This window comes from Danio rerio, chromosome 19 (genome assembly GCF_049306965.1).
Source record: "Danio rerio strain Tuebingen ecotype United States chromosome 19, GRCz12tu, whole genome shotgun sequence".
Classification (NCBI taxonomy): domain Eukaryota; kingdom Metazoa; phylum Chordata; class Actinopteri; order Cypriniformes; family Danionidae; genus Danio; species Danio rerio.
Window position 1 is genome coordinate 11,343,023 of NC_133194.1, and position 72,089 is coordinate 11,415,111.

Sequence of the window (72,089 nt, forward strand, 5' to 3'; positions counted from 1 at the left end):
AGTATAGGATATATTTACGATACATTTCAGCAAAAATGCTGAAAAACAGTAAAAGATTTGATAAAGTTAGTGGCTCCATATATTTTCTCAAACTTTAGACTTCAAAAAATATACATATGTCTATTTTTTCCTCAAAAATGGTGTTTAGCAAACTAAGTTTATTGCCTGTTTGTCAACTACACATACGCTCATTTAACAACATGTATAATGGCAGAACAAAACTTTAGCACATGCTTGTTCAAACTACTTATTTAAAGGTGCAGTATAAGTGACACCCAAAGGTTGAACTAGGTATTGCACAACTTCTTCAAAACAAACGCATGCGCAGGTTGCCAGATTGACGACTGCAACAGCAGTGTGCCTAACTATCGAGCCTAAACGCTGATTCAAGGCTGAATTAAACCGTGTTCTGAATAAAAGCAACGGCACGCGACAGAAGGAATATTTTTCCATATTAAAAGGAGTATTGAAAGTTTTTCAATACTCCTATGGCTTTTCAATACTCCTAATGAAGTTGGATATTGATCTTGTTACCAGGAGGAAGGAGGCAAAGAACTGACAACATTTTTTAAAGGCATTTATTAATAAAATGCACAGCAGCTCCTCAAGGAGAAACTGTGTTGGAGTGATGTTCACTTTATATGGCTACTAAAAACATACATTTGGCTGTACAAACATAGCCAATATGGCTTTGTTTTTGTCTAAACCAACATGTGAATTGTATATTTTAGAAACAGCTTCTATGTCTTACAGCTGAACAACAGGATAAATAACAATGCTCACCTCAGGTCCACCTCATGTGCTTTATTCAGTGTTAAATGCTAATAATGTGAGTTTGAATGCCATTTCACATCACGATTATTGCCATATTACTGAAAGCAGCAGCAGATCTTAAAAATAAAATAAACCTATAATGAAGTTGGATATTGATCTCGTTACCGGGAGGAAGGAGGCAGAGAACCGACAACATTTTTAAAGGTATTTATTAATAAAATGGACAGCAGCTCCTCAAGGAGAATGCCATCTAAACCAAAACAAACACAACGTAACTGTGTCCAGGCCTGGACCTCTCTTTGCTTCCTCTGCCATCGTTCCTCCTATTATAGTCCAGAGCTCCTTCTGTGGGACTCAAGGCCGGTGTGCGCCGCAGGTGCTTCTCATTATTCACTCATGCGCCGACCTAGCTCCATTCCCACGGCTCTCAGCCCCACCCCCTCACCACAAAACCATTTGAAATTGAACTTTAGGGACTCTATTTTAACAAACTAGGTGCAAAGTCTAAAGCGCAGGGTGCAAAAGCATTAAGGGCGTGTCCGAATTAAGGGCGTGTCCGAAGTTAACTTATTTGATTTGTGTTGCGCCAACATGAAGCAATTATGTGGAACCCAGCATTTTGTACCGTACACTGTAAAAACTGCAGGGTTCCACACAATTCATTCATATTGTCCCAACACAAATCGAATAAGTTAACCTAACAAATTTAAGTTGATTAAACATAAAACAATTAAATTGTCGCAAAATAATCTCAAGAATTGTGCAATTTCCACTCATTTTAAGCAAGTAGTTTGAACAAGCAGCAAAAAAACATCAACATTTGTCGACTCCTCATATGTAACTAAACAATGTTTCCCCCTGAGAGATTAAAACAGCTGACTGAACCAGAACGCTTTTCTCCAAACCACTGCCTCCAAAGTGAACATGTTACCTCTCTCAGCAGGACCCCAGATGCCATGCGAAGTCTTCAGAAGCTGGCGCCGGTTATCCTCACGTCATGGACCAGGCAAACCAATTTCAGGAGGCGATCTAGAAGAGACGGCTCTGTTCTCAAGTATCATCCTACGGTCTGAAGGCAACATTAGGGGTATGAGCATTGGGATCTGCAGTGACGTGAGAGCGAACGTTAGTATTTGGGGCATGACATGACTCCCTGTGGTCCTGGAGGCGGTGGTGGGGTCATTCCTGTCGCTGAGGGAGCTTCGTGGTAGTGAACCTGCCAGAAGTGCTCGTAGCCTTCGAACACACGCACATACACACACAGGCAAACACAGCCAGATGACTCAAACGGTCCTGCAGCCGCTGGCCCAAACTAAATGCGTCACAGGAACACAAAAAAATTAGACACACATATATATAAAAAAACACACTCGCACATGCATGAAAAGATGAAAAATGTGAATAACAGGCTCAGGTGTGGGACAAGTTCAAGGATGGTGTTTTGTTAAAGCGGTTAAACACAAAAGGAGACAAGAGTTTGGTTGAAGCCGAGAGGTCCTGCGTCAATATGATGTCAGTGGAGAGATGTGTGTGTTTTTTTTAGACAATAAATCATATCAATGCCCACAAATGCACTTGGGCTCTTATAAATTTACAGATGTCACTGGATTAGATCACAAAACACTCAAGCATTTATTTCAAGGACAGAGGTTGTAAAGAGTTTCAGAGTTTGTTTGGTTTGACATAATATAATGTTAAGATTTACGTTACTGTTTAAAATTAAACTGTGTTGGAGTGACGTTTACTTCATATGGCTACTAAAACATACATTTGACTATACAAATATAGCCAATATGGCTTAGTGAAGCAAGTTTTGGGGAAAGCTTTAGAATGATGTTTTTAGATGCCAGTTGGTTTCATAATTTGTAATCTAATTAGTTTTATTTCTAAATATTTTAACTTTAAAAAGTATATATTTGTTTATTTATTTCCCATTACAAATTTATAGTTTAAAAGAGTCGATTTTGCTTTTTGAGAATGCCTTTATTTGCTAAAAAATATGTATAAATCATAAAATATAAACCATTATCTGTCGCCACAGTGATGTGAACTGCTAATTACTCTGGCTTATGTTTTATGTGGCGGAGTCTCATCCAGCTGCAACCCAGCACGGGGTTAACTGTTTCCTTTTTTAATACATTTTAAAATCTAATACATTCCTGTGATTAGGAATGTAGTGATGATTTTTTTAGCATCACTTCGAACTTCAGTGTCACATGGCACCTCAAATATCATTGTAATATGGCAATTTGCTGGTCGCGAATTTTTTTTTAAATAGTGTATTAATGTTTAAATGTTGTATAAATGTATTAGTCCTAAGATTAGTTTATTATTTGATAAATACAAAGTCCAAAAGAGCTACATTTATTTAAATAGAAGTAATATATAACATTACAAATGAGCTTAAAGCTACATTTGATCAATGTAACCCTCATAGTGCATCCTAGTACATTTAGACATGGAGGAAATCCATAAAATATCTAAAAAAAAAATTGTGTTTCAGTCATTTGGCCCCCCCAAAAAATCTGTATCTAGATCACCGTCAGACATCAAAATACTTAGTTTTACATAGTTATATATTAAAATACACTTACCAGCAACTTTATTAGGCACACCTGTCCAACTTCTCGTTGACGCAAATTTCTAAATCAGCCAATCACATGGCAGCAGCTCAATGCATTTAGGCATGAAGACATGGTCGAGACGATCTGCTGCAGTTTAAACAAAGCATCAGAAGTGACTTTGAATGTGGCATGGTTGTTGGTGCCAGACAGGGTGGTCAGAGTATTTCAGAAACAGCTGATCTACTGGGATTTTCACGCACAACCATCTCTAGGGTTTACAGAGAATAGTCCGAAAAAGAGAAAATATCCCGTGAGCGGCAGTGCTGTGGGCGCAAATGCTTTGTTGATGCCAGAGGTCTGAGGAGAATGGCCAGACTGGTTCCAGCTGATAGAAAGGCAACAGTAACTTAAATAACTAATCGTTGCAAACGAAGTCTGCAGAAGAGCATCTCTGAACGCACAACACAAACCTTGAGGCGGATGGGCTACAGCAGCAGAAGACCACACCGGGTGCTACTTCTGTCAGCTAAGAACAGAAAACTGAGGCTACAATTCGCACAGGCTCACCAAAATTGGACAATAGAAGGTTAGAAAAATGTTGCCTGGTCTGATGAGTCTCGATTTCTGCTGTAAAATTCGGATGGTCGAGTCAGAATTTGGCGTCAACAACATGAAAGTATGGATCCATCCTGCCTTGTATTAATGGTTTAGAGTGGTGGTGTAATGGTGTGGGGGATATTTTCTTGGCACACTTTGGGCCTATTAGTACCAATTGAGCATCTTGTCAACACCACAGCCTACCCGAGTATTGTTGCTGACCATGTCTGTCCCTTTATGACCACAGTGTACCCATCTTCTGATGGCTACCTCCAGCAGGATAACACGCCATGTCATAAAGCGTGAATCATCTCAGACTGATTTCTTGAACATGACACTGAGTTCACTGTACTCAAATGGCCTCCACAGTCACTAGAGCTCACTCCAATAAAGCACCTTTGGCATGTGAAAACGGGAGATTTGCACAATGGATAAGCATCCAACAAATCTTCAGCTACTGATTATTGTTATTTATGTATTTGTATTTATATAATCGATTACAATCGACATTTTAATGATTCAAAGATTCTTTGAGTACAAACGGACACAGAATGCAAAGCCTAATATAACATATATGGTGGTTGAAAGAACGCATTCACTTCCTAAAAATACATTTTAATGACCCCAAACATTTGAAAGGCAGCGCAGATACTCAATTACCCGCTCAACACTGCCAGCGATAAAAATGATTTCTACACTAATCCAATAACTTGCCTTTTCCTTAATGAGCCAAAGACTTAACCTTCAAATATCAAGCAACGCAGAGGGCGAAAAGCCAGTCAGAACAGAGCCACAGATTTTGTTCAGCTTCATTCCTGACTATGAGCAAACGGCCAAACCGAGAGAGAAAACACAAAGCCGTCCACAGCACTGCTTCAACCCTGCAAACAAAAACAAACAGAGAAACACACACAGTGAAAAGCCTCTTGCTGTTGGACTCAAATGCCATTCCGCTAATCAAATGGAACTGACTGTAATATAACGAGCCTAAATTAAACACGATAATCAATTTCTTCACAAGGCACTCAATAAATGGCGATACTGAAGTGAAAGTCTCTCAAGAGAACGATGTCATTCAGAACAGATGCTCGGCGATGATGAAAACCCAGACGTCCTGTTTGTTTTTATTAAGTAATTCTTTTATTATATTTTACATTGCAATGTTTTATTATTTACTCCAGTCCACTTTGTAAAGCGTGATTTTCCATGCCATTTAAATGGAGGGATGGGGGGGGGGGGAGGTCAACAGAAGAACAAATGTTCTGTACAACACTTTTCCAGGTAGGAAAAAATATTTATGTATAATTCACATTTCTACTCTCTTCCATTCGCTCATTAGGAAAGATGGCAACACTTTACAGTAAGGCTGCATTAGTTAATGTATTCACTAACACGAATAAACAGTGAACGATACATTTATTACAGTATTTATTCAGCTTTCTTGACGTTAATAGAAGAAAAGTGTGCAATAACTTAAAGTTAACAAGCATGAATTTGGATTTAGTAAATGTCGAACTATGATTATTAAATGCTGTACAAGTATTGTTCTTTAGTAGTTCATGTTAGTGAATACATTACCTAATGAAACCTGATTGTAAAGTGTGACCGGAAATATAATCATTTAGATAAAATAAGGTTGAGTATTTTAATGCCCAATACGTTCTGAATTGAAACAAAATTTCAACCACATCCCTTTCTAATAAAACCGCCACTCAAATGAACCCAGCAAGCATTTTTTTGTTTTGAAAAGACGACTAATAGATGTCTAATAGATGTCTAAACATCGTTGTCTTGGCTAAAACAAGGCTAAATTTGGGCTGTCAGTGAAAAGACATCTAAGAATAGGCCAAAACTAGACTAGTCGTCAAATAAACAGAATTGAATGACTACACATATAAAGTCTGTCTAATCTGTCTATTTGACGACTAGTATTAGATTTTCACTGACAGCCCAAGTTTAGTCTTGTATTAGCCAAGCTGTCTACGTGTAGATGTCTGTTTGACATCTAATAAACACAAAATTGTTTGCTGGGCAAGTTGCGAAATGAGAAATCTGCTTTCAAAAGAGTTTCAGATGGAGATAAACATTCGATCATATTCATTAATTCCCTTTCGGAGTGCAGAAAAAAGGAAAAATATCTGTGTATTTTTGCCGATAGAAATCCGAGTGTCCAAATAACGTGTTTGCGCTGGTTCAAGAAACTGATTATTGGGCTCCACAGTGATAACATGATTAGAAGATCAACATTAGCATTTAGGACATGTATTACAAGCTTATCTGTATGAATTAAAGGGATAGTTCACCCTAAAATGATGGTCATTATTTACTCACTCTGCTGTTCTAGTAATGCCTATTGGCTCCTGTTTTATTTAATTGGACCTAAAAATGTCCTGCTCATAAATAGACAAGGGGACAGTTCACCCAAAGATCATTTTCTGATTCACTCTGAACATATTTGAGTTTCTTCCTTCTGATGAACGGAAGAGTTTTGAAAAAAGCAGGAACCGTTAACTTCCATACTCATTTTTTTCCCCTTAATATGGATGTCAGTGACTAGCAGCATTCAACATTTTTCAAAGTATCTTCTTTTGTGTTCAGTAGACTTGTAAAGAAAGAAACTAATAAAGGGTTGGAACTAGGGCTGGGCGATATGGCAAAAATGCAGTCTCGACAGTTATTTTCCATATTGAACGATAACGATACATATTTCGATATCAGTTGTTAATGCTTCCAGATTTAAAAGAGTATCCAAACAATGACTGAAGTTACAAATATTAGAGGGTCCATTAAATGGCAAAACATATTCTAGTTCGATATGATTTCAGTGGGCGAATATTCGGCACATCTTTAATTTCAACACACTTTTAGATTCTCATTGCACATTTTTGCTGTGTGACTGCCTCTTAGAGTAATATGGAGTAAAAAGTCCAGAGCTTATCATCGTTATTCACATCAATTTTTATTGTGATTCGATATAATATTGTTTATCGGCCCAGCCCTAATTGGAACCACATGAGGGATCGTAAATGATGAATGTTCATTTATGGGTGAACTAACCCTTTAAAACTTAAAAAATATGGCCTAAAGTGTAACAGCATGCTACACACATTATATATTCTATGTGCTCAGGGGTTTTGGTGAGAGACAAACAACATTTTAACATACTATTTAACTAAAATCCTGATCGTGATGCTATCAGTGTATGATTTCAGTCCATTTCACTCAACAAACAGGTTTGGAAATCAAGTACGAATAGCAAAAACTACAGCTATACGCTCAATTCTAAAGTCAACAGTTTAAAAAGTCCCACCTCCATAAGAAATAGCCAATTGTTAAGCAGCGGTCACACTGCACTTTTGGCCATATAGACTTCCATTCATACGCAAGCGAATGCAACAAGAAACACAAACTTTTGCGGCAAGTTTTGTTGCAAAGTTTAGGCTTGGTTACTCAGACCCACAAAATCGCATCACATGACTATGTGAGGCCAATCAAAGATCCAAACATGACCTCTCTGTACAAACATTTAAAATATGGACTAATCGCTCGCTTTTTTTAAATGTCTAATCATCTGGTTTAATCCCGCCCCTTTTCGCAGTGTCATACGACATAAAATCGCATGTTTAAACTCTGTGGGAGGAGTCTTTACAGATTCACTTGTTCGTTACGAAAACCTCTAATTGTTTGAGGAGTAACGGGTGATTTTGACATCACAGCACATATCTTGTCCTTCCAGTGCCATCGCCAATTATTTGCCCCAGATTTTCTCTGTTATTCCAGTATATACAACCACGTGCTCTGGTTACCATTAAAAAATCCATAAAAGGAGACCAGTGTATCTTTGCGCACACGCTGTAGCTGGAGAAAATGGGAAATAAAGAGTTTTAAATGTAATTAGAGCTTTCAGTAAGTGTTTTTGTTTTTTATTTTGAGATTTCAGGAGTCCCATAATCATTCAGATTGGACTTTGGTCTTTGAATGAACTGCCTGGAGGACTTGCACATATGGTCGTCGCGTGAACAGACTTTGATTGAAAGGGACTTTCCTAATAGTCTCATGAAAATATAGTCATGCATGACAACTAAGGGTCAAATCAGGATTTTTGTTAAATAAAACGTAAAATTTTGGTTTGTTTTTCCACCAAACGCTATCATTCTGTGGTATGTAAATTGAATTAAAATCAGGATGAATAAACAAGTTTTAAAAAAACTATCCCGTGATGACTGTGCTTTGATTTTAATAGTAATACAAGGGTTTAACTCGACAATAAAACAAGCTTCCTAAAGAGAAACATGTAATGGCTTTGGTGAACCCCTTTATAAGCAGAAAAAACAGTTGTGCCCAATCATTTATTTTCTTTAAACCAAACATCTGTTGCTAAAAAAATCATATTAGTTTGGCTTTATTTTACTGATATAATGGCAGAATGTTAGCCACAGCTAAATAATTCACACCAATTTGCTATCAACTTATTGAAAGAGCTGAATGCTTTATTTGACCACAATCAACTTCTTTGGCGCAAAAAAAAAAACGCTCCATAAATTTCCGATGTACTGTCGTTAAGTCTGACTGAATGAGAGGGCGGAGTCACGAAGGGAGTGGCCAATGGGAAGGTGTGATTGTAAAGAAAGGGAGGGGCTCCAGATGCATTTTTGCACCAGCGAGACATAAAACAGCCTCGCATGTGCATCTGGCTCTCCTCCGCGATGAATAAAAGAGAGTGTACATGTGTGTGTGTGTGTGTGTGTGTTTTGATTCAGTCCGGAATGTCGACAGTAGTCCTTCTCCTTTCTAGTTGACCATCCGTCACTGAAGGTCTCGGTCCTCCAGGTACCTGTACTCAAACGTAAATCCTTCCTTTTTCCTCTGGCCCCATTTCTCATAGTCAAAGTAAATATATGTCCCCTGCGGAAAGACAGAAAAAGAAAACCATTCCGTTACCTTTTAAATGGTTTTAATCACACATATACAGAAAATCTCAAGGGAACCACTGGGAAATTAGTCAGCCTGGTTTTGATGACATGCTTAGTACCATCATAGTAACAGTTTCTTGGACAAAAAAAGTAGACAAGGAAGTACTGAATTATAATTTATTCTTTGAGGGATTTAAACGATTATTAAACAATTATTATTATTAATCATTATTAGAAAATTTCGCTGAGTGTGTTTTTGTGCAATTATATGGCTTGTTTAGGCCTGTCATGGATAAACATGATACTATAGCTACCAGTGCTTGATGGAAAGTTGCAGTTTTATGAGTGATTTACTGAGGCATTCATCCAAACGACAAAGCAAGTAACATAAATAGATTAACAACCAATGATTTGTTCAGCAGTTACTCCTGTAGCTACTTTGAATAATTAGAATATTTATCACATTAATAATACACCTTTAATTGTGAGAATGGAAATATGCATTGACAAGACTTCTGTGAGAAGAACATAAATGCAATAAATACCAAATAATATAACCCACGATTACCTAAAGCAGCTTTATATAAAGTTAAAGTCAGAATTATTAGCCCCCCTGAATCATTAGCCCCGTTTTTACCACCAATTTCTGTTTAATGGAGAGATTTTTTCATACCATTTCTAAACATAAAAGTTTTAATAACTCATTTCTAATAACTGATTTTTTTTATCTTTGCCATGATGACAGTAAATAATATTTGACTAGATATTTTTCAAGACACTTCTATACAGCTTAAAGTGACATTTAAATGTTTAACTAGGTTAATTAGGTTAACTAGGCATGTTAGGGTAATTAGGCAAGTTATTGTATAACGATGTTTTGTTTTGTAGATTATCAAAAACAATATAGCTTAAAAGGGCTAATAATTTTGACCTTAAAATGGCTTTAAATTTTTTTAAACTGCTTTGATTCTAGCCAAAATAAAACAAATAAGACTTTCTCCAGAAAAAAAAATATTATCAGACATACTGTGAAAATTTCCTTGTTCTGTTAAAAATATTTAAAGGAAAAAAATACTCAAAGGCGGGCTAATAATTTTGACTTTACCTATATATCAGCCAGTCTGCCATTGCCGTAATTGACTGGCATCAAGCTAAGGCCAATTTGTACTTGTACTGCATCAAGTGCAGGTCTGGCGTAGCCTCACATACCCTTTGCTGTACCCTGACACACACCTCTCAAAAACCGCAACTACAAAATCGTGGCAACGCAGAGCATAAGATCTGTGACATCTCGATAAAGCCTTGGGAGCAGAGTGAGGCCGATGGTGTGATGGTTTAACAAGAGTCGAGTCCCATGGAAGAGCTCCAGATGTATAATTATTAGTTGACTGTTCGCTGGTCTCCGGCTCTTTTTTCTTTAATGAGTAAGAGTTTGAGCTATGTCCACAATAGAATTGTGTGCATTTCTGGCGCAAACTCAAAACAACAAATAACTTCGATACAGTGGAAAGCAGATACTCTACTGCTGGCTAGCATTTCGAAAGTGTTATTGAAGAGTAAGGATTAAACTGACTAGTCGACTGGTTAAATTTAGTGCTGTGTTCACACTAGACGTGGCACGAGCAGATAAATCACGATATTCACACGTAAATAGAGGCGTGAACATTGAGTTTACTCACTTCATTCGTGCGTCAAATTCACAATAGATGCTTCTGTTTGCCCGGTGACTCTAGCCAAAACTATAGAATATACAAGAAGGTCACTCGTATATTTTTGAATGGGGAAAGTGTAACGGTTAATGTGGCGAATGAAGCCCCGTCTTCTAGTACAGAAGCCAGTTAGTGATCACTATAGAATTACAATTCTCTGGGGGAGGTGATCGGACCAGATGTGAGTTTCTGCAGATTTTGTGTGATACGAACATTTAGAAATGAAACTAAATAGACAGTAGTTGTTTAATTTTATTGGTTATTCGTAATATAAAATGGGATTTCAGTTTGTTGAACTGTTGTCTGGTGTCGGCAAGAGGATTTACCCTCGGGACACCAACAACAGGCGCTACATCATAATCACGCCCCTACAAAAGAAAGCTCCAGATTGGTTAAGGTAAACTTTCTAGCGGTAAAATATGCATCTGAGCAAGTCTCTGACAGTGTAATAAGGCTTAACGTTATAGCCTTTATTTAACAGTAAACATAGCCCGGGTGCAAAACATTTGCTTCTTATGTTGACATCACCAGCGACTAGTCGACGTCAAATTTCTTAACATAAAAGTCGACTTCTAAAAATCTAAAATCATTCAACCCCTATTGCGGAGCAACACAGAAGTATAAATGTTCCCAACGGTGTCAGCTACTTGCAGGGTATAAATCAAGCATTACACACACATTAGCCCTATTATTATGGTTCCTTAAAGAGCCCCTATTATGGGTTTTTGAAAATGACCTTCCATGCAGTGTGTGGCACAGCTGTAAGTGAAGTAAAATAATCAGCTAAGGCTTAACCTGAAAGTGCACAGTGTTTAAAACTATTAATTCATTTATAAAAGAGTCAACTCATAGTGCTTCAAATGAATTGTCTTGATAATGAGTCTTTAGCCATTTCGACGTGACGTAGAAATGAAACTTAAGCCTCACCCAATTGTTGCGTGCGCAAACCCAGGAAAATTTAAACCTGCAGCCCCGCCCACTAACACAGTAGCAAAGAAAAAGAGGAAGACAAGCACTGTAGCATACGCCAATTGAATTAAGCCGTGAAGACGCTGTGCTCAGCTGGATATTATTGGAAGTGTGAGGGGAAAATTAGTGTTATTTTCTCTACCCAAATCATCGGTCCAATAAGAGCAGTTTAGCTTCGCGCTAAGGAGGGGTTTTGGGAACAAGTCGCTGGGATAATTAGGTAAAAATAAATGCATATCATGAGACAACAAAAGTGCTTTTTGACCTTGTATACATATCAGACTGTTGTTGGAGACCCTTAAAACCAAAATATGACCCTTCTTTAATGTATAATAGGGGCTGTTTAAGTGTCGATCAAGTACAGAATGAGCTTTTTCTAATAAATATGACAAGCGAAAGAGTCATTTTGGAATAAATGAACATTTTAAAATCAAATAGCTTTATTGATTTCTCAAGCATTGCGAAGGTCACATTTATGCTTTCATAGAAGCATTTCCAATGCCTGGTTTCCACTGAGCGGTTTAGTACAGTTTGGCACAGGTTAGCCTGATCAGGTTTATGTTTGTACTGCCAAAAATACCCTTACTTGCTAGGTGTATAACAGAAAGCGAACACCAGAAACTTGCAGTCGATATCATTTTTGCTCAAGGAAGAAAGCCATTTGGGCCATTCGTATACTATCTTTTGTGTGCACTTAAGTTAATTATTTTAAATGTAAGTGTGTGCAAAAACACAGTGGAAGTGGTGCGAGTCACTCTTCTATATGTGTTTAGATCAGGGGTGTCAAACTCAATTCCTGGAGGGCCACAGCCCTGCACAGTTTAGTTCCAGCACTGCTTCACCACATCTGTAGGTATCAAACAAGCCTGAAGCACTCAATTAGTTTGATCAGGTGTGTTTGACTAGGGTTGGAACTAAACTGTGCAGAGCTGCAGCCTCCAGGAACTGAGCTTGACACCTGTGTTTTAGATGAAACGTAAATGGTAAACAACAATGGAGGGCATACAGCCGATCATGTTCTTGCCTCTAGTCATGCGGCTGTTTGTCTTAAGAAGATGACGCTTTTTTTGAGCTCGAGTCGACCATGGTTCATTGTTGCATGCCGTCATTGTATTGTGGGGTCACGTCTCAGCTTTGTAATTAAAAATGGAGCTTCATAATTTGTTGTTCTCCTCACTTGTTGCACAGGCAAGTGATTGTCTGCCAACCAATACCTTTCAGCTGCTGCTATCTGATTGATACCACACTGTTGTGATTACAAAAGGGTCCCAAAAAGGTGTACAGTACAGTATGGTTTGCAAATTTGTTATATCTTACAGTAGAAATGGAAATTAATGAATACTGTACTGAATTGTACCGCTCGGTGGAAACGAGCCATCAGGCAACACTTACAGAATAACAGCAAAACACACTCTAAAACAAATACAACAATGATAAATATGGTTATGAATTTGCACTTACAACATCTCCACGCAAAGAAAAATTAATTTTTATAAAAATAAACGAAAGCCAAAAAGATATTTACCCACGAATTATGCTAGTGACGCTACCAATGAAACATTTTGCCCCATATTGGATAAAACAGGTTTGATTTGCGCATACATGGACCGGGAATTGTAAACCATGTTTTTTTGCTAAGTGACTAGCAATTGCTTATTGTTAAAACAACAATTATAAAATGACCATACATGATAAACTCTAGTCATAGAACATTTTATAATGTTACTCACTTGTTCAAACTCATCTGTGATGGTCTTGGGCTCCTCGTGCCTCTGGAACCACATCATGTACTTTGTGTGAAACCTCCATGACTGTTTTTTCAAGGCTTTGGCTGCTAGATACTGCGCTTTTGTGCCCTTGGGAGTGCAAAAAAACTATTTGTCAGTCCCTTAGAGTTTACCAATAAAAAGTGACTATAATCTGACTGTTATCCTTAAAATCTCACTCAGAGATCAATAGTGTCTCTGATAAGTCAATGAAATGCAAGCCATATGTGCTTACTGATGGACAAAACAACCTTTTTGCAATTACAGAGGCTTCATTGAGGGCATTAATTGTTAGCACACACACCTCTAAGTAGTAAAAGATGAAGAACAGGGTCTCGGTAGACAGTCTCTGGTAAAACTCCACACTGTCGGAGTGAGGAGGTGGCATCTGGTGGTGAAAAGGCAGTGTTGGGCAGGGGTTCCTCATTAGGTACTGCCTGTTTGTGCATAAATAAAAAAAAGTAGATTGAGTGTTTGAACAGGATTGGACAAAACACAATCAAAACAATTTTGTAATTTAAACAACCCGGATCAACTGAAAAGTGATAGAAAGAAATAACGTTTGTGTGTATTGTAAGAAGAACCAACATCTTCAAAATATATCGCTTCAAATATATTCATCTAAGGCAGTGTTTCTCAACTGGTGGTGACCCACTTTTGGGTCGCGGGGACATTTTCAGTGGTGGTCAAAAAATAACAAAAGTTTAATTTTTAACTTATTTTGCTTATACCAGACTTTTATTTTGAAATGCGCGCTACCATTTGACACATGAAATTTTATTTAAATATGGCAATAAATATGCACAATGTAAAGTATGGATTTACATATATTAAAAACAAAAAAAGACTTTAAGCCTCAGTGTGCCATATGTAGTGAGTTGCTCTCACATGAGAGCATGTAAACTAAAATTTTAAGTTTAGAAGGTTTCATTTAGAAACCAGACAACAATATGTTTAATTAATAGTTCAGTTTAGTTCATGGTAACTGGACCTTTTCTTACCCTGACCACTGTTAACAGTATTTGTCGCTTTTACTTTGTAATATTTCTATAATTTGATACATTTTGTTATGACAGCAGAAAAAAACGGTTTATTTGTAAGTCTTGGTAGCTTTCTCATGATTTATTTGTCACCACTTGTGTATGTTAACAAATAAATACAAAATTAAATATAATTTATATTATAGTTCCTAAAAATGTGGGTCACGGCTTGATGATCATGTAAAAATGTGGGTCCCATGGCCAAACCAGTTGAGAACCCCTGATCTAAGGTCTAAGGCAGGGGTGGGCAAACTCGGTCCTGGAGGGCTGATGCTCTGCACAGTTTATCACCAACTCTAATTAAACACACCTGCTTATAGATTTATAGTGATCTTGAAGACACTGATTAGTTTGTTCAGGTGTGTCTGACTAGTGTTGAAACAAAACTCTGCAGGGGCACTGGCCCTCGAGGATCAAGTTTGCCCATCCCTGGTCTAAGGCAATAAGTTATGCTTTCCATTTCGTAAATTTCTCTAATTATTTCTTACGTAAGTGGGTCTGATCTGAGCCAGTAAGACACGCTACATTTTAGTGCTGCAGAAAGCAATATTTGAAATAAATAAATAATTCTTCTTTCCCTAATGCTCTCAGGCACCATACTTAGGACTGCCCCAGTTGGAGCAAAGGGAATATTAATCCAAATGATCTCTCCAAGTACCTTATAAATATGCTAGAACTGCTGCAATTTAGGCAATATCAAACGAGAGTGGTTCCCTAAATGATCACCCTATTCTCTCCAGCATCTGTGAGATGAGCCTTAAACCTTCTTATCTATGTTTTAATTTGTGGGGTGCGGAAATATCTTGTAATGATTTTCCACTTAAATTCCCTCCATACATCTGAGTTTGTGACTCTGGCTTCTGAGCATATATCTATTCAGTTTTCTTGTGCAGGGCTTGACAATAAGGACTGCCTGATGTCCCGAGGCCAGCATGAGAGATGCTCGGGGCAGTAGACAGGATCGTTGTCACTTGCTGCCTTTGTCACTAAAGTTTAATTTGGCGGTGACTGTCTGTCAGTCAATCGCGTGCAAATACAGTCTTAGGGTGGTTTCACACATTGACATTTGTTTTGGAATTTGTCTCGTTTACCCAGTGAGCATGGTTTGTTTGGCATATGTGAATCCCGCAATGGCGCCAAATCAAGCAATCCAAGATCACCTGAATGAGGTGGTCTCGGCTCGATTTGATCGAACTCGGGAGCGGCTTGATTGTGGTGAGAAAGCAAACAACGAATTAACGAACCAAGCAATATTACAGTGTATTATGAAATAGCCCCCGGCTATATAAAACAAGAATGATGATTAGGGCGGGATGTCATTACTTCCAGCAAATGTGCGTTTCATGTCAAATACAAAAGTGAAAGCATGCTGAAATATTAACGAGATTTGCTTATTATCATATGTGAGAAAATTGACAGGAATTACCACCTGATCATTTTTACATATTTTAATCGTACAATATTTTGTATTAGGCTTATTATATTCGTCATTTCTGTAATGACACCTCAAAAGAAAGATCAACATTGATCTGCTTCATGATCTGACTGCAGTCTCTGTTCATCTATTATTTCTCTCTATAATTTAAGCCTATAATGCATAATTCTGGCCAACGTTTTTTTAATAAATTGATTGCTTCAATAGATAGATTTTTATGAAGCTGAATTATTAGTCCCGTTTAGTTTTCCCCCCAATTTCTGTTAAACAGAAAGAAGATTTTTCAGCACATTTTAAACCTAACAGCTTTAATAACTCGTTTCTAATAACTGATTTATTTTATCTTTGCCATGATGACTGTAAATTATATATATATATATATATATATATATATATATATATATATATATATATATATATATATATATATATATATATATATATTTAAATAAGAATAAATATAGCTTAAAGGGGCTAATAATTTTGACCTTAAAAGGTTTTAAAAAAATTTAAAACTGCCTTTATTCTTGCCGAAATAAAACAAACAAGGCTTTCTCCAGAAGAAAATTTCCTTGCTCTGTTAAACCTAATTTGGGAAAAATTAAAAAAGAAAAAATTAAAAGGGGGGCTAATAATTCTGACTTCAACTGTACATGCAGATTAATACAACAAAAAGAGCAAACATAATACTTATAAAAATGAGAAAAAGACATTTTGGTAATTACTAATTTTACATTTAAATCTGGTTTATATTTAAAATACATACTAAATAAAATAGTAAATCAATCAACCAACCAATCAAAACAGAAATTAAATGAATAAACCTCATTTTAAATAATTATGGGAACGAGCCATTGCAGCCATATGTGAACAAGCATGGACAATTTCATGTAGAAATACACATCTTATCTACATACATTTCTTAAAAATGCAATCCAGAGCTAATTTGATGAAAGCAGATAATACAAAGTGTTTTAAGCAATCATTTTGACATGTAAATAATCAAATGAGCAAGTACATTAAAAAGTCATTTCAAATAGGCATGGGTCGGTATAAGATTCTGATGGTATGATAACCTTGGATAAAGATATCATGGTTTGACGGTATTGTGATTACTGCTCTAAAATATATTCTTTTTGCACGTCTGGGTAAAAAACTAAAACTTTTTCTCCTTTGAACACAATATATTTTATTTTAAGAAACATTTAAAATATTTTGGAGCAGTAAACGTGTCAGGCTAAATAATTGTAATGAAATTTAAAACAACATTTTTGGATATGCTTTCTGCTGGAGATACTGTTGCTCTAAAAACAAAAACGTAAATAAAAAAATCTTACATATACTGTAGGAACGGTATAGCAGAACATTATGGTGGTTTTAAAACCTTGACTTTTCCAAACCACAGTATAGCTTGAAAACGGTTATGATCCGATGTCTAATTTCAAATGAAATATTATTGTAGTTTTTAGTTTCATTCTGAGTGCTATGGCTATGGTATAAGCAGATACAGCTCATTCTGCAATGCCCTAAATGATCATAAAACAGCCTTAGATATTATACAACCCAGTGGAAAAAAATGATGAAAAATTTATGTAAAACACTAAATTCCCCAGATTCCAAGAATCTCCCAGGCCTGGAACATGAGTGTAGTCACCTGTCAGAATCAGTGAATGTTAATGAACTGTGTGTGTGTGTATGTGTGTGTGCTCACCTGATCCTCTCAGAGTCGGACGGGTGAGGCATGTGTGCCCAAGCAGACTCTTGCATGGCTTGCTGGTAGAGTTGGTCTTTGGAGAGCGGAACGGGGCCCAGTGGACACACACCCAATGATGGAGGGATACTGACCTCTGACAGAGACAACTGTGGAGCTGCAGGAGTGCCTGATGGAGCCGTGGAGCTTGGGAATATATCTGGAAGAGGAGGAAGGAGACAAATCAACCAACAGTGGAGAAAAGGGTAAGATAACAGACCAGTCCTCTAAACATATGTTCATGTTCAATAATAAAAACTGAAGTAAATCAAAGTCATGTTGCTAACATGGATGAGCAATAATATAACATTTCCGTAACACTAATAAGTATTAATTTTACTAACTCTACTACAATCCTAAACCCATATGGTTTGGATGTCAAATGTAAACCCCCCCCCCACCCCCCCCCCCCACCCCCCTTCAAAGTTTAAAGTCACTTAAATCACTTTTCTTCCCCATTCTGGTGCTCGGTTTAAACTGCAGTAGATCACGTTGACCATGTCTACATGTCTAAATGCATCAAGTTGCTGCCATGGGATTGGCCGGTTATAAATTTGCATTAACAAGCAGTTGGACAGGTGTACCTAATAAAGTGGCCGGTGAGTGTATAAAGCAATAAAGGCTAATGCCAATTAGCACTGCAATTTAAATATACTTTATTCTTATTATATACCCAAAATGGCCACAATTACTGTAACAATCACGAGTTTATTGTCTTCATGTTTGATCAAATTATTCATTTATTTAAAAAGGTGTTGTTTATGTGGTTTACGCAGCTACAGTGATAAATGGAAGTTTTGACTTCTGTGAAGCATATATGTGTAGAGTATGCACAATAGCGCCCACTAGCTTCTAGTATGAATGAAAATATGAGTACTAAATTAAATGTGTGGTCACAACACTCTTTACTGGTTAAAAAATAAAAAATAAAAGTACAGGAAAGTAAATATTGTGATATAATTAAGTCCATATTGCACATCACTTGTTATTAATACTCAATCTGACAGAATTAATAAAGTAATTAAAGCATTATAAGTGGGAAGATGACATTTTTGGTTGGCAATTTTATTAATTTTTTGCAGAATTTAATTTTGGTGCATTTTCCAAGCATTTTTTTGTAAGAAATTGTTTGGAAATGGTCAGTTTTTCATAGCAATATCTGGCAACAAAGCTGTCTGTCAGTTTAAGTGCTAAAGACCACATTTAATAAGTAAAATGAGATGATCACAATTCATTATTTACACCCAACATTCCCAAAACAGATCAGTACGATAAAAGCACTGGCTGTAGAATAAAGACTATGCTAGTATAGTATGATTTAACCATTTCCAAAGGCATGCTAAAATTCATAAACACTCATTAAACATTGATATAAAGCATATGTTCTTATTTATCATTCATACGCCAATTCTTATTAATGAATAATTGTACAATTCGTAACAACCGCCCGAGACGTTAAGTCATTTTCAAGCCTGTGATAATGAGCTCTTGTTGATTCTTACCACTGGGGATATGTAGTGCAGACAGCTCTCCGTCTAACCCTGAGCCTTGAGCGACTCGCTCTGCCATTGACTTTAGAGAGCTTGGAGGCTCCTGAGGCTGAAAAGAGCGAATGAAGGAAGGACAAAGACACTTTAGAAACAATGGTCAATTAAAATTGACACTGGTGCTCTAACATGTACTCCAAACAGTACCATGGGCAACAAAAGATGATGGACAATTTCACCGAAAACCAGAAATGTGTTCCAAGAAACGATTATGCACAGACACGACAACTTTACTGTGGCAAAAGAGACAAAAATGATAAAGATGAAAAACATACTGGGTCTTTCAGTTATTGAATAGAGTTTGGGAATAATTATTCAAAACTAGCTATAGATGTGTTCCAAGTGGCAGGGTCCCTATGCGCTCCCTTTGCACACCCGGTAATATAGTGCATACTAACAAATGCTGATTATGTATTATTATTATTATAGGTGAACATAGATAAAAAAAAATGTTATCTAGATTAATCTCACTGTAATTTTGGAATTAATCTAGACTAAAACGGCTCATTTGAATTCTCATTAAGGAATTCAGAATATTTGTGCTACCCTAGTAATATCTAAAAGTAAGTCTTTGAGAATGGGTTTCTGAAGCCCGGTGGTGCGTTAGACCAGAGGCATCACAAACGGCTTTAGAAACTGTTCTACTATCATAACTGGTGATGAAAATAAATTATGGTAAATAAGATGTGAAGACTTCAGATGCAAAAACGCCACTTGCCTTTGACAGCAAAAGCCGCTATATCCCAAGAACCAACCAGAATCGCGAACTGAATATGTTTTCAATGTAGCAGCACGCTGATGCGCCGGCTTTATGAGGAGACATATTCCGCTTTTGAATTTGATTTAAAAAGACGGAGTTTAATAAACTGGATTAGACTGTGCGACTGTCCGTGAAGGGCAAATGAAAATGTCCCTTACCTCAAAACTCTGTGCAATATAAGAAAAAGAAAACACAGTGTACAGTCAGAAGTGTAGCATGCACTTTTAATGTGTTTTTGTTCAGCGATGCTACTTTGAATGAGTCCGATTTACTTTACAATAAACGGCAACAGCATTTCCCGAAAGACAGAGTTAGGACGCTGTTCTTTTATTCCACGGAATGCTATGAAAATAAACACAGGACCAAGACCTAAAGTATGGTGAGAATGCATGAATGACAGCTTCTAAAATTGTCTGAGAGACATCCCTTTTTGCCCAGTAGGCCTGCATTGTGTTTTATTTGCTAATTTAAGCTATTTTTTAAAAGATAAATATATAAATATAAAACTCTACATTATTTGTATAACTTCATAGTACATAAACGTTTGATACGCTTTTGATATTAATGAACAATGCACAGATATTGATGTTTTTACACTACATTGTTTGAATCTACCAAGCTTAGTTTACAATGTTTACATTGCTCTACTTACACTAAATCTAAATCCCAAATATGAGAAATGTAGTTAAGCTAGTAGCATCACTGCTTGTATCAATTTAAATCATCATTTAAATCATACATTATTATAATTGATCAATTACAATGCAGAGTTTACACCTATGAATCTCATTTGCTAAATTAAACAAATGAAAATAAAAAATTAAGATATCAACATTTAAAGTATTTTTCTATTCTATAAAATTTTAAAATGTAATTTATTCCTGTGATGGTGAACATATTAAGCATCATTACTCCAGTCTTCAATGTCATATGATCCGTCAAAAATCATTAATGTTTTGCTGTGTTTCTATATAGAAAACAAATATTGAACACAATACAATTTTTTTTTCTACTTCATTATGTATAACTTTTTTAATTTTTTAACATGTAACTCTTCTTTCTCCTTTCACCACAGTAAGGGTGCTTTCACACCTACACTTTTGTTTCAGAACGTGTCTCGTTAGCCCAGTTAGCGCGGTTCGTTTGGCATATGTAAACAGGGCAATCGCGCTCTGTTCCGCGCCAAAGTAATCGCTCCGAGATCGCTTGAATGAGGTGGTCTCGGCTCGATTGAAACCAACCCTGGAGCTGTTCGATTGCAGTGAGAAAGCGATTTGATCCGAGCGCGGTTATATCAGAGTGTTTTATGGATATGTAATAGGCTTACGGCTATATGAGGAGAGAATTATGAGTAGGGCGGGAAGTTTCGAGAGTCTCCGGATGCCCGCAAACAAGTGATGATCTCCCGGTAATCTCGCGTCTCCCTCCCGGTCCTCAAATTTGCATCGTCGCGCACCCTTCTCATCCCTCCCCACCGCACCTCTCCTCAGACACGTAGCGCGCGCACGCTGTCAATCACCACCAAACCACCACCTCTCCTGACAGCTTAGCGGGACGCTGCAAAATAAACCCTGACACTCTGACCAATGTAAGGAGAGTTAACTCACACATGACTCGTTTTAGCTCTTTTGGTCCGATTAGAAACTTTGCAGTGTGAAAGCGAACCGCTCCAAGAGCAAAGAGCAACAATTTAACATTTGTAATCTCTGTTTCGGAACAACTGAATCGATTCATAGGTGTGAAAGCATCCTAAAGCCTGATTTATACTTCTGCTTCAGGTGACCGGCGTAACCCACGGCGCATGCAACGCGCGTGGCTGTGCATTTATACTTCTGCGTGCTGTCTCTGTCTGTCTGCTTTAACACTTCCGAAACGCTAGTTGGCAGTAAGGTGTAAATGCTCCTCTGTGTCAAGTTTCTTCGCTGCTTTTTGCTTTTCCTGAACACTTCTTGGATGTACAAGTGGCTCAAACTCGCTCATTTTGAGGCAGGAACCGGCGGACGTGCAACAACTTTAACTATGAGGTAAACACAAAACAAAACTTTCCATCCGGAGCTCCTTCACGGGACTCCACACTTGTAAACAATCGCTCGCGCCATTCGCGCGGCTCTCGGTCCCGCCCAGACTCGTCAGAGCTACCAAGCCGACCAATCACAGAGCTTACGCTACGCGTCGTTGCGACATGTAGTTACATTTTTTGAGAGGTGCACGTCAGTGACGGTGACGGCCACGGCGAAGGGCTATGCGTCAGCGCCGTAGCATACGCCGGCGTTTTACGCAGAAGTATAAATCAGCCTTAAAGCTCAAAGTGTCTTGTTTCCAATTATACATAATTTGTGTTTGTAGCTTACTGGAGTCAGGAACTGTTACTATTTAAATTTAGGTAGGTGTAAATCCCCAAAATTGAGTGCTAACAGGTTAAGCTGCTTCATATGATATATAACCCAGTAGAATAAAAAAGATGATCAAATTAATGTATTTTAAGTTAAAACTAATAATAGTTAGTTTAAAAAAAAAAGTTAGTTTAAAAGAAGTCTAATTCATTACAATAAAAAAATACTTATTTCTATGTTAGTAAATTTCACATGATCCTTATTATAATGTGCTGATTTGGTGCCTCAAAAATAATTTATCATCACTCCTATTGTTAAAAACAGCTAATATTTCACACAAAAAAGTATTTTAAGTAAAATAATGCTCCGATTAAAAACAAAATCCTAACCTCTGAATATAATTACCACCAACTCCGTCTCTCCATGCGTTTTCACCTAATTTATTTCATCTAAATTTCATGTAGCATTCAGTTGGTGTTCAATAGCACTATAGAGCACTAGCTGTTCCCCATCCAGTCCAGCTTGCAGGTCACGCTACAGCAAAGCAGACTTTGCCTTCAGATGAACACCCACACATCAAACGGGTGTAGTGTGATGTAACAACATACAAACTGCTGTGTGTGTGTGCAGATGTTCAGTGACTGACCTTGATGGTGTCGGCAGGCTGTGTGTATGAGTGTGGGCCGTTCAGCAGGCTTCCACCGCCTGCTTTGCTTTCACTGTACACCGGTGAGGGCGAGCTGGGTGCCAGTGTCATTGACCCCAGCAGGCTGGACCCGCTGTCCATACTGTTTTGACGAGAGCAAGAAAAAAACATTTAGAAAATCTGTTTTAATGAGACAAATCACACAAACATGTAGTTTGAAGTGTTTTTAATAGTAGTGTGAAGCAAATACAGAAGTTACTGAAAATGCAATTCATCAACTGGCCACTGGAGGCTGGCTCCAACAGGGAGTAATCCTCATAGACTCCCATGTTAAAATGCCCAATTTTACTGTAGAAAAAATCAGTTCACTATTGTTTTTAATATGTTGAAATGTGTACAGTTTGTGCACGTTGTAAGAATTAATGATGGTAAATTTGACCAACAAATTTGAACAATTTGAGCCAGAGTCTGATGATGTAACACTGGAAAACTACTTGATCAAAGTAATTCTCCCCAGCAAGCACGTTTTGGAGTAGTTTCAGGCTAATAATCAACACATCTTATTGATAAGACATACCAGCATTATTGGCATATTAAACATTCTGATAATATTGTGCATCCTTATATAAAATATGAAAATATACAAGTTAAAAACAAGTTGCTGTGGTGTTCTGAGCAAGCCATTACTTACAGCTGATTTGTTACAGCTAAATTTAAGGATGAGGATTGGCTGTTCTGTGATTGGCTGGCACTGTTGAGGGCGGAGTCTGATGTGCTGTCTCCTACCACAGCACTATAACCTGAAAGATAAGGCAATATTTAAATTAAAATGTGAACATATTTATGAAAACTCTAGTGTCATTTTATCATACGTGACCCTGGATCACAAAACCATAAGTGGTTTTTTTTTTTAACTGAGGTTTATACATTACCTGAAAACTGAATAAAGAAGATTTCCATTAATGTTTGGTTATGATAAAACAATATTTGAGACTCAACTATTTGAAAATATTATATATATATTAATATTGATAAAAAACTAAAATCTTTAGGGTGCTTTCACACCCTGGTCCGACTGTCCCTCCTTGTCCCACCTTCTTGGCTGGTTTGTATTCACATTAGGGTTGGGCGATGTAGACCAATGGCATCGTCGTCATAGGCAGAAGTAAATTAATTATTTATGAATAATTAATTAATTCATAACGAATAAATTATTTGTAGACTACTGTTTTAACTACCTGACCCACATGGTCTTTGTTTTACCCATAAACAAATCATAAATAAATAAAGATAAGTTACACACAAATTACCACCTGTCAATCACTTTTTCCGCAGGAAGTTGGTCGATAAAAAAGGTGCACAACCAACAGTATCTCAGGTTTTCACTAAAATTACTAAGTGTGAAAGTGAAAGACTGAAGCAGTGTGCTGATGCTGTGACATGTTACCTGTTAGATTCAAAAGACCGAAGAGTCATTAGATAGAGACAAGATGAATTAAATATCACGTTTAACAACTATAGTGAGACACGATCCAGCGCTATATCCTTGATCAACTGTCCAACGTGCACTGCTCTCTGGAGCTCAGCTCAGACGAGTGCATGACAGTGTGTGTGGCTCTGTGTGTGTGTGTGTGTGTGTGTGTGTGTGGTCACGTGATGTGCGTTTTCAGCGGAAGGTAGGCTGTTCAGAAATGCAAGGTAAAACACGATGTGGATGTGGATCATTTTCGTTCTAAAATGCCATTTTAATACTAAGACGTATTAGTGTAAATGGAGCCTAAGTGTGTATTTTTCGTGAGCGGATTTGTGACGGGTGCGGGGCGGAGGATCGGCGTAAAGTCTATTGGCCATTGGCGATGGATGATGGCATCGTCTATTGGCCAAACCCTAGTTCACATTGTCTTTTTTCCTTCTGGACCCCGATAAACTTGCGCCATATCATGCTGTTTTGTGTACAGCTGTTGCTAGGTGACAGCAACGAAAGCAAAGCAGCAAAATGGAGACGTACGCACATCTCGGCCATTCTGCTTTTACTGTATCTTTTGCTTTTTCACCAAAATCAAATTACAGAGAGCCACATGCATCTATCTGCCACAAAAAATTAAAATAAATAAAAAATTGTAAAAAGTTTTAGAACATCACATGATTGTCTGCAGAAGTTGTGACAATCAGACATTATCGCTGTTTACACTGGGTTAGTCCTGCTTGTTGCCAAGGTAGGTTATACACAGACATACACACGTGAAAGAAAGTTACGAAAGTGCTAGTTAGTTTTACAGTTGGCGGTTCACTTGCTCTTTGTGGTACGATTGCTTTATATCAGAAGTGAACCATACCAGAGTTCGAACGAACCATACTCCAGACCACCGAATACCAAAAGTGCTAGTGTGAAAGTGCTTGACAATACACACGACTAATCAAAATTTTCATTTCATTCTATTTTAGGAAATGTACCAAATATCGCCATTAAAGATGATCTTTAGCTAATATTCTAATGTTTTTTTACATAAAAGAAAAGTCAATCATTTTGACCTGTATAATATATTTTTGGGTTACTGCCAAAAATATTTCAGTGCAAAAAAAGAACAGTTTTATGGTTCAGGTATTTTGGCTAAGACAGCTACTCTTTACTCACTTGAACCACCATTTTGTTTTGGTCCACTAGGTGGTCGTGGTTGTGTGCCACTTCCTGTTGCGTTCGCTGTCCCAGAGGTCCCTCCGCTACTTCCAATAACTCCCACGTTGCTCCCTGAGGTCAGTGTGCTTCCCACAGGACTGGGAGCTAGCAAAGGCAAAGGCTCCACAGCAGCGAATGTAGACCCAAGGCCCAAAATGCCAGACCCAGAACCCAAGAGGCTCGTGGAGCCCAGACTTCCATTAGTCCCCAACGAGGTTACCACTCCACTGGAGTTTGTACTGCTAATATTGGTTCCGATCGCTGAAGACAGTCCACTGCCCACACAACCTGCGGCAGCCGCTTGTGCATAAGGCGCCGGGGTGGATCCGCTCAAAAACCCGCTCAAGGATGCCGGCATCCCTGAGAGAACCAGACTAGGCATCTGGTTTGTGCCAGTCAATGCTGAAGTCCCCTTCCCAAGGCCAAGACTGGAAGATAGACTCATTCCCAAATTGGTCTGGCTCTGAGAGCTGGGCGTCAGGGGGCCCAGTGTGCTGGTGTTGGGTGGGGATGTGGAGGTGGATGTTGGGAGCAAGATGCTGTTGCTGGCCGAGGTTGAGTTTGAGTGGGAGGAGGCTGAGTTTTTGGGCTGGTGCTGCTGTTGGGATTGCTGTGTTTGTTGCTGGGTTGCTGAACTATAGCTGCCAGAGTTCTGGAGGGGAACGCTGATGTTACCCAAGAGACTGCTGCTACCTGATGCAGAGCTCCCGCTGCTGGCCAGAGTCGCCATTGAGATTAGAGAAATGGAAGAGGCTCCCGAGGATGAGGAGGACAGTGAAGAAGACGAGGACAGAGATGAAGACTGGTTACCGTTCTTGATAGGCGACTGTGACAAAATGACAGGAAGTCAATATTAGGGCAATATAAAAAAGATCCTAAAACATTTAGAGTAATGATTTGGGTTTTCTCCTCACCTGACTGATTTCACTGTCTGTCGAATGACCCCTTTTCTTTTCATCTTCCGAATTCTCATCAGCACAAATGAAGTAAACATGAACATAAAACAAAAAAAAAAAAAACACTCAATTTCTCATTTGAATAAACTGGATTTAGGGATGTGCATTTCATTACTGAGGCTGATAATATCATGCATTAAAGATAGATATGAAGAAACTACCAATACGGTGCGATACAGTTCAGCCCTATTCCTCTACAGGAGAAGATGCTCACCGTAGTGCAAGTTGCCGGAGAGGGAGGAATGGGAGAAGAGGACGTTGTGGAGGTCGGGGTAGAACTGGAGTGCTGGAAGATCTCATCGTCTGGGTGACCTGCCGGAGACGTGGGAACTACTGGCAGGGCTACAGGAAGGGAAAAATGTTATAACTGAACCAAAAAAAAAAAACAAACTCCCTTCTGACAAGCATTTTCAAGCACTCACGTATCTCCTCTAAATCAAGGTCATCATAGAGGAACTCGTTCTCCTCAAAGTCAGGATCCTGAGAGGAATCAAGGTAGTACTCCACGTCATCTTTAATCTTGCGGATGGAGTCCACCTGTATCGAGTCATTGTCCAGCATTCGAAGGATGGTTTCCAGCATGCGGATGTGAAATCGGTGCCTCTCGATCAATCGCTTTAGTTCCTCGATCCGATCCTGCTTCTGAGGTCACAGCAGACAATTATATTTTATATAGTCACTTACAAAACATAAATACTGCATTACCGTTACTACATCACATAATGATAATGAAATTCCTTTATGGGCATCCAATAATGTTCTGTCAAGTAACATAGAGCACATTGGAAATACTTTGGTACATTTAAGGTGAGGCACTTAACAAAAAAAAAACTTAATATGCAAACATTAACAACAGAACATCTTGATGCACCTGCAGTGTTTCCAACAGCATAGAAATAAGCTAAATTAAAATAAACAGTCCTGCCCTAGACATTTTTCACTCAAATGACAAATTTAGATTACAAAAAGAAAACACTGACTGAATCCTTTTTAAGAACCAGCATAGCCTGTTTTTTTTCCCATCAAATGTTTTTTTCCTTCCGTCAAATAAAAATAGCAGGCTACCTCAAATCGATTGTCCCACTGAAAATATGCATTTAATTAATGCTCTGCTGTTATTTTTATATCATAAACCTCTGTCAACATTTTCAAATAAGGTTATTTATTTTGAAGATTATGTCTTGAGTGTCTGGTTTTACCCTAGAGCTTGTGTGCTTTTATTTCCTCTCTTACTCAAGGTTCATGTGCCCGTGATGAAAGACAACGACAAGGCTCATATGTTGACTTCTTGTAAAGTATAGGCTACTATAGCATATAACAATATAACAATTTTTTTTGTTTACATATGATGTTGCATTGATTTGCATACATGTTTTATAAGCTATTTTATAAGCTGAAAGCCTTAGGTTGGTACCGAGTTATCATTAAGAAAAAAATATAAAAAATCTTTGGATCTGTTTGATTCGTAAATTAGGCTTTGTAGGCTATGTTAAAAATTGCTCTTTTACAAGAACTATTAATAACTGAAATTGCCCAAATGGAAAAAAGGTTGGTTTGTTGGTTGTACACTAAGGCCCATTCCCAACTCTGCCCTTGTCCTTGGGGTGTCCCAATTCTTTTTAGCTTGAAGGCGTAGGGCTAAGGGGAAAGGCTAGGTACCCCTTTAAACAGAGATTTTTCAGGACCACACTCGAAACCAAGGGGTAAGAAAATTTTATGGCTGCACCCGGAAGTAAGCAGATCCACAAAAGGTTTTTTTTTTGTAATTATTAGAATTTTTTACAACAAACTAGCATATATTTCAATACATTCTTAACCACGTTCACGTTTTTCCATCATGCTTTAAAAGAAAAAAAATAAATAAAAATGAAAAACACTCAAATAAAAACCACTAAATTTCGCTATCTATAGTTTATAATAATAACTCCTGTATAGCAGTCCCACAACATTCTGTTGTAATAATATTTTGTAATCGTTTAACGCCGGGGTGTCAAACTCAATTCCTGGAGGGCCGAAGCCCTGCACAGTTTAGTTCCAACCCTGCTCCAACACACTTACCTGTAGGTTTTAAACAAGCCTGAAGGACTCAATTAGTTTGATCAGGTGTGTTTAATTAGGGTTGGAGCTAAACTGTGCAGAGCTGCGGCCCTTTTGGAACTGTGTTTGACACCTGTGGTTTAACGGATACTGATAATCAGTTAAAAACGCACCCGTTTGGTTAACAGTGAATCGATTATTATAAGCATCCCTAGTTAATTTGTAATTAATGGCACATCCCTCTGTAAAAGCCCAATGAAACTGTTAAGTTTGGTGTATGCAAGTTCAGGAGAAAGAGGACAGAAATTTATTCTTAAGAGAACAGCTTCTAAAATATGTATTGTGAAGAAGTCTGTATTGTAATCGGTTTTGAAAAAAATAAGTATTGTAATGTAATGAATTTTACTTTTAAGAAGACGACTTCAAACATAAATGAAGTGCCAAAAAGATATGCTTAGCATCAATAATGAATTTGATTTTTTTTAACTGGTTTACAGAAAGGCCAAAACCCCCCTTATTTAGACGAACAAAGTAAATCATTCATGTATGAACATTTGCTGGACTTGAACAAACAAGCGTTTAGTTTTCAGCTCAGATCTTGAAATATTAGAATAGACTACCCCACATCAAAAGGCACATTGTAAAAACTAAAGAGAATGAGAATAAAGGAGTGTGGAGAAACAGTAACTGACCTCTTTGTCGCCTTTCTTTTTCCTGGTCTGGACAGAAAGCGATTCAACCTCGCTCTCAAACTGGTCCACTTGCATATTCAATGTGTCTATTGTGTTCTAGAAGGATCAAGGTACAAAGCAAAAGACGATAATGAGCACATATTTCGATAGGTACATGCAAGTTGAAACATTTCTTATCAACAATTGCTGTTCTTTGCTAAATTACATTCACAGCAGTGAGACTGACACACTCACTGACCACTTTATTAGGTACATCTTACTAGTACTGGGTTGGACCCCCTTTTGCCTTCAGAACTGCCTTAATCCTTTGTGGCATAGATTCAACAGACCACTGAAAATATTCCCCAAGAGACTCTGGTCTATATTGACATGATAGCATCACCCAGTTGCTGCAGATTTGTTGGCTGCACATCCATGATACAAATCTCTCGGTCCACAACATCCCAAAAGTCCTCTATTGAATTGAGGTCAGGTGACTGTGGAGGCCATTTGAGTTCAGTGAACGCATTGCCATGTTCAAGAAACCAGACTGAGATGATTCTCACTTTATGACAGTGCGTTATCCAGCTGGAAGTAGCCACCAGAAGAGTGGTCATAAAGAGATGGACATGGTCAGCAACAATACTCAGGTAGGCTGTGGTGTTGACATGATACTCAGTTGATACTAATGGGTCTAAAGTGTGCCAAGAAAATATCCCCCACACCATTACACCACCACCACCACCAGCCTGAATTGTTGATACAAGGGAGGATGGATCCATGCTTTCATGGTGTTGACGCAAAATTCTGACCCTACAATCTGAATGTTGCAGCAGAAATCGACACTCAGCAGACCAGGCAATGCTTTTCCAATATTCTATTGTCCAATTTTGGTGAGCCAGTGCCAATTGTACCCTTAGTTTTCTGTTCTTAGCTGACAGGAGTGGCACCCGGTGTGGTCTTCTGCTGCTGTAGCCCATCCGCCTCAAGGTTCAACGCATTGTGCATACCTCGGTTGTAACGAGTGGTTGTTTAAGTTACTGTTCCCTATCTATCAGCTAGAACCAGTCTGGCCATTCTCCTCTGACATCAACTAGTCATTTGTGCCCACAGAGCTGCCGCTCACTGGATATTTTCTTTATTTTGGACCATTCTCTTTAAACCCTAGGCAAGATCCGCAGTTTTTGAAATATTCAGACCAGCACGTCTGGCACCAACAACCATGCTACATGCTGGTGCCAAAGTTACTTAAATTACCTTTCTTCCCCATTCTGATGCTCGGATTGAACTGCACTAGATTGTCTTAATCATGTCTACATGCCTAAATGCATTCAGTTGCTGCCATGTGATTGGAGAAATTTGTGTTAACAAGCAGTTGGACAGGTGTACCTAATAAAGTGGCCAGTGTATATCAGAATTAGGCAGTAAATCAGGTTTCCAAAAAATTACATGAAAACACTTTTGGCGGGGCCACACTTATAAAAAACTTTCAAAAACATTGGTTTAAAATGGCACTTCAAAATTGTTGCCATTTTTATTTATTTATTTGGAAAGCAGCAATTAAATTTCTTATCCTTGACATTTTTCAGAAACTTTGCTACATGACCTCAACCTAACATGGCATCCCAGTTCAAAACTTGGGAAACATACAGTTAGAAAAAGGTCTTATTACTCTAAAATATTAAAATATTAATCTGATTTAGTGGAATTTACTAACTGATACAGCGGATGTTAATCTCCATGTAAAAGCAGTATCAATACATCCCCTTAACTGGCAACAAAGACTGCAATCACAATGTTTGCCTTTGCTAACATGGATTGTGGGACCACTACAATAAGTGGGAGTGAAGCTGCTCTTTTTTCACTCCTCCCCTGACAGCAGACGCCTACTATCATCTACATTAAAAACATGGCATTTGGAATCTAAAAAGAGCCCAATGTTTTATTGTCTAAAAAGTGGCCAGTGTTTTATCGAGTCAAGACGCAACTCCTCCTTAGAATGGCACAACAGTTTATCAAGTCAACATGAAATGTAAATAAATCCCATTAAAACATTTTTATATTACTGTGAATGATGTATTAATGGGAGTCCCACAAAAAATGAGTAAAAATCAAGACCCATCAAACTTTTATGGTCGCCAAATGGATTGTGAACCATTCACAGTAGCCAGGTTAACATTGCTAACATGAAGTGACTCTTTTTAAAGTTTGCACAAAAGGACACAATCCCAAAAGGCAATTAGGTGAGTTTCCACCAAGCTGTTATATAATGGTTGACTTTAGTACTGGTAACCTAGTAACCAACAGTAAACAAGGCAAGCATAATAGAGACAGCTGATTAATAACATGGATGTGATGTTCGCTATGTCATACCAAAGACTATAGAATACCGAAGCCATGTCACAGTTTTAAATGGGAAAAAGTGTAACGGTCAATATGGCGAACAAAGCCCCGCCTACTAGTACAGGAGCCAATTATCAATCAATATAGAGTGACGTTAGAAGCTCGGACCAGACGTGTGCTTTTACGACAGTTTGGTGGTCAACAAACACACTGGAATCTCAGTGAATGCTTGCTTCACAGACATAAGAAATATATCCACAAAGCTTAAAATCTCTACCAACTATACCTGAAAACAAAAGTTTTTTGGATTTGTAATCTGTATGAAACAAACGCAAGGTACAGTCCATCCTGTCAAACATCACATGACAGCAACTAATCAAACACCCACAAACTTTTAAACAAAGAGTCGCTGTCATTTCTGGAGGAGATTCGCCATCAAGACCAAGTTGTGTATTACTTCAGAAGAGCAGTGTGATCAGACAACCATTATGCAGAGGATGATAGTGTAGAACAACCATAAATGAGGTTGGTGTCGTGATCTCGTTCCTTTCGAGTGCGCATGCCGATTTTTTAAATTCGAATTTAAAAACAAAACTTATGAGACAGTTGTTGTTTAATTTTGTTGGAGATTCCAAATATGTAATGTAGCTGTAAGCTTGACAAACAGTTTAAGAGAATTTGATGTTTCCCCATTCAGACAGAATGTCCAAGCATACTGACCAAAAGGCAAGAACTTAAAGGGACTCTGGGTCTCATTGTGTTCATATATTTTATGAACGATGTACTTATGCACAAACACAGTCAACAGCATAGAATATGAATATGAATTTAGCGTCTTGCCAAATGCGAACACTAACATTTTTACTAACCGGAATTTCAAACAGTTTCCCAGATGACTTTAGACGTTTGCTAAATTAGTGAAATAAATGACCAAACTCCTTGCCACGAGAATAACTGCATTCACCATCAGGAGGTGGCATAATCACTGACATGGGAAAATTTTGCATGCACAATCCAAATAGAGTGATAAATAAAGCAATCCAACGTCAGCGCCCGATAACCCCTCCCCTTCCGCTTTATGAGCAAAGCTGCCGCCGTTGAGTGCATAAAGTGTCCAACATTCCACACTTTTTGAATAACTGCACCATCCGGATATTTAAAGGGCACTTATTTATTTTTTGGATTAAAAATAATATTTCAGTGTGAGTGCACTACTTATAATATTTATACTACGAAATGGCATAGAATAGTGCATAAGTTTGCGATTTGGGATGCACCTTGCGAGTTTAATCAACAAATGCATTTCCATTTCATTATTTGGATTTGCTAAAGTCCAAAACCACCTCAAGTGAATGAAAAAAAACTTATTTAAATAAGGGATTATTAAAAATGTTTCAGTTTCCATCACTTGTTTCTCATGTGACACTTCAAAATGATGCACACAAGATCCGCCAGATGCTGTTGTCAGTGTTGCCAGATTGGGTGTTTTTGAATTTGATTGTGAGGGTAAAATATGGCTTAGGTGGGTTGACAAAATGTGGGCGGTTTTGAAACATAATTTTTATATCCAGTTTGTTTAACAAAACGTAACTGTGAGCTCTTACTCCATTAGTTAGTGGTGACCAATGTGTAGCGCAAACTGCGTTAGCCCACCCGCAAGCAGATAAAGGGAAGTTTTATCAAAATCTGACTGCTGGACAAATTGGACTCGCAATTGGCAAAGCGCCTGCAGTTACAGTCACAGATATTTATCATAAAACTATTATCGAACCTTTTTCCCATGATGAACAGCAAAAACAAACATAGAATTGTTAAAAAAACGTAAAACGCCAAATGGGACGAATTTATGCATTTACGCCATTATGCATCCACCTGAATATATACTAGGAATCCATGAAGCTACTGTGGAAGCTAAAACTCCTGTGTCCTGCTTCTGTTGTTTTAAACAAGTCACCCTTTCGCGAGTTGCCAAATGAATTCTTTTTAGGCTCACCAGATTTACTAGAGATGCATTGGAGCACAAAAGCTAATTAAAATAAAACTGACTTTAATTTCACAGGATATTTAATGCAACTATTTAAACATAATCTTTAACAAATCTACAATATATAGGCGAATACGCGGTGTAGTCTACAGAACAATAAGTGCAGTGTTGTGATGTGATCCAGTTATAGTTTTTCTATTGTAGCTTTGTGACTGCTGATGTGGGTTGCTGTATGGTTAAAAAGTCTGACAATTAAAGCAACTAGGCTAATTTTTTTTTAATAAATAAAAATTAAATAAAATATGAATAGAATTTTTTGGGTGTTTTTTTGTGAGTTTGGGTAGGTTTTGGACAGCTATTGAGCTGGATAACGTCAGTTATATCATACAACACTGGTTGTTGAGTACCTAATACTGCCAATGCAGGTAAATTTTACACATTTATTTTAATTATAAATGGCTACAAATTCGCTATTTTTCTGTATTACAGCACTGTGTTAACAAAGAAATGCCTGCTGTCATGAATCAATTATGTCTAGAAATCAACCGTGTCTTGTCCTGTTGTTTTAGTTTAAGGCTTTTTCAAGCTGGCTGCAATAAATCGCTTTCACAATGGCAGCAATAAGGTACAAGTCTGCACTTACAACGAAAATTAGAAGCAGCTAAATATATACTTGGGTGATTTAATATTATAATGCAATGTAGTTTATCCTATATTAAGTCATTTAAATGACTAAATGATCCTATAGACAATAATAAACAATAATTTACAACAATGCAATGACAAATTCAAGCAAACAATACACATAATTGATTATGAATTTGATTAGTCATATAATTTATAGTTTAAATAAGAGAAAAAACACAGGTAGAGTTTGAACATTTATGAGCAGGATTTCAGATGAGACGTCAGATACAGAAGCAACCCAGGAAGCATCACTTATTTTCCCATCATAAGATTCATCATCACTGATGGCATTGTGTGCTTCTAATACCACTCTGGCATCCTCAAATTGCCTTCATTTACATATTTTAACTTTATTAACTTGAATTTCCCACTAATAGTGACTTAAGAATAAAACAAGTGCATATATGCAGGAATTTCATAGCAGGTAAATCTGACCCGCACTGGTGGTTATAGGTATAATGCACCCTTTTGATCAAACATTTTTAACAACAAAGAATTGTAAATGGGTCAATTTCAGACTTGGAGGCCTTAATGTTTTATTGAAGGTCTGTTAAGTACATCTGAAAAGCAACAACGCATAAAATGTGCCCTGTGGCAGTTCTAGTGTTAATACAGGCTGATGGAAACCCAGCTAATGACTTTAACTGGCCGTTCTTACCGTTAGCCACTGGCCGACCTCCTCTTTCTCTTTTTGTGCAGGATCGACTTTCTGAGCAAGGCCGAGACCCTCTTTAGAGTACGCTTTCGTTTTGGTCTCCCGCTCCACTATCTTAAACCGTTCCATTTGCTGTGAAAAATCAAAACAAAACAAAAAAAACAAGTCATAAACCACAGTCAAAATGTAGGCATTTTGTTTCGGGGTTACCTTAAAAACTACTTAAGAATAGCATAGATTTTTTTGCCTCAGGATACAGAACTCCTTGGTAGAAGAGATAATGTATCTCAATGTGACATTCCTGGTTAGAGAATTAAATAAATAAATATGTACAATACTGTAAGATGTTTTATTCAAAAATATTTGAGCTGGTTTCTGTTTTTAGTTCTTTGATTTTTCATTTTATTTAAATTATATTTATATTACTTGTTTGTTAATTAAATCCCGTTTTGTTATTTAACCTATTATTTTTATGTAACAGTCAAGTTCAATGTTAATTTGCTTTGCGAAGAAGAAGTAATAATTATTTTTGGCATGCTGACTTATGTGAAATCGTGAATACAGGTCTATATAAAAACCTTGCAGTTTCAAAATGATTGTTTTTTTTTGCTTTGAGTAGACCGTCAAGTTCATAAGATAAGTTAAAACTAATATGAGGCTTTTAAAATAAAATCAGTTGTTTACTGTATAAAAATATAACATTGGGAAATATTAATAAGCTAACATTTCTGTTATCTGCCTTCAAATCTGAAGAGTTATCGGTTATCAATAATGGCCAAAAAATCAGTGCATCCCAATCCAAACACTTACCAAAAATAAACTTATTATATGTGCTCATTATATGTGTACTTCACCCAACAATGTTGTTAAAATCTGCTATTAATAATCAGGATCACACCTTGTTTTTTTGGTCAGGTTAAAACAGACATTTACTCACCGTCTCGATGAGTTTGCGGTTCTCCACAAGCTGTCTTTTGTCTTTGATCTCATTAGAGGCGACCCATGTCTTAATCTGGTCACGAAGGCGCTGCAGATTCAACGCAGACAGAAAGAGAAAGAGCATGTAAAAAGGAAAGAATGAAAGAAAATTGAGATGGACGCCAGAAAATCAAGCATGCCCGACTCGTTCGCTGCCGCCAAGCCCAACGGACACGTGCATACATGACCCTCGGCGTGGGTAGAGCTTGTCCTCGTGGTTAACAATAAAGCCAAGCACACCGTGAGCAACCAAACAAACCAATTAATTGAAAGTAAAAGTAGTTCACTCTCTCTCCAAGTCCAACTACTGTCCTATCGTGATCATAAAAACACATCTTATAATCAACTATGCATCAACAGATCATTCTCACCTGTAATTTTTTAATCTCTTTCTTGAGGTCAGACTCGTATTTTTCTTTTTGGTTGGCGTTGGCTGCATTGTGGAGCTGAAAACAAACAAATAAACAAGCTTATAGAAAACATTTGAGAAATTAAGGATGAAAACTAACAGGTGCCTTCTCTGCATTGTGTTTGGACAAGTTATAGATGACTCATGTGGGCAAAATAGTCAAAGAAAAGTCACATTAAACATTTATGATTTTTTTAATTATTTTTTTTTTATCACACTACAGTTCAAGATTTTGGGTCAGGGCTACTTTTTAATCAATACTTTCATACAGTAAGGATGCATTAAACTGAGCAATTAAAAGTGACACAAAAAACGATTTTATTTATTCCAGATAAATTTCTATTTCTATTTATCAAACATTCTTGAAAAAAGTGACAGTTTTCACAAATATATAACAAAATTTATACAGTGCTTCCCACACATAGACTTTACTTGGGCAGGCCGCCCAGGTATATTAACGGTATATTAAAGTGATATTTAATTTCTTCCTATCATCAACCTTTTACGGTTTTTATTTTAATCCGCCCAATAGACAAGCATCCATGATCGACTAACCAGTGGAAAATCTTCTCTCACCCTGCATGTTTTTTATTTCTCGTTGTGTGTGCGCGAAAACTGCCACCACTCCCACAGACAATCTCACATGATATAGAGAGGCCCACAGGACCCACAAAGACACGCCTTTTCCGGCTTAAAAATATGTCTGTCCGGGGTTTCTCCTAAAATGTCAGAGTTTAGGCTTTTGGTTTCGATTTCTAAAGTCGTTGTTAATTGTATGCGTTTTTGCATTACATTTTTATTTTAAGCCTGATTTACTTTCCCTTGGCTTCGCCGAGTAAAACGATAAATAATTCCTTCTTTGATCTAAATGATTTAGATCTCACATCTAAACTGCCTGCAAAATATTTGTATATAGTTAGAAACTGTTAATTAACTAATTTGCCTTATTTAATCTACACTTTTTATTCTAGTAAATATTATACTTTAAAGATTTTGGGCTCTACTTTAATTATCTACGTGCAAAGTCTAAAGTGCATGGTGCAAAAGGCGTGTCCAAATCAACTTTTGCTATTTTAAGGATGAAAAAATACGCCCTCCACCCTGGCGCATGGTCTAACAGGGGTGTGCTGATTCTCTTAATGAGTTTTGGTTATGTTTTGAGCATAACGTGCATTAAACCAATCAGAGTCTCATCTCCCATTCCCTTTAAGAGTTAGCTGCGTTTCGCCATGGCGTAATTTGTAAGTGAAAAAACAAAATGCTTCACTAGCAAGAAAACAGTTAAACAAAACATCTGCAGTGCGAGGATAAAGAACAAGCATCCTCCATTCGGCCTCTTTACTTTCTCTTTACCTTACTTTTACTCTTTACTCCTTTACTTTCACGGATAAGGAAACTGCTGTTAGCACTCCACCGAAGACATCCATTAGCCTACATATTTAATTTTGTTTGAGCGCAAAGATTTGTTTCAAAACTATTTCTAAATTCAGTTCTAATTTCCAGCAAACCGATTAATAAACAAGAATAATGAAATGTGCACAAAAAACGGAGTTATATCCAAATACACATCCTGTTTATATGCCCCATATGGTGATACAGACACCTCCAAAACCCGACAGGTGGACAAATCTACACTTGTTTTTATTAAAACAAATATAAGTATGCATATAATAAATAACACTCATAATAATAAAATTAACAACAACATTATAATAAAAATGCAAATTGCCATGAATAAACTGGAAAATGCTCCCCGAGATGAAGGCACGGAGATAGTGTTTTTTATATTTATGCAGAAAATAATAATTTTTAAAAACATTTTAATACTTTAATTTGTGTTCATATATAAAGATATTTGTGTTTTGCTGTAGATCCTGTGTGTATAAAGCAACGTGTATGCGTTTTGGACCTGTATAAGGCGCATAACACAATCTGCTCTGGACGTTAGACCAGCTTTAAGTTGGTCAGTGGCGCAGTCTATTTCAGTTCCTCAAAATAGTATTGTGCCAACAATACGCCCTAACACGCCTCCTTTTTAAACCAGAACACCCATGAGTCAACAAAGTGGCACAAATGGATTTACTATTCAAACAACGCAATGCAAAATGTGAAAATAAGGTTGTGCTGATCTGAAAATAGCAACAAATCTTGCCAAAAATGTCTTACACCTTATTGCGATCGGTGTATGAAAGGGCCCATTGTCTGTTTTTATTCCTTTGTCATTTATTTCTCATTTGTTTTATATTTTTTTATTTGATGATGTTGATATATTACATATTTTATACATATCTAACATGTTTTGGTAATTCTGTACAAAATGTCAGCAGCAGATTTGACCTGTCAGTGGGTGCACATGGGGTCTTTTTTTAAACTTAAAAAAAAAAGTGTATAACAGTGTCATAATACATAAATTATTGTTAAAAATCCTTTTTTTTTTTGTAGGAAACATGTGCTGTGGGTTTCAATCCTGCTACCACCGCACGTATATGTCAAACCTGTGGGAAGCACTGATTATAAACGGAGTTAATTCCAACATTCAAACAACATTTCAATAAAATTCCCACAATTATTTACAATGTTCTTCTTAAAACTGTGCAAATGAAATTTAATGAGTTGTTGTGGTTGTTTCCTACCTTTTTCCAAATGTCCTCAAACTGCTCTACCCCTTCTGTGACTTTTTTCAAACATCTGTCTATTTCACCTGAGGAGAAAGAAGCAACCCTTCAGTACATGATGGGATGGGGTGAGTCCAGGCCATTTTCTCTGACAGACACGCAAACAGCAGATCATCTTAAATAATGTAAGCTACTCGTGTAATATTCTCCACAAACTAAACTGCATTAAGAGATCTTCCAAGAAGACCATTAAACATATATAAGACAGTTTTTTCTCCTGTTACCATACCTTGAAGTTTTCTTTTATCAGCCATGACTTCTTGACTATGATGTTTTCTTCATGCCTTCTTCTGCTAGAAATATAAAGGTGAAAATCAGCATTGTTCAAATCAGCAATCAGATTCCCTTATTCATAGTGTTGAAATCATTGCAAGTCAATATCATGATGATGCAGTACAAGTTGGTAAAAAAAATTATCTTATACTGTCATACGTCTACAACACTGTCATTATAATGTGATTCAATGCCATATGTCCTCAAAAAAAGCCTTTCAAACTGATGGTCTATTTTATAACAACACATTTATTCCTGAACTACTAATGTAAATACTGTAATGGCACAGTGACGCCATTGCAAACACACAGAATGACTCTTGTGATCGCTGTAGGGAAGATTGCACAGCTTTATGTTGAACACAAAAATGCAAATACTCATATTCGCCCTTGGTAATTCTGGAAGCAGCTGAACCCAAAGGCATATCAAACCACAACAAACTAACCAAAGCTTGTTTTTGCTTTTATATATAGCAGCACAGCTTTCTAAAATAGATAATTTCATGTTAATACCAAAAATATTGCAGTTACTATTGCGGATGGAAATAACAATTAAGTGTTCACATGCCACTCTCTTTGGTAGTCAACCTACAAATAGTGATAGATTGTCTCCACATATTAAAGTAGAATAAATGTGGTACTTTAACGCTGAATAAATTACACACTACACCTCCACAAAATGTACAGTGTAAATATGCAACACTGCCAATTTTCATACAAAAATAAATAAATATTATTTGCCAGTTCTGGTTGCCTATATAAGACAAATGAAACCTTATTATATAGGAGAGCGGGGAATAATTTTATTGATAAGTCTTGATATTAAAACAAATGTCTGAATTGTGTATTTTAGAAATGAAAAGGGTTTTTTCAAGCATCAAAACAAGCAGCTTTACATTTGTGTACATACGATCGTGACATTAGAATGTTTTTATATATTTTAATAGGACAGAATAAGCACGTTGTTCATTTTACATAAATATATGTGTGTTTTGCTGAATGTTGATGTGTTGTTTCATCCATATTTTTACATTTTATTTTCCCAAAGGTTAATTTAAACATTTATGTAGTCCCTTACAGGGTTACATTGCATTACATATCTGTGTGAATGTTTTTATTTCGCTGTTTTGATTTCATTGTATTAGATTTATGTGTGTTGGTATTTTCAAATTAGTAAAAAAAAAAGAAAACAAATGTGAATGGAAGAGAAGTAGAAAGGAAAATGAGAAATAGACATGTAAAAGACAAATAGACATGGAAAAGACATGTCTTTAAATGAAATATTATTAGGATGATTGTATTAAATGCGTTTTGCAATTAAAGGTAGGCCTGTCAAGAATTTTTATTGAACGATATATTTACACAGATATTGTTGGGATAAGCGATATTACTGTTATTGAGCAAATTTTTATTGAGCGATATATTTACACATATTTGTGGGATAAGCAATTTTACCGTTATTGAGCGAATTTTTATTGAGTGATATATTTACACAGATATTGTTGGGATAAGCGATATTACTGTTATTTTAAGATCATTTTATGCCAATGATTATCGAATCACAACAGCATAATAATGTAAATAGTAGAGATGCTCCGATCAATAGGCAGAAGATCGGTATCGGCCGATAATCACATTTCATGACTCACGCTGCTTCTGGCCATGACATGTTTACTCCTATATGCTTATAAGAGACGTGTTTAAGATATTATCTTTTACAGCGTCCTTAATTTATTCCCTTAAGTTAGGGGAGATCTTTCCTTAAGTAGCATACTTGGAAAGAAAATGTGCTTAATGCATTATAAAGCTTAAAGCATCGAAAACGACACTCTGTATCGGCCGATCACCCTGACAAGGAATTGGTACTCGGTATCGGCTGCAAAAATCCTAATCGGAGCATGTCTAGTAAATAGCCATGCAATTCATTCAATGCTGTTCATTCTTAATGTTATTTAGTTTCTGCAATGTAATGTCAAAAATGATGCAAATGTCTTATTATATGTCATATTAAATGTCCTATTAATTAACTTTGATATCGGCAAGGTAAAATGTAAATGTCCTTGTTAAATGGCTTTTACGTTATTTTTGAATTTGTAAATATATATTGCAACACCAAAAATTAGTATGGTCATGTATAAATATTAAAATACATTTATGAAAAATATATAGTTGTCTCTTTAATTGCACCGTATATGCTTTTATCATGAATATAAAATCCTTCAAGCTATAAAGGAATAGAATTGAGCTATTTTCAAAATGCATCTCTATTCTAACTGCAATACTGAGCTTAGTTTTTTTATCATCATGTGTGTGCAATTTAAAATGTGTATTTTTAAATATTGACAGCTGTATGCATAGCTTCTCTGTGAAGTATGGCCCAATGTTGCTAATGCTAAACCAAGAACACTTGCAAATACCAAATATAATGACATTTTGACTCAACACTTTGGCCCAATCCAAATTCTACCCTTAGCCCTTCCCCTTACCCCTCATTTTGTGCGTTCACGAAAAGGGGTAGGGGTGTCCCAATTCTCTTTAGCTTGAAGACATAGGGCTAAGGGGAAGGGGTGAATAGCCTTTTGAATGAAGATTTTTTTTAGGATCACACTCGAAACCAGGAGGTAACAAAATTTTCCAGAATACAAGGCTCAGCTGCAGTAAGGAGATCCACAAAGTATTATTTTTTGTTATTATTAGGAATTTTTACAAGAAACAAACACATGTTTTAATATATTCATAACCGCATTTGGGGTTTAAGCATCATGCTTTAAAAAAAAACAAACAAAAAAAAAAACGCTAAAATAAAAAACGCTAAATTTCACAATCTATAATCCATAATCATAACTCCTGTATAGCAGTCCAACAATATTCTGACACTTGATGACACTGGAATAGCCTGTCAGAAAAGTCTAGTGGCTGGGAATGAGAATTTTTACAGTGTCTGCTATAATGTTAATGTTGTTTTTGTGTGTTTACATAGATGAATATGGCCACAGTACAGTTACGATCTTATTGCCACATTAAATCGTTATGATGACATAATATATGTCTTCAGTGAGTTGCTGAAGATAAATACCAAAAAATAACACAACTGGAAAAACTACAGCAGTCGCCATCGTCTGATCTCATATGAAGCATGTGATCGCAATGACATATGATGACATGTGCAGGTGCTGTAGTGCTGTCCCAATTCTTAGTGGTACATTTTGAAGCCCTTCCCCTTAATCCTCCGTTGTAAAGGCTAAGGGGAAGGGTGAGGGGTACAAAAATAGAAATGGGATTGGGATAGTCTGTGCCAATAGCCTAGTGATTAAGTGAGCTGACATATAGCACCATCGTGCTCACAGCATCCCTAGTTCGATTCCCGGCTCGAGGTCCTATGCCGATCCCTCCACTCTCTCTGCTCCCTATTCTTTCCCGTCTGTACTACACTATCCTATCCCAATAAAAAGTGGGAAAAAAACCCAAAAAATAATAAAAATAAAAGCTCACTTCATAGCTGCATCCGAGTGTATGAAGTCTTTTTTTTTGTGAAATGTGTCTTCATACACAGAACAAAGCATGCAACATATTTCATAATAGCATTTTAATAAGAAGTGAAAAAGCCGTTGCATCATCACATACTCTTTTATTAGGAAATGTGAAACATGAATGTGAAAACTGTGTAACATTTTACATAAGATCATTCAAATAAGCAGTGACAAGGCACATACTTTTTCTATCAGGTAAATGATATGAAGGGCGGCATGGTGGCACTTCATTCATTTTAATGCTAGAAAGAATGCTTTATGCAGGAATGTAACTTATATGACATGCTGCAACGGCCCCTTTAAATACGAGATCAATGTAGAAAATTTGACGGTCTCATCGCCTTCAGTGTGAAGGCACAGTAAAGCTGATTTATACTTCTGCCTCGAGCAATTATCATGACGCCTGCCTTGTGCATTGCTGTGCATTTATACTTCTGCGTGCTGTTTGTGTTGCTCTGCAATAACACTTCCGAAACGCTAGCTGGCAGTGAGGTTTTTGTTCTTCTGTTTCTGTATTTTGTTTTTTTGTCTGAACGCTACCTTAATGTACAAGTGGCTCAAACGCACTCATTCAGAGGCAGGAACTGGCGAATGTGCAACTTCTTTATTCATAAGGTAAACAGAAAACAAAAGTTTCCATCTGGAGCTCCTTCATGGGACTCAACACTTCTAAACACTCAATGGGTTCACGTGGCTCTCACCCCTGCCCACAGTCGTCAGCGCTACCAAGCGGATCAATCACAGAAATTGAGCTACACATGTAGTTGACATGTAGTTACATTTTTTTGAATGGTGCACTTCAGCATCGGTGTCCGCCATGGCGAGGGCTATGTGACCGTGTGAAGACTCCGCCGGAGCATATGCATGCGCTTAAGTATAAATCAGCCTTCAGTTTGCTATGAGGAAATAACACACAAAATAAATCCCTGCCCCTACTTAACATTTAGTTTCAGTAGGAAGTACATCAACATACTGAAATAAAAGTCTCAGCATCTTCCAGTTCACGCAGACTTTAAAGCCCATGTTGGGATGCAAACAAGCATGCCGGTGTGAAACATAAGGAAGTGCGATCTCAGTCTAAACATAGAAAATGCGTTATTCTACACTTCGCACATCCCACATACTCAAGAATTGCAATAATGCGGGCAAGATTATCACAGATTCAGAAATCTCAACAGTTTTACTCGACAAGCAGCAAGTATAAAAATCTTGTGTGTTAAACGGAGGTTCCATCAAAATGCCAGAGAATGCACACCTTTGTTTTGTTCTGTAAATACAAAAGCTCTTGATGGTAAAGGTACATGACAGCAAGAAGCTACTTTGAAGCCTACACGCATTAATGATTAAATAGCCCCTTCTGAAGGACTTTCACACATAAATCCCTCTTGTACTGCATTGTCAAAGTGAAAACTGGTTGCACTGCATACAGAAGAGACTGATTTGATTTTTGACAGAATATCATTATAGTTGTCTTTTTACTTAACCCACTCCATGCCAGTTAAAGGCAATTTAAAAAACAATATTGCTGTTAACTTCAGGTAATTTTATATAAGGCTGGGCGATGATATTGGTATCAATATTTATTGACCGAACACCATTGTCAATATCGATAAAAAAAGTTTCGGTATGAAGTTTAGGTGTGAAGCACTTCAGTTTTATGTAAATGTGGCTGCTGAATGTGCACCTTGAAAGCAGTGCCAATAAGCTTAGGGTGTAAGTTGTCAATTCCAAAGAAGGCGCGTGACTTGCATGACGCATGTATAGGAGTGACGCACAAATGTTGTGCAAGTGGCGCGCGCACATTTTAAGCCGCAACTTGTTGAAAACATCTCAAATTATCCAGATGCCGTGAGCACACTGCGATTCATGCAAGTAGGACTAACATATCTACTTCACGCTTTGCATGGAATTTACACATTTCAGTAATAACGGCAGACAAATTACATCAGAATAACCAAGCGCAGCCAAACACTGCAGTGCTTTTTACTTTTCTCAATAAACTTGCATCAGAGCTACAGCAATGATTTGTCTATTTGTCATCCTCTGAAAAAACGATTGATGGTAACCTAGTTATGAGCGACGCCAGGGCAGCGCGAAAGCAAAGAACATGGTAAATGGTCAAGGGAATCATGTGCGCGCACTTGTCACTTCAGGTCAGAATAACAACACATGCGAAAATGAGTGCTTTGACTAGCAGCAGTGAGGAGTTTGTAAATAAAAAAGGATGCAAGGATGTCGCCAGAGTGGCTTTTTGGTTTCTTTTCTTGTGCATCCCAGCCACTAGCTCCCCATCTGAAAGACGTTTTAGCATAGTGGTAATATAATCATTCAACTTCACAACTTGTAATGTTGCAATATGTTTTTGAACAATGATGTTTAGTTCTTTTGCTTGAAAGCTTAAATTTGACTATCATAATTTGTTTTGTTTACAAAGTTTAAGGTTTTCTGTATCAATATTATTCATCAACCTTACAGATGTTGATCAACTTTAAAGTTTGTTTTGATTGTTCAACATTTGCTCTTTACCATTGCACACACTCTGTTACATTTTATTTATCAAGTTTAAGAGTCTGTTTAACACTTATGTTCGTTTTATAATAAAGAGATGAGATATTTAGTTTAAATATTTTTGCTTTTGACTATTAAAACTATTTATCTTAGTGATGTTGGCAAATTAAAATAAAGTGGTTAAATAAATAAAAAATCCTAAATGTTAGAAGTATGAACCTAAACTAGTCTCATGGTTCGGTTACGATTATCATGCCATCGATTCGATTCTATGCACTGATATCACAGTGCATTGACGATGCTTTCCATACACAGTTTTATATCTTCTTCACAGCACAGCAATTCTTGTATTAAAATGTATAAAAATATTTATATATTATTTGTAATACAATTTTGTCCTTTAATACAAACAGTCAGGTATATAAACTGCACCTTTAAAAACTCAAGTACATGCACAGAACAACATGAGCATTTATAGCAAACAAACAAATATAAATCTCCCGCTCGCTTTCTGAGCCTTGTCTGGCGAGTTCTTTCTAAAGCCTGGTTGATACTTCCGCAGAGTGATGGCCGTGACCCACGGCCCATGCCTTGCTGTGCATTTATACTTCTGCGTGCTGTTTGTGTTCCTCTGCAATAACACTTCTGAAACGCTAGCGGGCAGTGAGGTGTTTAAGTTCCTCTGTGTGGAGTTTTTTCGCTGGTGTTTTGTTTTTTTCTGAACGCTTCCTTAATATATAAGCAGCTACAACTCACTAATTTTAAAATAGAACTGGCAGACGTGCAACAACTTTAACCATAAAGTAAACACAAAATAAAACTTTTCAACTGGAGCTCCTTCACAGGACTCGACACTTGTAAACACTCGCTCCAACGGAGTGGCTCTCAGTCCCGCCTACACTCATCAGCACTACCAAGCCAACCAATCACAGAGATTGCGCTATGCATCGTTGCTATGTGCAAATTTTTTGAAAGGTGCGCGTCAGAGAAAACTCACTCTGCACACAAGCTTGTGTCTGTATCCAGAAGTATCGCTCTAACAGCCGAGGAGAGGAAAAGTCACACCAGCAGGTCAAATGGGCCACAGTGACACAGAGAGAAATGGAGTTTACTTTCATTTTCTCAATCGCAGTGAAACAGGGGCTTCTGCTGTGACAGTGAAAGACTGACCAGCAAAGTGAATTTTTTTAACAACATTTTTAATATAATTTTAAAATTGTTTTTAGCATAAGAAAATAGAAAATAACATAAACAGAACCAAAAAAAGAGACAGAAAAAAAAAAAGCCCAAAGGCCGTTTCAAAATACACAAATAGTCGGACACAACATAATACAGTATCATTCAGAAAGCATAAGAGAAATAAATAGAATTAAATATAAAAATAATAATTTACAGAGAAATGTGTAGGCTCCACAACTCGACTTATGCCAAACCAATCCCACCTATAAAGATTTACAAGTCAGCATTACTGATATAAAACATAATTGGATGCCAGATTTTTAAAAAATGTGTTTAGTTTGTCTGCCATCACATATCGCATTTCTTCCATGGGCAACACATAACTTAGGCTCCTAATTCAGGTTTCAAAGACAGGCGCGTAATCTGACTTCCAATTTTTTAAAATTATTTTCTTTGCTAATATCATACACAAAGAAGTGGCCTGTGATATACATTTATCTCCTATTTCTGAGGTGTCTCCAAAAATGCCCAATTTTGGCTCTGGTGACAGATCAATAATGTACATTTCAGATATAAAATTAAAAATGCTCTGCCAAAATGAACAAATTTTATGGCATGACCGGAATTAGTGAGTCAGTGTACCTTCAGGGTTTTTACATTTGTTACATAATAAGGAAATATTTGGGAAAATCTTATTTTATATTATTGGAAAATCTACAGCATTTAAGAAAAAACTTAAAGGCTCTTCACCTTAAAATTGTTTTAAACAATTTTGCTAAAAAGTCAAAATCGTGAAATTAGTATCATATCGAATCGCGAGTCAGGTGAATCGTTACATCCCTAAACTCTGTATATATTTAATGCCTAAACACATCATTTCGATTTTGACTTGTTTGATTATTTAAATAAACCAATGCAGACAAATATGTCAAATTAAATCATGAAACAGCGAATGAGGAATCGAGATTTACTAGTGTTTTATCAAAACACAGCAGAGAGAGAGGCACAAGCTTGTGTGAGGAAAGACAGTATTTCATGCATCCAAGCACTGCAGTTAGTACTGAATCAGAAACCAGTGTATGTGAAATGTGCTATTAAATCATCAGCAGTGCTGATCCCGACATAAAGAAACAATCAGCATGACAGCTGCACGTCAATCAAAATTTCCCGACACGGGCGCGCGCATCTATTGAGTTCTTGCAACAATATAACAAATGCAAAACACATCAGCTTGCAGATCCTCCGTCTGATCTCTTAACAGTTTAAAGTAAACCCCTAGTCTAGATAATAACAGCTCGTTTGTGATTTTGAAATATTGCTAATGTTTCCTCAATGTGAAAGCACAATCTCTCAGTGTGTTTGCATGCATGTGGTTTCATTATGTTCTCCCATCCAACTTAACTCGCATGTGCAGTACTTTTTACGCATGTCGAGACACTTGTGTGATGATATTGCCACTTTGGATGAGTTAAAACGCTCTGTTCCAGCATGCGGCTCGTGAGCCTGTAGACCTGCTCGAGCTTTTTTTTTTTGGGCTGGAATACAATTTGGAAAGGAAAAGAAAAAAGCAGCACGTAATTGAAGTGACGCTCACACGTCGTGAGGAGGTTGTACCTGATTTTCCTGAGTTTCACCTTGCCTCTTAATATCCCCTTCAGCTTCGCCACGATTCCTCCAACTTTTCACGGTATATTTTTTATTATTTCCTATTATTTCTATTCGTCAAACAATCACTTCTCGCATCAAAGATGGCCGCCAGGAACACCTCCTCCGCTGGTGCGCTGGAGGCGTTTAGACCCGCCTACTCGAAACGCTCTCGCCTCTCGTTGGATACGACGAGGTGTCGATCATCCAGCGGTAGTTGACAGCTTCCGCGCACAGAGAGTGATGGTTGGTGTGTACGGCGGGGTTAAAGGTGCACCGGGATGTCTTAAAATTGTCCAACTACGGTATGACCTATTTTTGTTGTTGTTGTAAAATTCACTATGTAATATAAGCAAACATTTAATTGAGGACATATGTTTTTTTTTACTTGCAGTTTGGTCAGAAGCAGACTGGGTGAGAATAAAGAAGGTTTGACTTTCACATTACAAGATTTACTTTGTGGAATTACTAAAGATTTTGCACGATTTGATAAATAATATCATTGTGTTAAACAATTTTTTTCTTCTCATAAATGTACCTATATTACAGAACGCCTCCACTGTTTATTTCTTTTTTAAAGAACTAAAAAGCTTTTTTTGGTTGCCCTTGCTAAAATCAAAACTAAAAATAGCTTAATTATTTTATTTTTCTTTACCTACTCCCTTTATTTATAACAGAGGAATGAACCGCCAACTTATCCAGCATATTTTTTACACAGTGGATGCTCTTCTGGCTGGGCTAGTTGGCATTTCTGTGTGGAGTTTGCATGTTCTCGAGTGGGGTGCTTCCGGGTGCTCCGGTTTTCCCCCACATGCGGTACAGGTGAATTGGGTTGGCTAAATTGTCCATAATGAATGAGTGTGTATGGTTGTTTCCCAGAGATGGGATGTGGCGGGAAGGGCATCCGCTGCGTAAAAAACGTGCCGAATAAGTTGGCGGTTCATTCCGCTGTGGCGACCCCGGATTAATGAAGGGACTAAGCCGAAAAGAAAATGAATGAAGGAATTCACCTGTACCGCATGTCTTTGGACTGTGGGGGAAATCGGAGTGCCCTGAGGAAACCCACTCGAACGCGGCGAGAACATGCAAACTCCGCACAGAAATGCCAACTGACCCAGCCGAGGCTCGAACCAGAGACTTTCTTGCTGTGAGGCGAGAGAGATACCCACTGCGCCACCACGTCACCTTAAAGTGTAAACGACTGAATATAAAAACTGAAATAAAAATAAAGCATATAAAACAAACAAATATGAAGTGTTTATTTGGCAAAGTAAGTGAAATAAAATTAAAGTACCAAAAGCAACCTGTCATTTTCATATCAACCTATTTTTGGCTGGAGAGAAAACATTCATTCATTTTTCTTCAGCTTTATGCATCAGAGGTCGCCACAGTGGAATGAACTGCCAACTATTCCAGCATATGTTTTACACAGCGGATGCCCTTCCAGCTGCAACCCAGTACTGGAAAACATCCAGACACACACTATGGCCAATTTAGTTTATTCACTTCACCTATAGCGCATGCCTGGACTGTGAGGGGAAACCGGAGCACCCAGAGGAAACACACATGAACACAGGGAGAACATGCTACTCCACACAGAAATGCCAACTGGCCCAGCTGGGACTCAAACCAGAGGTCTTCTTGCTGTGAGGTGACAGTTCTAACCACTGAGCCACTGTTTAAATGTCATTTTGTTGAATTTAGGTTTTGTATTTTCCAATTAAATAAGATAAAACCTATATGTGCAAAATTCTAGTGTCCTGTGAAAGCGGTTTTTGTTTATTCATGGTGTTCTAGTACTGGTCATATTTTGTAGCTTACCCAGCTTACTTTGGGGTAAGAATAAGATTTAGGAGCATGAAAGCTCATGAGAGTGGAAATACCAAAAATAATTCATAAACAGCAGTTTGAGACCAGATGAAATGGGGGAAAATAGGACAAGAGGAATGAGTTGGCAATTAAAGTTAAACAAAATCTGAAATAAAAATAAAGCTATAGATACTCACTCACCAGCCACTTTATTAGGTACTGTTCATCTGCTTGTTAATGCAATTTTCTAACCAGCCAATCACATGGCAGCAAGTCGAGGCATTTAGGCATGTAGACAGGGTCAAGACTCAAACTAAACATCAGAATGGGGAAGAAAGCTGATTTAAGTGACTTTGAACGTGACATGGATGGTTGTTGGTGCCAGATTCTGCATATTTCAGAAACTGCTGCCCTACTGAGATTTTCACGCACAACCATCTCTAGGGTTTAAAGAAGGGGTGTCCAAACTCAGTCCTGGAGGGCCGGTGTCCTGCATAGATTAGCTCCAACTTCCTTCAACACACCTGCCTGGAACTTTCTAGTATACCTAGAAAGAACTTGATTAGCTGGTTCAGGTGTGTTTAATTAGTATAGGAATTAAAATATGCAGGACACCAGACCTCTAGGACTGAGTTTGGACACCCCTGGTTTAAAGTGAAAGGTCCAAAAAAGTGAAAATATCCAGTGAGCGGCAGTACTGTGGGCGCAAATGTCTTGTTGATGCCAGAGGTCAGAGGAGAATGGCCAGACTGGCTCCAGCTGATAGAGGCAACCGCACTCAAATAACCACTCGTTACAACCGAGGTATGCAGAAGAGCATCTCTGAATGCACAACATGTTAAACCTTGAGGCGGATGGGCTACAGCAGCAGAAGACCACACCGGGTGCTACTTCTGTCAGATAAGAACAGGAAACTGAGGCTACAGTTCACACAGGCTCACCAAAATTGGACAATAGAAGATTGGAAAAACGTTGCCTGGTCTGATGAGTCTCAATTTCTGCTGTGACATTCAGATGGTAGGGTCAGAATTTGTCATCAACAACATGAAAGCATGGATCCATCCTGCCTTGTATCAATGGTTCAGGCTGGTGGTGGTTGTGCAATGGTGTGGGGGATATTATCTTTGCACACTTTGGGCTCATTAGTACTGAGCATCGTGCCAATGTCACAGTTCATGTATGGCTACCCAATCTGACCAAAACCCATTCAATCAACAATAAATCTCAAAACTTTACATTTAAAAATGTAATTTTTAACTCATTTTCCTTACAATAACATTTGTTTAAAAGTGCTCCATGTTTTTTACTGCTGAGGACACCAACATGGACAGATTGTTGTGCGTAGATTGTTTATTAGTTTTTAAACCTTTTAAAACAGTTCGTTTTTTAAAGTCTGTTGAAAAAAAAAAGTGTATGGATACAAGTAGAGTTTGCTTGTCTTTACGCAATATTTACAATATTTTGCTAAGACATATCTAAAATATAATTTTTTTTAATTACTTTTGTATTATTAAGTGTATAAAAATGCTTTAATAGGGCAAATAAAAATGAAAATCTTTTCCATCTGGGTCATTTGAAAAATCACTAAGCATTTAGCACTTTGAGTCTAAAATTTGATTCATTATGGTCTTCAAGTGTTAAATTTAACTTGCAGAAACCTTGTTCTATAGTACTTTCCCCTTATATTTCATTACAAATGTTTTAACTCAGGACAGGATGGAGAGTAATTGACCATTTCCATGTAGCACTGATGAAAAACGCAGCATCTTTCAAACCAGTTAAGTGGTTTTAGTGAGGCCAGCAGTGGGCACTCAACCTGCGGTCTGTGTAAATCCTCCTAATGCCCCAGTATAGTGAAGAGGATGCTATGCTGTCAGTGAGCGCTGTTACCCATCATAGCCTCCCAATCCTCCCCACCCACTGAATTGGCTTTATTACTGTCCAGTCCAGGAACAGCTGGTGTGTGGTGAGCGCACTGGCGCCGTTGTCCTGTAGCTGCCGTTGCATCATCCAAGTGGATGCTGCACACTGGTGGTGTGGAGATTGATTGTGAAGCACTTTAGGTGTATGGCCATACACAATAAATGCACATTACATTACAATAATGACCAAACTGACAACGGATCAAACTTCCAAGAGTTTTATTATCAAAAGTGGCCTATTATACTGAGAAAACAAAAACATCACGCATACAGAAACTGAAAAACAGGTGCCACACTGGACAAATGTCATCACCTTCTAATGAGCTGGTGATATGCATGGAAGAGACCAAGTATGTATAAGAACAAAACCAGACAAAAAAAAAAGAAGAAGATCTGAGACTATCTAATACCTTGAGATATGAACTGCAAAAAGCTACAAAATGGGAGGGAGATTTGACCAACAGAGAAGAGCGAGGACTTTTGAGAAGGATCAGTCAGTGGGATCGATTCAAAAGAGGAATAAAAAGAGATAAAAACCAAGTAAGGGACATCTTCATTTGAATGATTAGCAATAAACCTCCAGGATTGGTTGGGGCGTCGATAGTTGGTCTTCTCTGATGGTCAACGATCACTATTTTACATTTGTTTCAGTATACAATTAAAAAATAGTAATAATTTTATTAACAGATTAGGTATCATCAGTATAGCAGAATAGCTCTCGCTAATGTTCTTAAAATACAAACGAAAAGCAAAAAACCCTCCCACAATTGCTCACGAATCATCTTTTAATTTAAGCCTCAAAACAAAAAAAACACAACATTCACCTTTTGGCTTCTTTTTTTTTTTTTTTTTTTTAAGAGTACAAAAAAAAATGTTCCCCCCTCTTCATCATCACTGCCTCCAATTCGATTTCTTTTTACGAAATGAGCTCAGCACTCTACCAGAAGTCTCGGCGATGATAAGCGTCTGGATCGCAGTACTTGGTCACCACCACCCTGTTGGCGAACTTTCTCCCCGTTAAGCCCTGCATGGCCTTCTGGGAGTCGTAAACAGAGGTGAACTCCACAAAGATCTGGAAAAATAAAACACAGATCATGAAATGGTTCATGTATGTTTGCATAGCACTGCCAGATGTTGATGTCTGCAGGGTTCAAAGTAAAAAAAACTAAACATGAAGGTTATTAAATGGTAACAGAATTTACATTTTGAGCTGAAAAGGAGGACAAAGTTTGACCTCAAGTTTGCAGCCCCTCAGTCCCTTTTTTTTTTTAAAGTATCTTCAGATCCGTAATTTTATATGATCTAAAAATCATTCATATCAGTGACCGACCGTAAGTAGTTTAGAAGAAATTGCAGTTAAAGATCCCAGTGCCAAATACAAAATTTCTACACTATGTAGCAAATTTGTTAAGGCTTCCAAAGAATCTACAAATCATAAAAGACTGGCTTGGATTGATGACTTTCAAATAGATATTACAGAAAATGAATGGGAAGAAAGTTGTGTTCAAGCGCAAACATTATCATTAGCATTTATAACACCAGAAATGTTAAATAAATTTAATAGAAATATTCTGGACATTTGTGGAACATGTTTGACTTATAAGGGCACACTGTTCCATTGTGTTTGGCAATGTGAGCACTTGCAATTCTTTTGGAAAGAAATAATTGGTGTAATCTCTAAAACTATTGGTAAAGAAATCCCTGTTTGCCCTAAAATCTGTATTCTTGGTCTTTTCCCACCTGCCTTATCGCTGAAGTCATATGAACAGAAGTTTATAAATCTGTGTCTATTACATGCGAATCGCCTGATTGCCATTCACTGGAAAAGTATTCATGCTCCATCTTTGTCACTCTGGATTAAGGAAATGTCTTCCTGTATAGCAATGGAAAGGTTGACTTATTCAATCAAACAAAAAATGCACATATTCTACAAGATTTGGAACTTCTTCCTTCATTTTTTAAATAAGAGTGGACTGACCGTTTAGTAATCCCAAACAATGTGACTGTTAAAATTCACTGTTTGTAATGACTAACTTTAATATACTTTTCACTTTCACTAGAATGTATATGTTGAAATGTCAATTTTTTTAATGGTATTTATTTTTTATATATTTTTTATTTTTAACAAAATTGCCCTTTTTAATTTTTATTATTATTTTATCTTATTTTAGTTAATCTTTATTTTCTATTTATTTGTTTATGTATTATTTCCTCGCATGAGAATGCATTTTTTAAATTATTTTTTTTATTTGAATGTCAGGACGGGGCAGGTGTTCTTTGACTGGTATTTGGTTACTAATACAGTATGTATGTATCACATTTTTCTGAAACAATAAAAGTGTTAAAAAAAAAAAGTTTGCAGCCCACTCGAGCTGCTTTGGTAAGGCTTACCTTGCCAGTTCCAGGTATATCAAGGCCATCGACGGGTCTGGGAATTTCTATGCTCTTGACCTGGCCATATTTAGAGCACTCCTCTTTGACGTCCTCCACGATCTCCTCGTACTCCTCATCGTCGATAAGCTCCTCTGGAGCCACCATGTTCATCAGACACAGGACCTCAGTGGGAATACCGCCCATCTGGATCATGGGGTTGGATGTGAGGCCAGGCACTTGCAACGTCACTGGAGTCTCGTTTATACTCGTCTACAGATGGATAATGAAAAGAGGGGAAATACAGACAATTTAAGGATGATTAGAATTGGGGCTGTGCTATATTGGGAAAAATCTGATATATATTACAATCGGCAATATTTTATTTTTCTACAATTAATATTGCGATATGAATAGTTTCTCAAGATGGTTAAAATAGCACTATTTGATGGTTTTCTGGGGAGTTTTGCTTTGAAATGTAGTTATTTGAACTAGAAACAAGACAAAAATTCTAAATAAGTATAATTTTTCTGTTTAAATAATTAAATGCAAATTTTTTATACCTCGAAACATAGATTTTTGTGCCCAAATGCTCACAGTTACAGGCCTTAAAACATGCAGATGATAAACTTTCACTCTATTATAGTTAAACATAGCAGTGACTCTACAAATTGCATGTGTTCTGTATCTCCTGGTCAACTATAATTCAGACTTAACATTGCATATCTTGCGATGTGACAATTGCAAATTTATATCAGATATATATCGTGCAGCCCTCATTAAAATTAAAATAAACTTTTTCATTATGGTGTTTTCCAGGAAGAGCTGCCAACATTTGGATTAAATACTTTAACATAACAGTTGCTTGTAATCATAATTGTAGCATTGTCGATTTTATTTGAAATAGAAATATTTTGTTACAAAAGTCGCTGGAAAAACTTCATGCTTCATTGTTGTAGAAAAGTATTAAATTCCAATAAAATGTCATTTTTAAACCGTTAAATTGTATTTATTTAAAATATTTTCAAGCCATGTGCTTAGTTATTTTTAAACAGAAAAAAATTAATTAATCTTTATTTCTCGAGCTTGAAGCTTAGTTTAGTGTAATGTAAATGTCACTGCTGAAAACCAAAACACTAAAGAGCAACAATGCACAAAAACCCTACTAGGTCTAAATTGTATAAAACAAATAAAGCAAAAAACATCATCTTAAGCTGAGCTCGTTTCTTACCATTGTGGCATTCTTGGCTCCAACACTTGCCCTCTGAACCAGCAGCTTCTTATCTGCCAACTGCATGCCATTCAATCCTGCAATAGCCTGTAACAAATATGACCAAATACCTTTTTAAAGCAATCAATGCTAAAAAAAAACACACTGAATACAGTGAAAACCCAACCACACCAACTCACCTGATCATTGACGTTAACATCCACATATTCACAGAAAGCATAACCCTTTGACAGGCCGGTAGCACTGTCCTTAACCAGATTGAAGGCTTTGAGAGGTCCAAAAGAGGTCAACAACTCTTTAACCTGAAGACACAGGGTTAACACACACAAACAAAAAAAGTCAACATCAAGTTTCTACATAGTTTCTTATATGATTAAGAGTTGTTACCAAAGAGAATGTAGCCTAATAAACAATGCATCATTGACGGATGGTTTCCTGTGTGCGATTTCAGGACTCTATGCCACTTCTAAATTAAAATGTGATAACATTAGCTCCTAAAACTGCAACTACTTTTTGGGTTTTTAATTGTTGGGAATCAAACACTGCAAAACTTCACTGTTCTGTGCTGAATAACTTTAGTGTCTGTGCATTTGGGAATTTGAGGGCTTTTATTGTATTTATATAACGATTTATTAGATCCGATTCAAATGAAAGGCTAACATTTTTGCCTCCACTGAGCGCTATGCTTCGGTACTAAGGTTATAATAGTTTTGGATTTTTCATTAGTTTTTGTCTCTATTTTGTTTTGACTTTTTGTTTTTTAAATTCAGTTAGTTTGAATTAGTTTTTAGAGGCAGATTAACTAGTTTTTATTAGTTTCTATATTTTGAAATGAATTAGTTTTAGTTTAGTTTTTATTTGTTTCTGTGTTAGTTTTTGTTTCTAAATAAGGATATAAGATTCAAAATCAATAGAATAAATATTTTATAAAAAAACTCAACCATACATTTTTTTAAACCTGTATTTAGAGGATACCTGAACACTATCATTTACCAAAACCATACCCATCCTCAAATTCAAATGTAAATGCCCACAAGATAGCAGCCTTAAGTACAATATGTGTGGAAGGCTGCTCTGAGGTTAAATGCATAGTAGTGATGGGAAGTTCAGATATTTAACGCGGATGTTAGGACTTAACATACCAAAATTATGTAGTCAGCAATAGTAATTTCAGTCAGTTAAAACATCACCATGATCTGAAAAATGTCTTACAGTAAAGTTTTGTAACCCAACTGAAGCATGATTCACTTATTTAAATTCCGTTACGATTTTCTGTTATGAAATAAACTTGCATTTTTTCACCAGATCCTCTCATTGTTCGTGTTTGGTTCATTGAATCACGCATGCACAGTATTATCGGTTCACCGCTACTCAAATTTGATGTCAGTGTAACGGTACTGTTTTAATATATGAATGGGAGCATATATTAGAGCATTACGAGTCAGAGGGGGTATTAGGCTTGTTAAAAAGTAAGTAGTTTGTGGATAAGTGTTTACTGGAGACACGAATCATTTCAAATGATTCAGTTCGTTTTGGTGAACTCGTTCAACCAGTTCATTTAGAAGATCCGGTTAAACTAACGGTTAACTATAATAACCTTGTTCTGTACAGTACGATTTGACAATGTCGACAAACTTTGAGCTCGAGTCATCTATGGTTCATTAATATGCACTATTATTGTATTATTACGGTCTTGTGTTTAGGATGTGTAGTTAAAAATGTTTTTTTCCGGTGTTGAATCACTGGCTTGTTGCATGATATTCATTGTAAATCAATCGGCATTCTGCAGTGAGTCAATTTCCTCCTTTTGGTGTCGTACTGGTGTGCTAGGTACCCTTATGCCTCATTTCCACTTAGTGGTACAATACGGTCCGATATGGGTCACCTTTATCAGGCTTGTGTCTCCACTGCCAAATGGTACACTTTTTGGTAAGCGTGGTGTTCAACAAGTGTTCAAAGTTGCAGTTGACGTCATTCTTGCTTTACTTTGGTGTTTGTCCGTTTCCGAAAGGATGTCAGAAGCACTTTGATAATCACGCGCACGTTATTATGAGCTCATGTTCGCCACTTCAAATATAGATGCGCAGCGAGCGCACGCAAATAGATCACTATGGAGAGAGTGCAACCACTCACGCTTTTAGACAGTCTCATAAACAACAACAGTACACAAGGCAGATTCTGTTCTTCTTGACTTTGTGGCTGTTTATCGAGACAACAAGGTTTGTTTGAGCTTAAGGCCCCATTTTGCACTAATGCGTTTTAGTTTGAAAACGCATAAGTTTTGCTACGGTTACGCCATCCGTCCACACTACGCCGGAGTTCTCGAGCGCCGAAAACGCTGAAGAGGCCGTTTTCATTCTGAAACGCTGCTGCTCCGCCTCAGCGTGGATGATGGAAAACGGAGACATCTGTAAACGGAGGCGGGGCTGCCGACATTCGCCTCTCTGATTGGGGCTTTTCCTCAATATTAAGTAGCCTACAAACAGATCAGTCCTGCATCTTCTCCGTGTAAGTTCAGACTTCGCAAGCTTGATCAAGGCTGCAGTCTCTTCTTCTCAGTTTGATATGGAAAACAGACTATACCGAGGACACGGAGAGGTGTGGACGGAGAGCAGTTTAGAAACGCTGGGTAAAACGCAAGTGTGGACGCGGATCGTTTTCATTCTAAAACGCCGTTTTAAAACTAAAACGCACTAGTGTAAACGGGGCCTAAATCAATTATAATTATGACGTAATGTCTCGGCTGTGCCTTTAAAAATGACTCTTCATTCGTTTTCATTCTTCTGGCTTGTGCACGCGCTAGTGACGTTTTTCTGTAAACCAATAGTGTTCAGCTGCACGACTAGCTTAGCCTTTAGGTATCTTTTTGTTGTGCTAGATTCCCTTTTGGAAAGACTACCCAAGAAGTGCTGTGGTACGGTTCGCTTTTTGGTACTAATGACAGTGGAAACAAACATACCATACCGCACCCCACCGTACCACTCAGTGGAAAAGGGCCATTACAAAAAGGTCCCAAAAAGTGGTACAATTAACATTTCTTTTAGTGTAAATTAAGCACATGCTGTACAAAACCATATTGCAAAATGGAAACAAGCCATTAGAGCCAGATTCATCATGCCTATAAACTCCCGAAATACAACTTTCAGAGCACAAACTGACCAGGGTTAAAAACACAAAGAAATGTTTCTATGTTGTTGCAATTGAAACCAAGGCACAAGGATCGGAGGCTGTTGTCTAAATCAAAATATCTCCACAACCCGTTGCAATGTTATGCCTATGTTTATGCTTGATCTCACACTGCCCTACTTCAAGGACAGTCTGGGAGGGGCTATTTTTTACCTCCATCTTTTTTCCCCCCCAATGTATCTTATTTACTTTTTCTAAAGCTACCTCTAGTCTGACCCGTCTTCCCTGAAATGTGTGATGTTTGTGTATGGTCGAGGGGTCCAATTTCGCTGCATGTTACAGTGTTGTGACAAATAAAGGCTCATCATCATCATTATTATTATCGGTACATTACAAGCAGTAATGGCAGATTTAATAAGAAATGTTTTTTGAGAACCAAATCAGCACATTAAAATGATTTCTGAAGGTTTATTTAAAATTATAGAAGAGTTATAGCTGAAAAAATGCAACTTCGTTATAACAGGAATAAATTACTTTAAATATATTCAAACACAATGCATTATAAATTGTAATATTTTTAAATATTTTTGTTTTTACTATATTTTTGGCCAAGTTAAAGAGGTAGTTCATCAAAAAAAAATAAAATGTACTCATCTTTTACTCTGTGTACTGTTAAAAATCTGTAAACATTGGCTTTTACAGTATGTTTTTTTTTGTACTATGGATGTCAGTGGCTACCAGTTTTCAACATTCTTCAAACTATCTTTCTTTATTTTCAACAGAAAAACTCACAAAGGTTTGGAACCATTGATGTTGTATAAATGTTCATTTTTCAAAATGAGAAATCCCTTTAATGCAAGTACAAAACATCTTATAAATTTATGACTGCCAATGCATGCGTCACAGACTTTCAACCAGAAAGCATTTGTAACCAACCTGGTCGTCATTGAGATAGTTTGGTAAACCTCCAATGAACAGCTTGTGAATAGAGTCTGGTACAACAGTAGACACCACACCTGTGGAGCAGATGGACAACATTCATCAACACACAACTGGCAGGCACAAAAAAAAGGTGAATAAGAGACTAAAGTAAAAGGGTTTAAATGAATAAGAAATAACAGCAAGATTTTCCTAAAGTCAACTTTAAATGAAAATAAGTTTACCCTGAAATTGGACTGCTTTACAGATGCATAAGGACACCAGACATTTGTAATAAAGGAAAAAAATAAAAATCAAAAGTCATATTTGTTGTAGTTTGATATCTTAGAAGAGAATTGTATTGTGGGTTTACCTGGCACATAAACGCTGGGGTTCTCGCTCATGCCAGGTAATGGCTGATAGTCATGCGGTCTGCGAATCTTTAAGCTCTGTGCCTGGAAGATGATGCCATCGAATGCCATGGCCTGCGTGGTCTCATCCACTGATCGGAACTGATGAATTAATGAAAGAAGAATACAGTCAACAACCAAATATACCAAATCATAGGCAACATAAGCCCCTGTGAGTAGCTTTCTTTTTATCTACTCATCTTTTTATGTGCATTATTGGAATATTGTATAACAAATGGAATTGGCATTATGTGCATAATAAAATCGGCACCACCATGCGTTCATTGCATTTCGTCTTCTGAGGTGCATATATTTATTTTATAAGAAAAAGGCCCTCAGCGGCTTCTCCTACTATAGCAAAGTCCATTTTCTCTTTGATATTTGGCGTCAGTTTATCAGGAAGTCTATGGGTTCTTTCACATCTGTAGTTCGCTTCATTTGGTCCGGACCAAGGGTAATAAATGTTACATTGTTGCATCTTCTGCTGTCTTTGGGTCGTTTTCACACCACACTGCTGGCTTTGGTCCGAACTAGTTAAAACGAACCAAAATGCAGTCATCTGACAAAATCCACATCTCTCATTGGCCAGATGTTGTTGAACATATTTTCTAAACTGCTTATTGATTGTACAGAATTCACGTGCGGGAAAATGCTAGTGAACTCCCGCAGGTAAACCAAACCTTTTACTCTGGAGGGACGACTGCGCTGGCTGACTGTATCCCTGCTTTAGACAAACTATACATTATGACAATGAAGCGCGGCTGGAAAACAGTGTTTAATGCATCGCTAGTCACTTCAGGAGGAGACATGAATTAATTTAGCTAAACTGCGACATGGTCATCTTGCGTAAATATTACCAATGATCCATCAGGTAATGTTTTCCCCTCTCTCTCTCTCTGTTGGTAAAGCGCTGTCAACAAATATTTTTCCTCCATATCCCATAATGCACAGCGCATCGGCCTACAGCAGCTGAATTAGTTCAAAACGCGCAGTACTTTTTGCGGTTGGACCTGTTTTAGTACGGATCATATTCTCACCACAAACAAACTGCTCCAGGGTTCGTTTGAAAGCGTACCGAGACCACCTCTTCAAGCAGGTCTCGGTACGCTTATTTGGTCCGTTTTTGGTGCACACTCGAGTACGATTGCTGCATTCTCACCTGCCCAAACGAACCGGACCAAAAGGGGAAATGAACTCTAGCGCGATTCCATCTAACTAAATAAGGCAGGTGTGAAAGCACCCTATGACTCATTAGATGGGAATTGTGCTTTATTCACAAATATTTTTTGTGATATACCAGGTTTCCCTCAAGGTTTAATTAGAATCGTTGAAAGGAAAAATAGTTAGTGTGTGTACATGTGTTACTGACCTCAAGGAAAGCAAAGTTCTTATCCTGGTTAATCTGGACGGCGAGGACAGGGTTTCCAGGGGCCTGAGTCAGACCACCCAATCTCATCTGAGCATTGAAGAAGTCCATCATAGATTCCTATAAAAGAAGAGTTAATTAAGTTAAGGATTAGGTTATTAGGTCATTATGTAATAATAATATACATAAACTGATCATTTTATGACTAATGACCAATTAAATATGATAAATATCTTTTTTTTTTTTTATCCAAAGAGACTTAAAACCATAACCACACACACGGGAGCAGTTGATTGTTCAGTGCCTTGCTCAAGGGAATCACCTCAGCCGTGGTATTGAGGTGGATATTCCCAACAACAAACTCTGTTGGTACAGAGACTTGGACATGCAACCTCAGGATCTCAAGTCTCTAACCATGAGGCCACGGCTGCACCCCCACCACATATATTGAAATGTGTGAAATATTTTCAGTATCTATTCATTTTATGGCGTTTATTAAAGGGATTGTTCACCGAAAATTGAATTTATCCCATTATTTATTCACCCTTTTATTTAATCACCTCACAAAAAGAAGATATTTTGAAGAAAGCTGGAAATCTGTAACCAATGACTTCCATAGAATTTGTTTAGCCTAGTATGAAAGTTGGTTACCGGCTTCCATCTTTCTTCAAAATATCTTCCTTGTTCACACCTCAAAGACTTGGAATGACTTGTGGATGGGTAAATGTTTATGTGGTTGTTGCTGGGGCTTTCCCCCCTGATCTCACAATGCCCTACTTTAAGGACAGTTTGGGAAGGGCTTTTTTTCTCAACTACCTTTTCCCCAATGTATCTTATTTCCTCTTTCTAAAGCTACCTCTCATCTGACCGATCTTCCCCTGAAATGTGTGATGGTTGTTTATGGTAAGGGGGTCCATTTTCGCTACATGTAACAGTGTATATGACAAATAAAGGCTTTTTTTCCATAAAAAAAAATGTAATCTATTGTAAGTGTTTTTATAGGGAAAACTATGATCTTTTTGGGTTTATTTTATACCTGAATTTTTAAGAATACTAAAACAAGATTTGTTGTGGAGTGATGGGAACTTAATGTATACCACCAATATTTAATTTTATAGTTTTTGTAAAAATAAATTCATAAAAAACATTCAAATAAAATATAAAGTGTTAATAATACACATAACTGTGACTTTACTTCATTTGAGATAGGAAAACAAAACCGTTTAGATCCTGTGTGACTTAAGGATCTATCTTTGCTTAATTAGTGTGGATATAAAAATATAAAATGATACATTTATGATGTATATTACATAGCAGACATGCTTTTTTCCTATAAAACATGTTACTATTATGTTGTCTACCCTACCTGACAAAAGTCTTGTTGCCTATCCAAGTTTTAGGAACAACAAATAACTTGACTTCTTGTCGATCATTTGGTATCAGAAGTGGCTTATATGAAAGGCAAAGGCCTCTAGAATACGCCTATTTTACCAAAATAAAATATGAACATGTCTTGATTTGTAATTATTTAATTAGGATAGTAAGGTCTGACTTTGCTTAGACAAAAGTCTCGTCACTTAACAGAAATAATGTACCGTATAGAATATAAAGTCATGGTGCCGTGGAAGAAGAATTACTATTGTGTATGACTCCCATGAGCTTGGAGGACTGCATCCACAACCTCTGCAATGACTCAAATAACTTATTAATAAAGTTATCTAGAGTGGCAAAGAAATCCTTCTTGCAGGACTCCTAGGGTTCATCAAGATCTTTGGATTCATCTTCAATGCTTCCTCCATCTTACCCCAGACATGCTCAATGTTCATATCAGGTGACTGGGCTGGCCAATTCTGGAGCACCTTGACTTTCTTTGCTTTCAGGAACATTGATGTGGAGGCTGAAGTATGATGAGTGCTATCCTGCTGAAAAATTTGACCTCTCATATGGTTTGTAATGTAATGGGCAGCACAAATGTCTTAAGGCTGTTGAAGTTGCCATCTATTCTGCAGATCTCTTGCACGCCCCCATACTGAATGTAACCCCTACCCATGATTTTTCCTTCACCAAACCTGACTGACATCTGTGAGAATCATGGGTCTATGTGGGTTCTAGTAGGTCTTCTGCACTATTTGTGATGATTAGGTTGCAGTTCTTTAGATAATTCATCTGAAAATTGCTACTTTTTGACCAGAAGTCAAGTTATAACTTGTTGCTCCTACAGCTGGGATCGACGAAAAGATTTTTGTCTGGTAGTGTAATATTAACAAATTTAAATTAGCTAAAGATTGATTAACTTTAGGTGAGCTGTAGATGAATGTAAAATAATCTAAATATGAAAATATCGGAGTATGCTAAAATAAATATCCAATATGCTTCTGCATAATGCATCCAAGCATGCTAGTGTTCTCTATTTGGATCAGTTTACAAAAGCCCCGCAGAGTAATTCTAGTGTGCGAATAGTGTTCGTTCAACACCTCTGTGATGCCAAATGGGATGTTGCCAACGTAAAGTCTGCGAGCCTGGCGAGTCATCTGACTGCCTACTACAGGCACCGGGGTCGGCGTTACTGCCAGGCCGTCTGGCGTCATGGTGGGCAGCAAAGCGGTAGCGGGGATTTGACCAGCAGCTGAGGGAAAACAACAAAATATGAATTCATAAATTATATATGTGTTACTGAGTAGTAATAGAAGACAGAAAGAGAATAAAACGTAGTTAAGGGCTATGTACACTAATTTTTGCATTGGGCTCTCTCGCAAACATCCGTGTCTGTGCAGCTTACTTAACCGAGGATGAGCACAGATGGAAGAGTTTAGCACATGCCGATTATCACACACTGAACTCGTTCTGCTTCAACAGTCACCTCACTAATTTGGTTTGAGCACCATCCATGTGGACAGAAAAATTTAGACTGATTAGAGCTGCGCAATATTTCGGAGAATTATCGTACCTTTGATCCATTGATTTCTTTTTTGAACAATGACAACCTGTGATGCGCTCCTTATTTCGTCTTTGAATAAGTCTGAAACAGCAGTTATGCAAGCATGGCTTAGTAATAAGTATAATTCTTGCACGCTGTCGACCAACCACCAAGCATACAGTAGTCACTTCAGGGCAAAGCACCTGAGAGAGTGAGACCAACGATTCTTGCAGGCATGAAATATACACTTATTTCACGCGGCCGTCATTTTAAAGAACCAAAGCGAGGCTGCGGTGGGAAGAATCCCAGAGGTATAGGACCAGCACTGAAAACATTGCAGTAACATGCTGTGGACTACAAATCTCCAGCTGTTGCAGAGATTTCAAAATGCAGAAATGCTGTAAACATCACTTTAATATTAATCAGTAAGTTTAATTTTAACAATTAAAAGCAATTTAGCATCAAACAACATCACAATCTCTGTAAGAGCAATATGCTCAAGTGTCTTCCTATGCCTCAGTTCATGGCACCAGTTAAACACCGTGGGGACGCTTTCCTGCTTCAGCCTATGTAACCCGGTGAGCGATAAAACACTTTAGTCCTCTGTAGCACACCTTCGTGTTGTCTGTAATAGTGTTGTCCCGGTACTGAAGTTTTAAAAGCGTCCATTTCCCGTTAACATTCAAGAGCCGCTGAGCGCTTTCATAAACAGCGCTGATTTACAATAGTGCTCACCAGTTTACCGCACTTCACCCAGTGCAAACACAGATACACGAAGACTGGAGCGCGAAGCAGCCTTGAAGATCAGTCGAGTCATTAAGCAGATCGCTAGTTTGTGTTTGTACTCGGAAAAAATGAAGGATGAACTGATGGCCATATCGGCCAATCACAGCCATTTCTGTCAAGCACATGAACACAATGGCAAATTTTGGCTGTTTTAAGAAAGCCATCAACAGTGCCTTAAATGTTAGCAGGAAATTGATGGTTTTTCTTTTAATTCAGTTTAATTCAGTTCATGACAAGTCTAATATAGTGAAAGAATCAGTTCATTAACTCGAGTTTGATAAATGGCATCTAAAACGTGTGTTTGGGAAAGAAAACGTTAGCTAACTAGTGCCATTTCCCTTAACTTGGCTGAAAATGAGCTCTGATATCCCTTTTATTTTCGCCATTCATTCAGAACGGACCTTCGGGTCACTCGGAAGGCGGTGAAATTATAAATTTGTGTCACTTTCTCTTCGCTGATAAGATATACAGCCAGGTACACAACGTTCCTATGTAACTCCCAATGACACTTCCGGTTTTCTTCCCACCGCAGCCTCGATTTCGCTTTTAAAAATGGCGGCCATGTGAAATAAGTCAATTGCACATTACGGCAAGTTTAGCTTGCTACACAACTGAAAACGTGCTAGATATAATAGTTTTTTTGTTTGGAATTGTACTTTTATAAAGTTCTATCAAGTTTCAAAAAGGCGTGGCTTTGGACAGCAGGGGAGGAGCTGTGTTTCAATACGCTAATATAAAATATGCTAATGAATAGCATTTAGGCAAATCACCTACTGCACCTTTAATATGCTTTTACAAATAGAGCTTGAAAAAGGATCTTCTAAAATAATTAAAAACTTGTGTTTCATCTTGGAGAAAAACAAAATGATTATGAAAAGGGTAAAAACAATCTGGAAATCTGGTAGTTTCTTTTACCAAACATTAAGGCTAATTTCATGAAGGTTTTTTGTATGTAGATAAGTCTATTGTAAAATACCTCCAAAAACAAATTAGAATCTTTTAAAGTAGCGGTATTTATTAATTTATGGCCACATCACCAACTTATGGTTATTTCATGGCAAGATCAATATACATATTAACATTACATGATTGGAACAACTTTATATTTCAATAACAGATGATACACAACTACGAACAGAAATAAGTAAAATTCAGAAAAAATAGTTAAAGTCAGTTAAAACAGTTAAAGTCAAAATTATAAGCCCCACTGAATTAATAGCCCCCTTGTTTATCCCCCCCCCCCCCCCCTAATTTCTGTTTAACGAAGAGAAGATTTCTTTAACACATTTCTAAACATAATAGTTTTAATAACTCATTTCTAATAACTGATTTATTTTATCTTAAAAATGATGACAGTAAATAATATTTGACTAGATATTTTTCAAGACACTTCTACACAGCTAAAGTGACATTTAAAGGCTTAACTAGGTTAATTAGGTTAGGGTAATTAGGCAAGTTAATGTATAACGATGGTTTGTTCTGGAGACTATCGAAAAAAATAGCTTAAAGTGGCTAATAATTATGACCTTAGAACGGTGTTCAAAAATTAAAAACGGCTTTTATTCTAGCCAAAATAAAGCAAATAAGACTTTCTCCAGAATAAAAAATATTATCAGACATACTGTGAAAATTTCATTGTTCTGTTAAACATCATTTGAGAAATCTATATATATATAAAAACAAACACAAAAAGCAAAGGGGGGCTAATAATTCTGACTTTAACTGTATATTAAATATCAAATATGATTTTTTCAATCTAATATTTGATAGATAACTTTAAATTCTTCCTGGTGACGGCTTTTTAAAATTATCCAAAGTGTTTTCATTAAACAAATCTTGTCTATTGGTACTCTTTTAAATGCTTTATGCTGAGAGCTAATGTCGTGTGATAGCTAAAATGCTTGCTACACAGACTTACACACATTTCTGTGCTGTTTGTTACCAGTATAGCACCCACACATATTTACTAAGAACAAACAAGTGGAGAAGGTCATGTATTACAGAGTCCCTCACCTTGCATTGCCTTATACTGCATTGGAGTAATATGCTCAAAGCCTGGAGGAGGGACATCCCAGTACTTCTTAATTTTCTTCTTTTTCTCCCGGTGAGGTGAACGGCTAAGGTGAAGAGACAAAACAAAATTAATGTTACTATATTCATTTCTATTGTATGTAGAATATTGTATGAAGAATAAAAGGATTGTTCTTTCATTTTTGAAAGTCAATTAATTGAGTGAAAAAGAACAATTAAAAGCAGACGTACAGTGCACAGAACGTGAATCACACTCACTTATTACAATTAGCACTGATTTAAAATATTTCACCTAACATGCTATAATCATCACACAGAGACTTTTAATGTAGAAATGACTAATATTTCCACTTGCAAAACACTATAAAAATGACGTAAAACATGGTAAAACTGGGTCAGCCCATCTGCTTTACCTGACATTTTCTTGGGGGTGGTTCTGTGTATGATCGCTGAAATGACATTTAAGAACAGGGTTTGATATGTAGCTACATCACAGTAGCTTGAATAACAGTACATAAACAACTGAATGAGATTTCAATTAAGAAAGAATTTAACAACAAACTATTTATTCTTGATTTCGGTGCAATAAAAACTGATTAGTTCAGTAGCTGCTTTTGAAAAACTGCTTCATGAAGCTTCAAAACCTTTATAATTGTTCTTGAAGCATGTTTTAAATTGGTAAAGTCCTGTGATTTCAGTAACAGGGCTTTGTTATGTCAAACGGTTTAAAAAAGTTTTGTAATATCAATGGTTCTCCGCTAGGGTGATCTGTGTAATGCAATAAAATCCACATGAATCACGCAGCTTCATTAAGATGAATCACTGAACAGGATTCTTTGGTTTTATCTAATCTCAAATCCGTTTTACTAGTTTGTAGATATTCAAGTAAGGAATTTGTAAAAAGAAAATAAATAATAGTTAACAGTCTCTTATTGGTCTGTTTAGCAGTGCCTACCATGAAGAAAAAAAAAACAACATATTAGAAATGAATAACTCATTATGCAGGCATTTGATTGTCCCATATAAGTAAAACAGTTTTTTAGATGTTAGTATCAGTATTGTTCGCTTTTAGGATATCTATAAGCGCACCAAAAACAATGACAAAATGTGCATTCGAAAATATAAAACTGAAGTAAAGCTTGTGGCTTGTCACTTTCACTCAAATAGATCAATGGTTTTATTCATGCGCCCTCATTCTTCACTTTCTCATTAACTCTTTTGACCAATCAAATGCTCTCTAGTATCTGACATGCCCCGCCCCCTTTAAGACACTTTTTATTTGATGCGCTTGAGCTCAACCACTCTCACTGGCAGCACGGTGATTAAACAAAATGCTATTGGCTGTTTTTTTAATGGGAGGAGCTACACTATGTCCCACCTTCTCGCCATGTTTCATGTTTTTATGGGAGGAGCTACACTATGTCCCACCTTCTTGCCATGTTTCATGTTTTTATGGGAGGAGCTACACTATGTCCCACCTTCTTGCCATGTTTCATGTTTTTATGGGAGGAGCTACACTATGTCCTACCTTCTTGCCATGTTTCATGTTTTTATGGGAGGAGCTACACTATGTCCCACCTTCTTGCCAGGTTTCATGTTTTATGGGAGGAGCTACACTATGTCCAACCTTCTCGCCATTTTTCGAGTTAAGATTGTCAAACCGAATAAAAACAAATCTACTGTGTGTTTTGTTGGATTTCTATGGTTTTGATAAGCGGGTGTCCCTTGAAGATGGTGTTTCCAATGCTTCGAAACAGTGAATCATCTTGAAAAGAAGCTTTGTTTTTCTCATCAATCAGTTTTGAAATGGAGAATAAATAAATGGAGTCCATAATTTTCAGTTTTGACATGTAGTTTAAATAAAACTAAACATAAAATCTTGTAAGTGAGCAAAAGTAAAGTAAAATGTATTTACATAGAGCAGTGGTGACCAACCCTGTTCCTGGAGAGCCATCTTCCTGCAGATTTCAGTTTCAACCTATATTAAATACACCTGCTGGTAATTATCAAGTGCTGTTCAGGTCCTAATTAATTGATTAAGGTGTGTTTGATCAGGGTTTGAGCTGAACTTGAGCTGAAGGTCGATCTCCAGGAACAGGGTTGAGCACCCCTGATATAGAAGGTTCCCACTTTTGTGGACAACAAATTTAAGTACTTTCAAGGATTTTTTAAATTAATTTTAAATCTAGCACCTTTGTAGTTCACACCTTAAGCATACAGTTGAAACCAGAAGTTTACATACACTCTAAAAAAAGGAACATAACCATTTTTAAAAAAATGTCTGATGGTAAATCACACTAAACGTTTACTATTTTAGGTCTGATAGGATTACTTAAATAATTTACATTTGCTAAATGCCAGATTAATGAGATAAAAAAAATGGAGAACTTTTTTATTCATTTCTAGACAGTTTACATACATTTCCTTGGTATTTTTTAGCTTTGCTTTTAAAGTGTATAACTTTGGTCAAATGTTTTGGTTATCCTTCCACAAGCTTCTCACAATAGCTTGAAGGAATTTTAGCCCATTCCTCCAGACAGAACTGGAGTAACAGAGTCAGATTTGTTGGCTGTCTTGCTCGCACAAGCTTTTTGTCAACTCTGCCCACAAATTTTCGATAGGATAGAGATCAGGGCTTTGTGATGGCCACACCAAAACATTCACTTATGGTATGTTTGGAAGACCCATTTGTGGCCAAGTTTTAAATTCCTGTCTGATGTCATGAGTTGTTGCTTCAATATTTCTACACAATGTTTTTTTTTTCATGATGCCATCTATGCTGTGAAGTGTACCAGTCCCTCCTGCAACAAAACAACCCCACAACATGATGCTGCCACCCCCATACTTCACAGTTGGGATGGTGTTCCTAGGCTTGTAAGCTTTTCCCTTTGTCCTCCAAATGGAAAACTGGTCAGTTCAATCTTAGTTCCATCAGACCAAAGGACAGGTCTCCAAAAAATTGTCTTTTTCCCAGTTTAATTTAGCCAATTGTAATCTGGCTTTTTTGTTGATTCTGGCTTGTTGATTTTCCCATGTTGTCACACAAGGAAGAGGTGTGTTTGAGGTTTTCCTTAAATACTATTCTTCAGTTGTGCCTCCAATTTACTCAAATGTTGTCAATTAGCCAATCAGAAGCTTCCAAAACCTTGACACCATCATCATCATCTGAGCTTTTTCAGAGGCATAATAATTGTACTGTATGTAAATTTGACTTTCAAGAAAAGTTAAAACGATTTCTCAAAAAGAATCTCTAATTATTGTGCTATTAAGCATAACAGACATAAATTTGAAAATCCTAACTTACCTAAAAGCGAAAAAGCTTAGTCACATTAACATCTGACTTTTTTAAATGGTTATATGCCTTTTTATACAGTATATGTAAACTTCTGGTTTCACCTATATATAATGCCATGAAAGTCTTTTCTGTACTTAACAATACTTATTATTTACATCAAAATGTCATAATGATATTTTGAATATGTCATTTTTTAAAGATGTTGACCGATTTAAACATCTTTTTTACAGTTATGTTTAAAGAAATGTAATGCAAATATTTGAATTCATGCATTCCTTTTCTTTACCGCTAAGTCCCTTTATTAATCTGGGGTCGCCACAGCAAAATGAACCGCCAACTTATCCAGCATATGTTTTACGCAGTGGTTGCCCTTCCAGCTGCAACCCATCACTGTGAAACATCCATACACACTCATTCACACAATTTAGCCTTCCCAAATCACCAAATCATCCAAATCACATGGCAGCAACTCAATGCATTTAGGCATGTAGACATGATCATGACGATCTGCTGCAGTTCAAACCGAAAATCAGAGTGGAGAATTAAGCTGTTTTAAGTGTCTCTGAGTGTGGCATGGTTGTTGGTGCCAGACTGAGTTGGGCCGGGCTGGTTTGAGTATTTCACAAACTGCTGATCTACTGGGATTTTCACGCACAACCATCTCTGGGGTTTACAGCTTCCAGCAGGATAATGCAAGAACCCATGTTTGTTTTTTAGTACTTTCCAGGCCTTGAATTATGTCTGAAATTTTAGAAGTGTTTAGCACATAAACATAGAAAAGCTATCCAAGGTGCTTAAGAGTAAAAAAATTTTTTAAATAAAACAAAATGGACAACACAAACAATAAAATACCAAAGTAAATATAATTAAAATGCCAAAGCGAAAAGATATGTTTTTAACCTTGCTTTAAAAACAGTAATGAGTCAAATCTAATTGCAACCGGTATTGCAATATCTTTTAGCCTACAACATGGCTAGACAATATGACTTGAATTTAATAATCAACTTTTACTTAATCTCTCACTCAGAGGCTTGGCCACTGTTACTGTTGAATAATAATGACTGCGATAGGCACCTGCGTCTGTGTCGGCGTTCCTTGCTGTCACCGCGGCGCTCCCTGCTTCTCCTCTCTCTGCTCCTTCTCTTCCGTTCTCGACTGCGGCTGCGGGACGGACTGCGTCGCCGGTGCCGGTTCTCCTTGTCCCTCTCTGAGACCAAAAAAAAAAAAAAGAAATGCATTAGCATCCAAAAAAGAAAAAAAAGAGAATCAGTACTGCAAGCTCCTAAAGTAAATGAGAGGACGGAAAGAAGGTGGTAAACAGAAGACAAAGCCCATTCCAGCTGCAGAATGAAAGAAAACGAAAGGTTTGGCACAGAATTATGCAGGTTTTCTGATTTCACAGTGAGTATCTAGGGGCAAACGGAAGATTAGAGGGAAAGGAAGGAGACAGGTTGTGTTTGCTTTTCTGAACCTCATTCTGGGATACCCACCATGACCGTTTAGACTGTCACCTGTGCGGAAGAGAAAAAGGGACACAGGAGGTTATTCCAGCTCATTTAAAACATCCTATTCTTTCATGCAAAGAGATTACGGTCAGCCTGACTGGACGACTGCTGATCTGGCAAAAATGAACACACAGAACGCCTGCAGAAGGGCCCTATGATTTTCATTATTGAAGTTAGGCTAAAGTTGGCTTTGTAATCGCACATTTCACCGTCTTATTAAAATTTCAGAAAAGCATTCTTTGGAAATTCAAAATCATACTTGAAATATGACTGTACACTATATATTGTTTCTATATCACAATACATGTATCCGCTTGTGGACTTTAATCAGGTTTATTTTGTACATTAAGGATGTCAATACAACAGTGGATATTAACGTGTATCCAGTCACATTT

General features: G+C 37.2%; 2 protein-coding genes and 1 long non-coding RNA gene across 14 annotated transcripts in view; 1 reads left to right on the top strand and 2 right to left on the bottom strand.

Annotated features, from left to right (window-relative positions):
* Window positions 1-8,404: 8,404 nt before the first annotated feature.
* On the bottom strand, window positions 8,405-48,121 carry cnot3b (CCR4-NOT transcription complex, subunit 3b). Of its 3 annotated transcripts, none has more exons than XM_017352187.3 (18): window positions 47,979-48,121; window positions 39,105-39,165; window positions 38,834-38,901; window positions 36,163-36,237; window positions 35,751-35,840; window positions 34,817-34,945; window positions 29,166-29,261; window positions 26,859-27,078; window positions 26,651-26,778; window positions 26,395-26,448; window positions 25,439-26,306; window positions 23,495-23,603; window positions 22,804-22,945; window positions 19,020-19,116; window positions 17,479-17,677; window positions 13,597-13,729; window positions 13,257-13,382; window positions 8,405-8,840 (listed from the first exon to the last, which is right to left on the bottom strand). In XM_017352187.3, the coding sequence occupies exons 2-18, from the start codon at window positions 39,127-39,129 to the stop codon at window positions 8,742-8,744; spliced, it is 2,658 nt and encodes an 885-aa protein (XP_017207676.1). In that variant the 5' UTR covers window positions 39,130-39,165; window positions 47,979-48,121; the 3' UTR covers window positions 8,405-8,741.
* A 99-nt stretch (window positions 48,122-48,220) lies between these two features.
* LOC137488477 (uncharacterized) lies at window positions 48,221-49,754 on the top strand. 2 transcript variants are annotated; one of them, XR_011007518.2, is made up of 3 exons: window positions 48,221-48,313; window positions 48,403-48,422; window positions 49,375-49,754. It is a non-coding gene; the product is annotated as an uncharacterized lncRNA (long non-coding RNA). The 2 variants fall into 2 exon arrangements; XR_011007519.1 differs by having other exon boundaries at window positions 48,403-48,437; window positions 49,375-49,497.
* Window positions 49,755-51,941: 2,187 nt separating this feature from the next.
* u2af2b (U2 small nuclear RNA auxiliary factor 2b) overlaps window positions 51,942-72,089 on the bottom strand; it is a 25,237-nt gene continuing 5,089 nt past the window's right edge. The window contains exons 2-14 of one of the 9 annotated variants that reach the window (XM_009294032.5): window positions 71,680-71,700; window positions 71,264-71,396; window positions 67,308-67,343; window positions 66,877-66,980; window positions 63,635-63,786; window positions 61,164-61,280; window positions 59,758-59,896; window positions 59,630-59,641; window positions 59,403-59,482; window positions 55,520-55,642; window positions 55,341-55,427; window positions 54,131-54,382; window positions 51,942-52,811 (exon numbers count right to left, since the gene is read on the bottom strand). In XM_009294032.5, the coding sequence (XP_009292307.1) occupies window positions 52,677-52,811; window positions 54,131-54,382; window positions 55,341-55,427; window positions 55,520-55,642; window positions 59,403-59,482; window positions 59,630-59,641; window positions 59,758-59,896; window positions 61,164-61,280; window positions 63,635-63,786; window positions 66,877-66,980; window positions 67,308-67,343; window positions 71,264-71,396; window positions 71,680-71,700 (1,391 nt within the window). In that variant the 3' untranslated portion in view covers window positions 51,942-52,676. Of the gene's footprint in view, window positions 52,812-54,130; window positions 54,383-55,340; window positions 55,428-55,519; window positions 55,643-59,402; window positions 59,483-59,629; window positions 59,645-59,757; window positions 59,897-61,163; window positions 61,281-63,634; window positions 63,787-66,876; window positions 66,981-67,307; window positions 67,344-71,263; window positions 71,397-71,679; window positions 71,701-72,089 lie in introns of all 9 variants that reach the window. The other 8 variants (XM_009294031.4, XM_009294033.5, XM_009294034.5 and 5 more) reach the window with 8 other exon arrangements.

Bases quoted from the DNA above. Each gene is read 5' to 3' on its own strand.
- cnot3b (XM_017352187.3), bottom strand. From the start codon at position 39,129: ATGGCTGATAAAAGAAAACTTCAAG. The intron at 35,841-36,162 runs GTGAGAATGATC...TTGAATCTGCAG, and splicing joins AAGAGATTAAAAAATTACAG to CGCCTTCGTGACCAGATTAA. The intron at 8,841-13,256 runs GTGAGTAACATT...GTCTTTCCGCAG, and splicing joins TCACAGATGAGTTTGAACAA to GGGACATATATTTACTTTGA.